This window comes from Moschus berezovskii, chromosome 11 (assembly GCF_049115385.1).
Source record: "Moschus berezovskii isolate FMDL1 chromosome 11, NW_MosBer_1.0, whole genome shotgun sequence".
NCBI lineage: Eukaryota > Metazoa > Chordata > Mammalia > Artiodactyla > Moschidae > Moschus > Moschus berezovskii.
Genome location: NC_142470.1, coordinates 55,983,559 through 56,055,647, shown reverse-complemented (window position 1 = coordinate 56,055,647; position 72,089 = coordinate 55,983,559).

Here is a 72,089-nt window from a genome sequence, read left to right as displayed (position 1 = left end):
TCAGACTTGACTTAGCAATTGAACAAAGACAACAACAAAATTCATATATACAGTGCTTAAGAAATATGCTAGAAATAGAAAAGAACGTACATGGCATGTGTGTGTGTGTGTTAGTCGCTCAGTTGTGTCCAACTCTTTGTGACCCCGTGGACTGTAGCCTGCCAACCTCCTCTGTCCATGGGATTTTCCAGGCAAGAATACTGGAGTGCGTTGCCATTTCCTTCTTCATAGTTAAGACTTAATTGCAATTCTTTCTGAGTCTGAAAAATTTTTGTATTAGATGAAACAATTTAGTTGTGCTCTGTGTTTCAGATAATCCTGAATCAATCACAAATTTCCTATAAAATAAATGGCTGACTCATTTAGGGTATATCAAAAAACTGGAATAAGAGCTTCTCTCTTTTATCAAAAAGGTGAATCCTTTCACAGATAACCTCCAGGGGGCATCTCTTCATGCCTCCTTGATTATAACTAGCTTACATGACCCCTGTGGCTGCCACAAAAGCTACATGGCTTTTGAATATTTGCTTGTGGGACACCACCAGAGAACACGGGACTGGAAGTTGTTACTGGGAAGCCAAACCATGTCTATCACAGTGACATTAATTTTTCATGACTGTCATGTGATTACTTCAAACCATTTCCCTCTGCTCCTTGGTGCAACCAAGAAAGTACAGGATAAAGTGAAAAAGTTGAATCATTTACATTTAAGGCAACGAGTCCACTCATTTCTAGTCATTTCTCTGTTCTGAATTATTTCCATGAAACATCAGTCTCCATAATGTAGTCATGGATGCCCATAGGAACAGCTAGTTTGGCAAATGTTTAAGAATAATTCATTTTACAATGCAATCGTTCATCAGGGAGCCAAAGACAGTTTTATTGAATTAGATACATAAAATAGTTTATGGTCGGAGGACACTGGAGGGCAAATCACTAGTCGTGGTGATTAGTCTTGCGTGATGTGCCTCACACATCAGGAAGTAAAATAATGTGAATATGGAAACAGTTAGAGTAATATATGAGTGTTCCAAAGCCATTGTAGGCAACTTTTCTTTGCTTCACTCTAGAATGTCACACACTTAAAATAATATTTTATGGGTATGTGACATGAAAGGAATACCTTAAACTATAAGGCCTCAAATGTACTTTTTGAAAAACTCGTAATTGTACTGCATGACCACAGATCATCTGGAAGATGATTTTAGCCAAGTCTGTGTGGTCTTGAATTTTTCATCTAAGTGGTATTCAAATCAGCAGGGTCAACAGAGTCTATTCCTTTACAGGTGAATTAGCCATGTCTTAACTTGCTGTGTTACCCATTGAAAGTCAAGATTTGATTCAGGTCTGATTTTAACATCATCTAATAATTAATAAACATTGAGATATTGGGATCCTTCTTCTCTTTAACTAGATCTTCTTGTGTTAATTCTCAATTGGTCAAAGAGGGTTGATTTAGGGAACTCCTACTAAATGGACATTACAGAGAATGTCTCTGTTCCTTTCTACAAGGGAGTGAAGGAGGCAGGGCTGTTGGAGTCTGCTGGATTGAGGAAAACTTTTGTGGGGGAAACAGAAGCTTCTAAGGGGCAGATGTGCTGAAGTATTCTAGTTGGAATAAAGTCCTTTTGTTAGCATGACTCCATTAAAATGGGCTGATTCTGTGGTCATCACTCCACAGAAACTGCAGAGAAGTTGAAACTTTTGCCATCATTTTGGCACTATTCCATTTCACTCTCTGTTCTATCCCCCTTGAGCCTCATGTTTAGCTTCTGCTCACTGAGAGCCTCTCGTTTTTATTCTGAGTTTGTACCATGCTATGGTAAAATTTTTACTGCCCAAGCTTTCAGTCCTATGGGAGGGGTGGCCATGTTGTGGTCATAAGGGACATTCATCAAAAGGATTGATTCCCTTAATTAAATCTCCTCTCTTCTGCATCATTATTTTTTCTCTGCTTGATTACTTCTATCAGCATACTAAATTTCTCTACTAATCTTCTATTTTTAAAACATAAACAATACCTTGGCTCATCATTCTTGACCCACACACATCATCTAGCATGTCACCTGTGCTCTCTTTCATCACAGAGTGATCATGACTCTGTGATCCATCACTGAAATTGTTGTATTAGCCTTCACACCCTTTTAGCTCTCAACTCCTGTGTTCCTATAATCCATCTTCCATTCAACATTCATAACTTCCTTTTCCCAAATCAAATCGTATCTCAAAAATTAAATGCTTTTCCCTCTATCTCAGACTTAAATCAACTCCTTTCAAGGTTCAATAGATAAGGGATATATATGAATATATATATATATATATATATATATATCTTCTTGTTGTTGTTGTTCAGTTGCTAAGTTGTGTCCAACTCTTTGTGACTCCATGGACTGCAGCATGCCAGGCTTCCCTGTCCTTCACTGTCTCCAAGAGTTTGCTCAAATTCATGTCCAGTTAGTAAGTGATGCCATTCAACCATCTCATCCTCTGTTTCCTCCTTTTCCTCTTGCCTTCAAACTTTCCCAGTATCAGGGTCTTTTCCAATGTGTTGACTCTTCACATCAGGTGATCAAAGTATTGGAACTTGAGTTTAGCTTCAGTATCAGTCCTTCCAATGAATATTCAGGGTATATATATATATACCTCAGTTCAGTTCAGTTGCTCAGTCGTGTCCTACTCTTTGCGACCCCATGAATCGCAGCATGCCAGGCCTCCCTGTCCATCACCAACTCCCAGAGTTCACTGAAACTTATGTCTATCGAGTCGGTGATGCCATCCAGCCATCTCATTCTCTGTCGTCCCCTTCTCCTCCCGCCCCCAATCCATCCCAGCATCAGAGTTTTTTCCAGTGAGTCAACTCGTCGCATGAGGTGGCCAAAGTATTGCAGTTTCAGCTTTAGCATCAGTCCTTCCAATGAACACCCAGGACTGATCTCCTTTAGAATGGACTGGTTGGATCTCCTTATAGTCCCAGGGACTCTCAAGAGTCTTCTCCAGCACCACAGTTCAAAAGCATCAATTCTTCGGCAATCAGCTTTCTTCACAGTCCAACTCTCACATCCATACATGACCACGGGAAAAACCATTGCCTTGACTAGATGCACCTTTCTTGCCAAAGTAATGTCTCTGCTTTTTAATATACTATCTATGTTGGTCATAAATTTTCTTCCAAGGAGTAAGCGTCTTTTAATTTCATGGCTGCAATCAGCATCCACAGTGATTTTGGAGCCCCAAAAAATAAAGTCTGACACTGTTTCCACAGTTTCCCCATCTATTTCCCATGAAGTGATGGGACCAGATGCCATGATCTTTGTTTTCTGAATGTTGAGCTTCAAACCAACCTTTTCACTCTTCTCTTTCACTTTCATCAAAAGACTTTTTAGTTCCTCTTCACTTTCTGCCATAAGGGTGGTGTCATCTTCATATCTGAGGTTACTGATACTCCTCCCGGCAATCTTGATTCCAGCTTGTGCTTCTTCCAGCCCAGCGTTCCCCATGATGTACTCTGCATAGAAGTTAGATAAGCAGGGTGACAATATACAACCTTGATATACTCCTTTTCCTATTTGGAACTAGTCTGTTGTTCCATGTCCAGTTCTAACTGTTGCTTCCTGACCTGCATACAGGTTTCTCAAGAGGCAGGTCAGGTGGTCTGGGATTCCCATCTCCTTCAGGATTTTCCACAGTTTATTGTGTTCCACACAGTCAAAGGCTTTGGCATAGTCAATGAAGCAGAAATAGATGTATTTCTGGAACTCTCTTGCTTTCTCCATGATCCAGCGGATGTTGGCAATTTGATCTCTGGTTCCTCTACCTTTTCTGAAACTTGCTTTAACATCTGGAAGTCATGGTTCACATATTGCTGAAGCCTGGCTTGGAGAATTTTGAGCATGACTTTACTAGCATGTGAGATGAGTGCAATTGTGTGGTAGTTTGAGCATTCTTTGGCATTGCCTTTCTTTGGGATTGGAATGAAGACTGACCTTTTCCAGCCCTGGGGCCACTGCTGAGTTTTCCAAATTTGCTGGCATATTGAGTGCAGCACTTTCACAGCATCATTTTTCAGGATTTGAAATAGCTCAACTGGAATTCCATCACCTCCACTAGCTTATATATAATTATGACTTATTTACTTTGTTACATGGCAGAAACCAACACAACATTGTAAAGCAATTATCTTCCAGTTAGAAAAGTTATATAAAATACCTTATCTGCTTTATCCTTTGCCTTATTTTGCCAATGTTGTCTCAAACTGCACTGTCCACATCACCCTTAACTCACTTTGTTTCAAATAAACTCATTGCTCTTCTGTCTCTTGAAGATTTCAAGATATTTCCCACCTTAGTTTGCTGTTCTCCCTACTTGAGTTGCCTCTTTTCCTATACTTTGCATAACATATCTCTTCATCCATCCATTGAATCTGAGCTCAGCCACTAACTCCACAAAGTGAGTTTTCTTCCCCCTACCTTATTAGAATTTTAATCTATAAACTTTCTTCCTGATTCCACCTACTTTCAAGGAATGCATGTGAAATCATTTTGTTTACTGGTTTCTTTGTTTATGTTGGCTGCTGCTGTGATAACAAACAAATAAAATACAGACTTGATACAGACACAAATGCGTATACACATCCCATAAATGAGATCACCAGAGGGGCAGGTCTGTTTATTTAGCTTTGCACCCCTCAAAATAAAAACAAAAGTCTGGCACACATGAAATACATAATAATACTTTTGAAAGAATCTTCTTTAAAATGTATAACAGAATAAAAGGAAGAATGATAATGTCAGAGAGCCCTCATGTTAATAATAAAAAAATAATATATATAATTCTAATTATACATTAGGGAACCTCCTAAATACCTCACATATGATAATGCAGTTGATTTTCAGAACGATCTTACAGTGTGGTGCTTCTATTATTCATATTTCTTTATTTTACATCAGATATGTGTTGTGTGTATATGTATATATATATTAAATTGAAGCATAGTTGGCTTACAATATTATGTTGGTTTAAAGTATACAGCATACTGATTTGTTATTTTTATACATCAGAGATTAATCATTACAATAAATCTAGTTACCATTTATCACCGTGAAGTGTTGTGCAAAAAGGCAAAATGGTTGTCTAAGGAGTTCTTACAAATAGCTATGAAAAGAAGAGAAACAAAAGGCAAAGGAGAAAAGGAAAGATATACCCATTAGAATGCAGATTTCCAAAGAATAGCAAGGAGAGATAAGAAAGCCCTCCTCAGTGATCAATGCAAAGAAATAGAGGAAAACAATAGAATGGGAAAGACTAGAGATCTCTTCAAGAAAATTAGAGGTACCAAGAGAGCATTTCATACAAAGATGGGTACAATAAAAGACATAAATGGTATGGACCCAACAGAAGCAGAAGATATTAAGAAGAGGTGGCAAGAATAAACAGAATAATTATACAAAAAAGATCTTCATGATCCAGATAACCACGATGGTATGATCACTCACTTAGAACCAGCCATCCTAAAATGCAAAGTCAAGTGAGTCTTAGGAAGCAACACTATGAACAAAGCTAGTGAATGTGATGTAATTCCAGTTGAACTCTTTCAAATCCTAAAAGATGATGGTGTGAAAGTGCTGCACTCAATATGACAGCAAATTTGGAAAACTCAGCAGTGGCCACAGGACTGGAAAAGGTAAGTTTTCATTCCAATCCCAAAGAAAAGCAATGCCAAAGAATGCTCAAACGACTGCACAATTGCACTCATCTCACACGTTAGCAAAGTAAATTTCAAAATTCTCCAAGCCAGGCTTCAAATGGACGTGAACTGTGAACTTGCAGATGTTCAAGGTGGATTTAGAAAAGGCAGAGGAACCAGAAATCAAATTGCCAACATCCGGGGGTAAAAATGGAAACAGTGAGAGACTTTATTTTGGCGGTCTACAAAATCACTGCAGATGGTGACTGCAGCCTTGAAATTAAAAGACATTTGCTCTTTGGAAGAAAAGTTATGACCAACCTTGGCAGCATTTTAAAAAACAGAGACATTACTTTGCCAACAAAGGTCCATCTACTCAAAGCTATGGTTTTTCCAGTAGTCATGTATGGATGTGAGAGTTGGACTATAAAGAAAGCTGAGTGCTGAAGAATTGATGCTTTTGAACTGTGCTGTTGGAGAAGACTCTTGAGAGTCCCTTGGACTGCAAGGAGATCCAACCAGTGCATCCTAAAGGAAATCAGATCAATATTCGAATATTCATTGGAAGGACTGATGCTGAATCTGAAACTCCAGTACTTTGGCCACCTGATGCAAAGAACTGACTCATTTGAAGAAACCCTGATGCTGGGAAAGATTGAGGGAGGGAGGAGAAGGGAATGACAGAGGATAAGATGGTTCGATGGCATCACCCTATTCAATTGACATGAGTTTGAGTAAACTCGGGAGTTGGTTTTGGAGACGGAGACCTGGCATGGGGTGGCAGAGTTGGACATGGCTGAGCTACTGAACTGAAGTGCACTGAATTTTGTGATAAAAAACAAACAAAAGAAAACTGTTTTGTTTGTTTGTTTATTACCATATTATTGACTATATTCCCTGAGCTATTCATTATATCTTCATGACTTACCTATTTCTAAACTAGAAATTTTTAACTCTTAATTCTCGTTCTTCATTACTTGCACTCACTCCCAGTAACTACCAACTTGTTCTCTGTATCTATGAGTCTCTGTTTTTTTATGTTCATTTGACTGTTTGCTTTTTATATTTCATGTGTGAGTGGTATGTATCTTTCTCTGTTTCACACGAACAGAATAAAATGCCCTCTAGGTCCATTTATATTGTCTCAAATGGCAAAATTTCAGTCTTTTATGGCTCAATAATACTCCATTATATACATTTATATCATATTTTCTTTATTCATTCATTGATCCATAGATATTTAGGTTGTGACCATAATTGGCTGTTATAAATAAGGCTACAATAAACTTTGGGGTGCCTATATTCTTTTGATTTAGTGTTTTGGATTTTTTTTCCCTAAATACTCCAGAAATGGAATTTCTGGGTTATATGGTATTTCTGCTTTCTGGGTGGCTCATCAGGCAAAGAATTCACCAGCAATGGAGACACAGGAGATTCAGGTTTGATCCCTGGGTCACAAAGATACCCTGAGGAGGAAATGGCAACCCACTCCAGTATTTTTTCCTGAGAAATCCCATAGAGAGTGGGTTCCTAAAGAGTTGGACACAACTGAGCAACTGACATATGCATGATATTTCTATTTTTAGTTTTTTGAGGAATCTCCATACTGTTTTTCATGGTGGTTATAAAATCATATGAATTTTGAAAAATATAAAACAAGGACAAAAGAGAATCAGCAAAGGCCAAACGATGCAGAATTGATAAAGTGAAAGTGAAAGTCGCTCAGTCCTGTCCGACTCTTTGTGACCCCATGAACTATATTGTCCATGGAATTCACTAGGCCAGAATACTGAAGTGGGTAGCCTTTCCCTTCTAAAGGGGATCTTCCCAACCCAGGGATCAAACCCAGGTCTCCTGCATTGCAGGTGGATTCTTTTCCAGCTGAGCCACAAGGGAAGACACATGGAAATTAATTAAGTATGTGGTTGAAACTCCAGTCCAAGAAATCATCGTCTATTGTCTGAAACTTCATTTACATTCCAATGTTTCCTTTTTGGGGCTCCAGAGTGATTGTCTCAAGGAGAAGATGTAATGACTTCTGATGTGGAAACGGGGGACTTTGAACCTCACTTACAGGGTTCAACATACATCATCACTGGAATTTATAGGTCAGGGTCTACTGTCCTGTAAGGAAGCAGCAATATATAATATCTAAAGCTAACAGATGCAGAAATTATAAATAGTAAAAATAATAGTTATTTTTGGCCTGTTTTCATGTTGTCAACTCAGGCTGCTGCAGTGGGTCAGAGGAGAGAGTGTAAAGGTCATTGTATACTTTAGCATTTACTTGGGCAGAGATCTATTTTAGATGCAGAAGAGAAGGGAAGAATTAGAGATTTGCTCATACTCAGTGCTACCAATTTCATTCCACTTCATTTTAATTCATTACACTTCACCAGGATTCTCTGTCCAAGGGGATACTCTAGTCAAGAATACTAGAGTGGGTTGCCATGGCTTCCTCCAGGGAATCTCCCCAACCCAGGGATTGAACCCAGGTCTCCCACATTTCAGGTGAATTCTTTACCATCTGAGCCACAAGAGAAGCCCTACTGCTACCAATTTCAATCCACTTCTCCTAAGCTCAGCCCATTTTTACCCTCAGTTCAGTCTCTCAGTATTGTCCAACTCTTTGTGACCACATGGACTGCAGCATGCCAGGCTTCCTTGTCCATTACCAGCTCCCAAAGTTTACTCAAACTCATTTCAATCGAGTAGGTGATTCCACCCAACCATCTCATCCTCTGTCATCCCCTTCCTTTCCCACCTTCGATCTTTCCCAGCACCAGGGTCTTTTCCAGTGAGTCAGTTCTTCAAATCAGGTGGCCAAAGTATTAGGGTTTCAGCTTCAGCTGACTATTCAGGACTGATTTTCTTTAGGATCTCCTTGCAATCCAAGGGACTCTCAAGAGTCTTCTCCAATACCACAGTTCAAAAACATCAATTCTTTGGCACTCAGTTCTCTTTATAGTCCAACTCACATCCATACGTGACTCCTGGAAAAATCATAGGTTTGAGTAGATGGAACTTTGTTGGCAAAGTAATGCCTCTGGTTTTTAATATGTTGTCTAGGTTATTCATAACTTTTTAACCTATTTTTGCCCTGTCCTACCTTGTTTCATCCCATTCTATTTAGTTTTGTTTATTCAGACAATATTGAATACTTTTGAAGTGTAACACTTTTAATTTGATATTGAGAATAAGGGAAAAGATAAGGATTTAAAGGTAAAATGTATTGTCTGCCATCAGTCTATGGAATGATTTATGTCTGTGAACTAAAAATTTTGCATTTCAAACATAATTCTCTCAGACAGTCACTCTTCTGGAGCGTCAATTTCTTCCTTTAAGACAGTAAAATTTATGTATGTATATGTGTACATATGTGTGTGCTCTGTTTTAAGTTGTGTCTGACTCTTTGTGACCTCATGGACTGTAACCTGCCAGGTTCCTCTGTCCATGGGATTTCCCAAGCAAGGATATTGGAGCCGGTTGCCATTTCCTTCTCAAGGGGTTTTCCCATCCCGGTGATCAAACCTGTGTCTCCTGCATTGGCAGGTCGTTTCTGTACCACAGAGTCACCAGAGAAGCCCTGGGCTATAGTCCATGGCATTGAGGAAGAGTTGGACATGATTTAGGAAATAAACAACAATAACAACAAAATGCATATACGAAGAAATTACCATAGTCACTGGAACATAAAATTTTATTTCCCTCCCTTTTCCAAAACCTCTAGTACAACAAGTAATACATCATAATATATGGTGATAGTAATTTCCAGAATTTAGGTCAGAAATTCAGGTTTTCTTTTCTGAATGGGTAATTTATTAATTAGAAATTAGCAATGGAAACAGTGACAGACTTTATTTTTGGGGGCTCCAAAATCACTGGAGATGATGACTGAAGCCATGAAATCAAAAGACGCTTGGTCCTTAGAAGAAATAATTCATCCATGGATTCACTACCAGGAAGCAATCACTCTTAATATTTATTAACTTTTGACATGTGATTTTTTTGAGGGATTGTTCAGTTTACAGTGCATATACAATTTTATCAACCTTTAGTATAAACTCTTTATATGCATCAAAAAATAGTATTCCATTATCTGGATGTTCTGCTACTTATTTAGTCATGCACTTAACAAAATCTGGCTTCCACTCAACTATATTTTTTCTTTACTTTCATTCCAACCCTCGAAAAGCCATTTAAAATTAATGTCTCATACCAGGAACCTAGCTATTGATTATATGGTTTACAGATATTGAAAGGGAAAAGCAAGAGCTGTCAGAAACTGAATTCTGACTTCTGAAATAATTTAACCCTTATTCATAAGCTAAGTCTTTTCCCCAGTGCCTAGCATCTATTTCTACCTTGGATGTAAGACTTTTATAGGCTCCAATCAAACATTCTAATATTGGTTATTGAGTCATTACTACTGATTTTACCACTTTGATTCTGCCATTTCCCTTTGCTCAAAACCTCACATTAGTAGGTTTTAGAATTTTCCATTCCTTTTCAGATGTGGAAAAGCTTTGACTTATTCTTACTTCACTCTTTTAGAGATATTGATCAAATTAGATTATGCTGACAGCCCTTTGCTCTGAACTTTTACTATTTCATTTATTAATTCATTCATGCATTGATCCATCTACACATAAATTCATGTATTCATGCAGTAATTCCCCCACCCCAAATATTTTTTCTAAATCTCTTCTTAGAAAAGCTACCAGTCACTGTGCTAGCTGCTGAGGGTACACAGGTGGATAAAACCAGTTCTTGATCTTGAAAGACTCTTAGTTTTGCAAAGAGGAACATTTGATGATCCCTCTGTCTTTGCTGCTTTCTACCCTTCTAGCACACTGTACCCTGGGAGGAAGTGCTTCTTTGCACTCTCACTTTGTATCAAGACACGGTATGCCCACCAGGTTTGGCTTTGTGTGTGCACCAACACCTTTGTCTCTGGATTATTCTGAATCCTAAAGTCTCTCTGAGCCAATCTTACTCCATTGCAGTAAGTCTGACTATGCTCAGCCATGTGATATGACGAGAAACATTGAAGAATCTGTGATACTCTGACATGATCCCATCCTCTTAACTCTGGTCATACTTAAGGGCATCATCAATGAAAGAAACCATGTCCTTTCTCCTAATAATGCCAGAGTTGCCTTTTGTAAGTTCTAGAAAGAGATTATAAGTTTTATGAGAACAGTTTTATCTCTTCTCCTGCTGCTGAAAATCAGAAAATGAATTCTCAAGGTTAAGTGGTAAAAAGAAACAGTCCAATGAGTTTCTCTTAAATTTTCACATATGGAGCTTGCAAAAATCCCCTGAATGTCTTCAAATGTTCTATTGAGAAGACATTGTGGAAGAGTGACAAACTTCCATCTTTTTATCAACAAAGAATGAAGGCAGCATTATGAGGGGATGAACAGAAAGACAATTCACTAACCCACAGCTGGAAGATGAGTGTTCTGTATGTCAAAGCCATTCACTACCTGGATTTCTAAAAGGGTACAATTCTCCTTTTGGAGTATATATAGGATACTGGGCTTTTCTGGTGGCTCAGACAGTAAAGAATCTGCCTGCAGTGCAGATCTGAGTTTGATTCCCGGGTCAGGAAGATTCCTTGGAGAAGGGAATGGCTATCCACTCCAGTATTCTTGCCTGGAGAATTCCATGGACAGGGGAGCCCCAAGAGCTACAGTTCATGAGATTGCAGAGTCAGGCATGACTGAGTGACCAACACACACACACAAAGGATATTATTTATCTATATACATATAGACATATGTATTAATATATGTGTATACACATACGCATGTGTGCTGTATTTGTGGTAAAGATGCTAAATACACAGAGAAAGTTTTTAATGAATTGGTTTATATGATTGATTGTGGGGACTGGAAAATCTACAGATCAGGCAAGTAGCCTGGAAATTCAGGCAGGATTTATGAGTTACAGTCTTAAAAAGGAATTCTTTCTCAAGAGAATCTTCAGTGTTTACTCTTAAGGCCCTCAACTGATTGGATAATGTCCATTAGCATCATCAATTGCCATCTTTTTGAATTATGGTCGATTGATTGTAGATGTTAATTACATCTACAGAATACATTCACAATGCCATCTAAGATAATATTTGACCTAACAACAATAGGTTAGGCAAGTTGATACATAAACTTAACTATTGTATCTGCAGGTGTCAACAAGTGAATTTACTAGTTTATGTTTCAACAAATAAATATAAAACTTTCCAGTTTATCTACATGATGACAATTTTTAACCAAATATGTTCATTCATTTGGAAAAGTGATGACTCATCAAAATTCTATAGACAAAATGATGAATTTGAGATTATCTCCTTTGCCCTCTCTCTGTAGTAAACTATATAGAACCATATCATTATAATTTTTCTCACCTGAACTCTTGCAAGACCAATTATTTGCTTAAGAAGCTTGGAAGCTTCACATCATTCTAAATCTCACCAAGGACTCCAGTTAGTAATAAGATTTCTACCTTGAAGAAATTTAAACTACCTAGGTTAGGAGACTACATTGATATTAACATGGACTGTAATCTCTCTACTTATTGGCAGACATCCCTAATGTGGAAAGCCCAAGTAGAGTTTGCCAAAGGCAGTCAACACCAGATGCCACTAAAGCTATCACTGGATACCATCTTAAGATGTGTCCATCTTTTTTTCCCCCTTGCCCTGCTTTACAGTCCATAGGGTCTCAAAAGAGCTGGACAAAACTTAGCAGCTAAACAACAATTCTATACTAATTATACTATTTTTACTATATTTTTATGATGTGAAATCCCATGCTACTACAGATACCATGTAAGGCAAAGGTCTCTAATCTTTTGGCACCAGAGACTGGTTTTGTGGAAGACAATTTTTTTTTCTGTGAAATAGGAGTAGGGGTGCTTTAGGGGTGATTCAAACACATTACATTTATTGTGCATTTTATTGCTATTATTATTACATCAGCTCAATCTCATATCATCAGGCATTAAATTCCAGAGGTTGGGGACTCCTTATGTAAAGGATAACCTATATTTTCTTTTACTCTGTGTACAATTGCTTTCTACATATATTTAATTAATTTTTTTCATCTTTTCAAAACAGAAGTATAAGGCACATATCAACCAATGTTTTTATTTCCAGAGATTCTTAGCCAGTGAGTATCTACTGGTAGGAAAATTTCTGTCAGTAAAATAAGGTAATAAAATGAAGCCATGTTTTGAAAGCTGCCTCAGGTATAGGCCTGACAGTTTCACAGATGAAATTCATTGTAAGAAACATTAGTCAATAATCAATTATCTTTAAAATGTTTGCCTTCAAGAAGTTTGTATTGTGCCAACCAGAAGAACACATTGAAATCTAACTCTAAATCAGTTATTAAAAATATAGCAGGGATTTGAAAGGATTGGACTATGCCTGGTACAGAACAGATGGAGGGAGGGTATCTTAGGCATAGGAAAAAGGAAAAACACAGAAGTATGAATCTTTCAGAAACCGTAAGAGCTGTGTGGACATTCAAGTTGAATATAACTATTTTGTAGAGATACTTATGGTTTTAGATGGGAATGTTTTAAAAGGGAATCAGTATACTAGAATCTGAGGATGGGGTGAGAAATTCGCATGATCCCATACAGAAAAATATCTTCCACTAGATTTTAATTCTTTGAGGACTAAAAATGGATCAACTTTGTTAACTGTTGTGTCTCCTGTATGCAAACATGTTTTGCATCCTAAGCACTGTAACCACTACATTTTTGTTGAGTAATTAATGAGTGGATAAATGCTAAGACCTTAAAGGTTGAGAGAAAATGTTTAGCATTGTTCTTAAGCAGAGAAACAGACAAAGGCTATTTTTAATCTTTTGGACTTAAAATCTTTAAGCAATAGTGTCAGGATCCACATTTATCTCAAAAAGGCAACACTGCTTGACATTGAGAAATGGACTATTAGGGTAAAAGACTGGAGGTAAAAAGACCAGTTAGCAGCCAATTAAAACACTATTGAAGAAATAAAGCAAGTTGCAAAAGCACAAGTGTGACCAGAAGATAGTATGATTAGGGGGGGATGCAGAGATTTATGGTGTGCAAAGGTACAAAACTGTAATGAATAGTAAATAAACCGTAGAGATCTAATGTACAGTATTGTAATATACACAACAACATTGTAATATAATGATATAAAGTGATAATTAGCACTTCAATGGCAATCATAATACATAAATGCTTCAAAGTAACACTGTACACCTTAAATTTACAAAATGTAACATGTCCAATGTATCAAATAAAAAAAAGCAAAAGGGTAGAGGAACTTAGAAGAAAAAGATTTGTGAATGAATAGAATGGAGAAATCAACAGGGTTTAGACAGAGGTAGTTGGCGAATTGGAGAAGGAAATGGCATCCCACTCCAGTGTTCTTGCCTGGAGAATCCCAGGGATGGCGGAGCCTGGTGGGCTGCCATCTATGGGGTCACACAGAGTTGGACACGACTGAAGTGACTTAGCAGCAGCAGCAGCAGCAGGCGAAAGAAGAAGGTGTAGTAGAGAATGGGATGGTCCAGGATGTTCTAAGGAATGGTACTTAGTTGGGGGGGGGGGGAAGCGAAAGGGGAGTGGTTTATCTTTATCCACTTTCCCGTCATCTGAGTCTTCATATGAAGATCACTTTGAGAAATAGAAAATATCTAAAATTTTATGATTACACTAAACATCCATATGTTTACATAGCATAAATGCTTTAGTTTACTCTAAATAATTTTTATTAATTTTAATTAGTTGTTTTAAAAGGATGCTCTATTAACAGCAAAGATTATGCAACACTGACAAGTATATCTTATTCTTTACACACTTGGCATCTATGCAGCAAATGTTCCTAGATTTTTCAAATATTGCTTTGGATATATTCAATCTAAACATGGTCCTCATATTTTCTTTTTAATTTTTCTAAATATTAAATTACTCAATATCTAATTCATGGCTGTAAGTCTCTGCTCTTTGGGCACAGCTCTTCCATCAATCCCTCTAAACAATCTTGCCAATGAAGAGCTTCTGAGAACTGTCTTCATCTGAACTTTGTTATCTAAATATCACTTTATTTGGTCATTAGTTCATTGCTCCAACCCAGGTATTTTGTGAATCACCAAAAAGTTAACAAGGGTTAAGCATTTGATGACTGATTTATGAATGCCTATTTTCTAAAATCTGATTTTTCAGTGATTAAAAATATTTTAGTGTCATGAGATTGACTTGTTCTGAACATTATAGAGGTTGGCATTTTTAAACAGAAGTATAGCCAGGATTATGAATGGATATCTTAACCTTCATCTTTCTGAACTTATTTAAGAATAATGAACAGTGGAATAATTGTGTGATTTTGGAGGTCCCAGATTTCATGGTATCTAAGAATTGATGCTTTTGAACTGTGGTGTTGGAGAAGACTCTTAAGAGTCCCTTATACTGCAAGGAGATCCAACCAGTCCATTCTAAAGGAGATCAATCCTGGGTGTTCATTGGAGGGACTGATGCTAAAGCTGAAACTGCAATACTTTGGCCACCTCATGCGGCGAGTTGACTCACTGGAAAAGACTCTGATGCTGGGAAAGGTTGGGGGCGGGAGGAGAAGGGGATGACGGAGAATGAGATGGCTGGATGGCATCACCGACTCTGTGGACATGAGTTTGAGTGTACTCCGGGAGTTGGTGATAGACAGGGAGGCCTGGCGTGCTGTGATTCATGGGGTCTCGGAGAGTCGGACACGACTGAGCAACTGAACTGAACTGAACTGAAAGTGAATTTCAAGTCACAATTTAACCATCCCTGAATGCCATCCCAAGGGCAGATTGCTTATGAATCAAAATGGAAGAGTTTTCTAGTCCTAAAGAGAAATAAAGAAATGGTTATTTCTTGAAGAATGTAGCTCTTTAAGAAAATGAATGAATGGAAATGATACATTTTTAAATTAAGCATTAGTGTTTTGTTGATTCTAGACATAGTACATTATTTTATGATACAATATATTATATCATTCATTAGTAATATTTTCTTCATTATATTATATTTGTGTATGACATATAATCTTAGTTTTGCTTGTACGTCTATTTCCAAATCTTCTGTTCATGAGGGAGCATGGAACATGGGGCTATGTGTCTGCTTCCCTCTCATTATGTCATTTAATGAATTTATATTAAATATATATTATATATCTATTATTTCCCAGATACTCTATACTCACTGAAATAGTATTGAATAATGCACACATGGTCAACGTCATCTTAGGAAGAGTAGTAGTCAAATATTACTTGAATAATTGATTTTTAATCTTCTGGAGAGGAGTCTGCCGGTATCTCATCTTGCTCTCAGACTTCTGGATTGTACATTCAACCCATTTTACATGTCATCCTCCAAAATTGATGTTTTTATTTTGTGTTATTCCTTTTTGAATACAAAAGAAGTTTCAATTATTGTTCTTTACCTGAAAGATATAAAATTATAGAAATCACAGATGGAATACTCCACTATTATCCATGACAAAACCCATAATTTCCATAGATAATAAAATAAGAGAAACACCAATATACAAGACATCAGAAATATGGCACGTAGGGTTTTAAGCAGTCCTTGAGACTTGAGAAAATTCATTTAATTTTGTAGAGTTAACTCATCTGTAAAAATAGAAACTCCAATATTTTCCTGTTTCCAGTTGCACATATGCTTTAAGGAGTTGAGAATCAGCTCAGTCACACACTGGATTTGGAGAAGGAACCAGGCAAAGAGAGGCTGGTCAGGCTGGGCAAGTGTGAAACAGAGAACAATGATTCTCTCTGTTTGAACTATCTCTGCCCTCTAGGCTCTGCCTAATTAATTTATTTATTAGTTTTCACTTTTTAGTGTATAAGGAAATAAATGATTCATATAGAACATTTGCCAAACACACATACACACACACACAACAGTAAGGAAAAAGAAATTATCATCCGCAGATCCCTTACCCATCACTGATATGTATACATATAAGTATGTGGGTATGTGGGACACCGTACAAAGTGACTCACAGTGAGCTATTCTCTGTATCATCCTCTAATGAATGTGGGAGAACTGGTGACAGTATTTTTAGTCAATAGGCTATGACAGAGATAGTTATTTCTGTGATTACCTATTTTAGAACTGTCTTAGTAGACTAGAGAGAGACACTTCTATAAGACTTGTAAACAGCCATATTGGTAACTGCCTATAAAAAGGGCCACATGGCAAAGACCTGCAGATGACCTCTTGAAGTTGAGGGTGTCAGCTCTATCGCTTATGAGAACTGAATTCTGCCAAAAAGACTGAATGATCTTAGAAGAGAATTCTACCCCTGAACTGCAGAAAGGAATACAGCCTGGCCAACACCTTGATTATAATACCCTGAGCACACAGCCTATAAATATTATATAGTAGTTATAGATTATACTACTTATTCTTACATAATCTATGATATATACTATTAGCAAAATATATGCTCGTGACCTCAGACAATTATCCTAACCAACATAAACAGAGGACTGGTAAAGGCATTTATATAAATAAGCATAAATCTTATGCTTATTCTTCTCCTTTTCTTCTCCTTGCTTTTAACTGATATTTTTCTCCTTGCTTTTAACTGATATAAAACTTTATTATATAAAACAATAACTACACAATATAAAACTGTAGTGAATTTGTACATAACAGCACACAAGAAGCAGATTGCAACAAAGCTATATTAAGTCAGAAAATGACACGGTATAACCACAAGTAGTAACAGAGAGTAACTAGCATCTGCAGGAATAAATGAAAAGAAATATTGGCTTAATTTTGGCAAAGAATGTGTGAGTTAAAAATGTATCTGTGGTCATCACCAAAAGTCATCTGAGTTTAAAGCATAATTTAGGAGCTGACATAGAAACCAAAGGAAAGGCCTCTCCAAGAGTGAACAGTTCAGTTTAGTTCAGTTGTTCAGTCATGTCCGACTCTTGGCGATCCCATGGACTGCAGAACACCAGGCCTCTCTGTCCATCCTCAGAGCTTATTCAAACTCACATCCATCGAGTTGGTGATGCCATCCAACCATCTCATCCTCTGTCATTCTGTTCTCCTCCTGTGTTCAATCTTTCCCAGCATCAGGGTCTTTTCCAATGAGTCAGTTCTTCACATCAGGTGGCCGAAGTATTGGAGTTTCAGCTTCAGCATTTGTCCTTCCAATGAATATTCAGGACTGATTTCCTTTAGGGTGGACTGGTTGGATCTCCTTGCAGTCCAAAGACTCTCAAGAGTCTTCTCCAACACCACAGTTCAAATGCCTCAATTCTTCAGCCCTCAGCTTTTTTTATAGTCCAACTCTCACATGACTACTAGAAAAACCATAGCTTTGACTGTACGGACCTTTGTTGGCAAAGTAATGTCTCTGCTTTTTAATAAGCTGTCTGCTGCTGCTGCTGCTGCTAGGTCGCTTCAGTCGTGTCCAACTCTGTGCGACCCCATAGACAGCAGCCCACCAGATGTCTAGGTTGGTCATAACTTTTCTTCCAAGGAGAAAGCATCTTTTGATTTCATGGCTGCAGTCACCATCTGCAGTGATTTTGGAACCCCCCCCCCCCCAAAATAAAGTCTGTCACTGTTTCCATTGTTTCCCTGTCTATTTGCTGTGAAGTGATTGGACTGGATGCCATGATCTTAGTTTTCTGAATGGTGAGTTTTAATAGTGAACATAGTTTGTTAAAAGAAGAATCTTAGACTAGATTATGGGTCAGTCACAATAAAGCAAATCGGGGAGACTACGACAACCCCTTCCCCCTCTGTACCCCATCCTCATTCTTACTTCCTCTCTAAATCTTGCATACATGCCTATATCTGAAACCAATATGTAAAGTTGTGTTGATTGTCAATTCACTATGAGTACGCAGGTGTGTGTGTGCTCAGTCGCTCAGCTGCATCTGACTCTTTGCAACCCCATGGACAGTAGTCTACCATGCTCCTCTGTCCATAGGATTTTTCAGACAAGAAATACCGGAGTGTGTTGCCACTTTTCCTCCAAGGGATCTTCCCAACCCAGGGATAAAACTCATGTCTCTTGTATCTCCTGCATTGGCAGGTGGATTCTTTACCCCTGTGTCACCTAGAAAGCCCTATGTATAGACAGATAGATGGATAAACTTATCCAAAGCCACTTCAGAACCATTGGCAACATTGACTCTTGGGCAACACAGTGTTCCTAAGATTGTGTTTGTTTTTCCTAAAAAGTTGCACAGTTCAGTTCAGTTCAGTTCAGTCGCTCAGTCGTGTCCGACTCTCCGCGACCCCATGAATCACAGCACGCCAGGCCTCCCTGTCCTTCACCAACTCCCGGAGTACACTCAAACTCATGTTCACAGAGTCGGTGATGCCATACAGCCATCTCATTCTCCGTCGTCCCCTTCTCCTCCCGCCCCCAACCTTTCCCAGCGTCAGAGTCTTTTCCAGTGAGTCAACTCGTCGCATGAGGTGGCCAAAGTATTGCAGTTTCAGCTTTAGCATCAGTCCCTCCAATGAACATCCAGGATTGATCTCCTTTAGAATGGACTGGTTGGATCTCCTTGCAGTATAAGGGACTCTCAAGAGTCTTCTCCAACACCACAGTTCAAAAGCATCGATTCTTCGGCGATCAGCCTTCTTCACAGTCCAACTCTCACATCCATATATGACCACGGGAAAAACCATTGCCTTGACTAGACGGACCTTGGTTGGCAAAGTAATGTCTCTGCTTTTTAATATACTATCAAGGTTGGTCATAACTTTCCTTCCAAGGAGCAAGCGTCTTTTAATTTCATGGCTGAAATCAGCATCTGCAGTGATTTTGGAGCCCAAAAAAACAAAGTCTGACACTGTTTCCACTGTTTTTCCATCTATTTCCCATGAAGTGATGGGACCAGATGCCATGATCTTCGTTTTCTGAATGTTGAGCTTCAAGCCAACCTTTTCACTCTCCTTTTTCACTTTCATCAAGAGGCTTTTGAGTTCCTCTTCACTTTCTGCCATAAGGGTAGTGTCATCTGCATATCTGAGGTTATTGATATTTCTCCCAGCAATCTTGATTCCAGCTTGTGCTTCTTCCAGCCCAGCGTTCCTCATGATGTACTCTGCATATAAGTTAAATAAGCAAGGTGACAATATACAACCTTGACGTACCCCTTTTCCTATTTGGAACCAGTCTGTTGTTCCATGTCCAGTTCTAACTGTTGCTTCCTGACCTGCATACAGGTTGCTCAAGATGCAGGTCAGGTGGTCTGGGATTCCCATCTCTTTCAGAATGTTCCACAGTTTATTGTGATCGACACAATCAAAGGCTTTGGCATAGTCAATGAAGCAGAAATAGATGTTTTTCTGGAACTCTCTTGCTTTCTCCATGATCCAGCGGATGTTGGCAATTTGATCTCTGGTGCCTCTGCCTTTTCTGAAACCTGCTGGAACATCTGGGAGTTCATGGTTTACATACTGCTGAAGCCTGGCTTGGAGAATTTTGAGCATGACTTTACTAGCGTGTGAGATGAGTGCAATTGTCCAGTAGTTTGAGCATTCTTTGGCATTGCCTTTCTTTGGGATTGGAATGAAGACTGACCTCTTCCAGTCCTGTGGCCACTGCTGAGTTTTCCAAATCTGCTGGCATATTGAGTGCAGCACTTTCACAGCATCATCTTTCAAGACTTGAAATAGCTCAACTGGAATTCCATCACCTCCACTAGCTTTGTTAGTAGTGATGCTTTCTAAGGCCCACTTGACTTCACATTCCAAGATGTCTGGCTCTAGGTCAGTGATCACATTATCTTGACTATCTTGGTCGTGAAGATCTTTTTTGTACAGTTCACAGAACAGTTTATTTGCAACATTCAACTGTAGAAGTCTTTTCTCTCCCTCCTTATGTTAGACATTGCCACTTAGGTGATGATGACTCAGGTGATTGTCTGTCTCACTCCATTTGCCCTCTGCTGTGAACACTAGTAAGAAGATAAACACAGAAGAGAGAAAAATCTGCTTAGATTAGCAGATGCCCACGAACCCATAACCTGTATGTATATGTTTTGTAATGTGTTCACCAGGATGCATGTGTTTGATTTAATCCAGGGAGTTTCATGAGATTCCCACTGGGGTATTGGGTGACTCGAAGATTAATGAGTTTTCACCTGTCAATTCCCCTATTCATTTTAAACATTTTAAATTATTTTTTAATTTATATAATTATTAATATAATTATTAAAATGATAATTTCCTACCACTTTCTTTCTACTACCTGTTGGAATGTGTCTTTGTATTTTTACACAGAAAAAAGGTATCTGGATTGCCAAGAAAATTAATATATTTATCATTGACGTTTTTATAAAAAACTGGGGAATATAAAACAGAATGAGTTATCCAGTTTTTTAGTGTATTTTAAAGGAAATCTCTCAGTGTAGCTTATGCATCCATTTACCTTCCAGATCCCACATCATATTTCTGCAGAGATTAGAAAATTTAAGACTTGATTCTTAAGAGAGTCTTACATTTAGATCTTTAATCCATTTTGAGTTTATTTTTGTGTGTGGTGTTAGGGAGTGTTCTAGTTTCATTGTTTTACAAGTGACTGACCAGTTTTCCCAGCACCACTTGTTAAAGACATTGTCTTTTCTCCATTGAATATTCTTGCCTCCTTTGTCAAAGATAAGGTGTTCATTAGTGCATGGATTTATCTCTGGGCTTTCTATTTTGTTCCATTGATCTATATTTCTGTCTTTATGCCAGTACCATACTGTCTTGATGCCTGTGGTCTTGTAGTAGAACCTGAAGTCTGTCAGGTTGATTCCTCCAGTTCCATTCTTCTTTCTCAAGATTGTTTTCACTATTTGAGGTTTTTTGTATTTCCATACAAATTGTGAAATTATTTGTTCTAGCTCTGTGAAAAATACCGTTGGTATCTTGATAGGGATTGCATTGAACCTATAAATTACTTTGGGTAATATATTCATTTTCACAATTTTATTCTTTCAGTCCATGAACACGGTATATTTCTTCATCTATTAGTGTCCTCTCTGATTTCTGTCATCATTGTTTTATAACTTTCTATATATAGGTCTTTTGTTTCTTTACGTAGATATATTCCTAAGCATTTTATTCTTTACGTTGCAACAGTGAATGGAATTGTTTCCTTAATTTCTCTTTCTATTTTCTCATTATTAGTGTATGTGAATGCAAGGGATTTCTGTGTGTTGATTTTATATCCTGAAACTTTACTAAATTCATTGGTTAGCTCTGGTAATTTTCTGGTAGAGTTTTTAGGGTTTTCTATGTAGAGGATCATGCCATTTGCAAACAGTGAGAGTTTTACTTCTTTTCCAATTTGGATTCCTTTTATGTCTTTTTCTGCTCTGTTTGCTGTGGCCAAAACTTCCAAAACTATGTTGAATAGTAGTGGTGAGAGTGAGCACCCTTGTCTTGTTCCTGACTTTAGGGGAAACGATTTCAGTTTTTCACCATTGAGGATAACATTTGCTGTAGGTTTGTCATATATAGCTTTTATTATGTTGAGGAATGTTCCTTCTATTCCCGCCTTCTGAAGGGTTTTGTTCATAAATGGATGTTGAATTTTGTCGAAGGCTTTCTCTGCATCTATTGAGATAATCATATGGTTTTTATTTTTCATTTTGTTAATGTGGTGTATTACATTGATTGATTAGCAGATATTGAAGAATCCTTGCATTCCTGGGATAAAGCCCACTTGGTCATGATGTATGATCTTTTTAATGTGTTGTTGTATTTTGATTGCTAGAATTTTGTTAAGGATTTTTGCATCTATGTTCATCAGTATATTGGCCTGTAGTGCTCTTTTTTTGTGGCATCTTTGTCAGGTTTTGGTATTAGGGTGATGGTGGCCTCATAGAATGAGTTTGGAAGTTTACCTTACTCTGCAATTTTCTGGAAGAGTTTGAGTAGGGTAGGTGTTAGCTCTTCTCTAAATTTTTGGTAGAATTCAGCTGTGAAGCTGTCTGCCCTGGGCTTTTGTTTGCTGGAAGATTTCTGATTAAAGTTTCAATTTCCGTGCTTGTGATGGGTCTAAGATTTTCTACTTCTTCCTGATTCAGTTTTGAAAAGTTGTACTTCTCTAAGAATTTGTCCATTTCTTCCAAGTTGTCCATTTTATTGGCATATAATTGCTGATAGTAGTCTCTTATGATCCTTTGTATTTGTGTGTTGTCTGTTGTGATCTCTCCATTTTCATTTCTAATTTCATTGATTTGGTTTTTCTCCCTTTGTTTCTTGATGAGTCTGGCTGGTGGTTTGTCAATTTTATTTACCCTCTCAAAGAACCAGCATTTGGCTTTGTTGATTCTTGCTATGGTCTCTTTTGCTTCTTTTGCATTTATTTCTGCACTAATTTTTAAGATTTCTTTCCTTCTATTAACCCTGGGGTTCTTCATTTCTTCCTTTTCTAGTTGCTTTAGGTGTAGAGTTAGGTTATTGAGTTGATTTTTTTCTTGTTTCTTGAGGTATGCCTATATTGCTATGCACCTTCCCCTTAGCACTGCTTTTACAGTTTCCCACAGGTTTTGGGTTGTTGTGTTTTCATTTGTTTCTATGCATATTTTGATTTCTTGTTTGATTTCTCCTATGATTTGTTCATTATTCAGCAGCGTGTTGTTCAGCCTCCATATGTTGGAATTTTTTATAGTTTTTCTCCTGTAATTGAGATCTAGTTTTGCTGCATTGTGGTCAGAAAAGATGCTTGGAATGATTTAAATTTTTTTGAATTTACCAAGGCTAGATTTATGACTCAGGATGTGATCTATCCTGGAGAACATTCCGTGTGCGCTTGAGAAGAAGGTGAAATTCACTGTTTTGGGGTGACATATCCTATAGATACCTATTAAGTCTAACTGGTCTATTGTGCCATTTAATGTTTGTGTTTCCTGTTAATTTTCTGTTTAGTTGATCTATCTATAGGTGTGAGTGGGGTATTAAAGTCTCCCACTATTATTGTGTTATTGTTAATTTCCCCTTTCATACTTGTTAGCATTTGTCTTACATGTTGTGGTGCTCCTATGTTAGGGGCATATATATTTAAAATTGTTATATCTTCTTCTTGGAGTGACCCCTTGATCATTATGTAGTGTCCTTCTTTGTTTCTTTTCACAGGCTTTGTCTTAAAGTCTATTTTATTTGATATGAGTATTGCTACTCCTCCTTTCTTTTGGTCTCTATTTGCATGGAATATCTTTTCCCAGCCCTTCACTCTCAATTTGTATGTGTCCCCGGTTTCGAGGTGGGTCTCTTGTAGACAACATATATAGGGGTCTTGTTTTTGTATCCATTCAGCCAGTCTTTGTCTTTTGGTTGGGGCATTCAACCCATTTACATTTAAGGTAATTATTGATAAGTATGAACCTGTTGCCATTTACTTGATTGTTTTGGGTTCGAGTTTATACACTCATTCTGTTTCCTGTCTAGAGAAGGTCCTTTAGCATTTGTTGGAGAGCTGGTTTGATGATGCTGAATTCTCTCAGCTTTTGCTTGTCTGTAAAGCTTTTGATTTCTCCTTCATATTTGAATGAGATCCTTGCTGGGTACAGTAATCTAGGCTGTAGGTTATTTTATTTCAACACTTTAAGTATTCCTTGCCATTCCCTCCTGGCCTGAAGAGTTTCTATTGAAAGATCAGCTGTTATCCTTATGGGGAATCCCATTGTGTGTTATTAGTTGCTTTTCCCTTGCTGCTTTTAATATTTGGTCTTTGTGTTTGATCTTTGTTAATTTGATTGATTTGTGTCTTGGGGTATTTCTCCTTGGTTTTCTCCTGTTTGGGACTCTCTGGGTTTCTTGGACTTGGGTGATTATTTCCTTCCCCATTTTAGGGAAATTTTCGACTATTATCTCCTCAAGTATTTTCTCATGGTTTTTCTTTTTGTCTTCTTCTTCTGGGTCTCCTAGGATTCGGATGTTGGGGCATTTAACATTGTCCCAGAGGTCTCTGAGATTGTCCTCATTTCTTTTAATTCGGTTTTCTTTTTCCTCTCTGTTTCATTCATTTCTACCATTCTATCTTCTAACTCACTTATTCTATCTTCTGCCTCCATTATTCTACTGTTGGTTCCCTCCAGAGTGTTTTTGATCTCATCTTATGCGTTATTCATTGTATATTGACTCTTTTTTATTTCTTCTTCTTCTGCTGCTGATGCTGCTGCTAAGTCACTTCAGTCGTGTCCGACTCTGTGCGACCCCATAGATGGAAGCCCACTAGGCTCCCCCGTCCCTGGGATTCTCCAGGCAAGAACACTGGAGTGGGTTGCCATATTTCTTCTAGATCCTTCTTAAACCTTTCTTTCATCTTCTCAATCCTTGTCTCCAGGTTATTTATCTGTAACTCCAATTTGTTTTCAAGATTTTGTATGATTTTCACTAGCATTATTCAGAATTCTTTATCAGGTAGGTTCCCTATCTCTTCCTCTTTCGTTTGGGTTGGTGTGCATTTATCCTGTTCCTTTATATGCTGGGTATTTCTCTGCCTCTTCGTCTTGCTTATGTAGCTGTATTTGGGGTAGCCTTTCCGTCTTCTGGTAGTTTGTGGAGCTCTCTTTATTGTGGAGTTTCCTCACTGTGAGTGACTTTGTACGGGTAGCTTGTCAAGGTTCCCTGGTTAGGAAAGTTTGTGTAGGTGTTCTGGTGGGTGGAGCTGGATTTCTTCTCTCTGGAGTGCAATGATGTGTCCAGTAATATGTTATGAGATGTTAATGGGTTTGGAGTGACTTTGGGGAGCCTGTATATTGAAGCTCAGGGCTATTTTCCCTTTTGCTGTAGAATTTGTGTGGTATGTCTTGCTCTGGAACTTGTTGACCCTTGGGTGGTGCTTGGTTTCAGTGTGGGTATGGAGGGATTTGATGAGCTCCTATTGATTAATGTTCCCTGGAGTCAGGAGTTCTCTGGTCTTCTCAGGATTTGGACTTAAGCCTCCTGCCTCTGGTTTTCAGTCTTGTTCTTGCAGTAGCCTCAAGACTTCTCCATCTGTCATTTCCAAGTTGGTTCCCTCTGTTTTAGTTTCTTCTGTTTTCTGGTCTCTTCAGTGTCTAATTTCTGCCCTGACATTAGAGGGCGGTGGTGGACACTTTTAAAGGCTCACTTGTTCAGTCGTGCTGTAGGAAGGGAGGAACGCTGTGAACAAATATCACTGACATCTGTGGGGAGTGCTCAGAGTGTCTCGGGCACACTGGTATTGCCCCCGCTCACGGTGTGTGTGCTGTTCCAGTCTACACTGCACAGGCTCTAGGTTGCTCTACCGGGAACTGTCTGAGGCTGGCACTGGGTTGCATGCACACCCCCGGTCTAAGCTGCTCAGGTTCAGTTACTCGGGTACTCCACAAAAGCGCAGACTCAGTTGGGCCTGCTTTTTGTGCCCTTCCCTGTTCCAAGCAGCTCAGGTGATCAGGTGTTTGGCAAGCGTGGTCGCTGTAACTTATCGCCTTCCCAGTCCCTGCTGCTCGGTTTTCTGGGTGTACAACCAGCGTACCTTTTTAGGCGGATGTCGACAGGCCAGAAACCCAAGAAGTCTTGGTTAGCAATGAAGTCTGCTTGCAGTTTGGTATCAGATGCCTCTCTGGGGCTGTGATTGCCCCCTTCCGGCTCTGACTGCCATCACCTGTCTTGGCAGGGGATGGGCCGTCCACAGCCGGCTAGCTCTGCTCAGTCCTTTGTTCTGTGAGCGGGTCTGGTGGAGTCTTAGGTTAGGGCTTTTCACCTTTTCAGGGGGTAGCCATCCAACAGTCTGCTTTGCTATCTCCAGTTAGCTCTCTCAGATTGCCTTTGGGACATTCAGGCCTGGTCCTTACTCTAAGCGATTCAGCCGGTTCCTCCTTGCCCAGCCCCTGCTTGCTGATGGTAGATGTGGGTGACTGGGCTGCTTCTCTGCTGGGAGTTGCCGTTTGGCACGTAATCTGTGGGTTTTAATTATTTATTTTTCCTCCGAGTTATGTTGCCCTCTAAGGTTCCAAGGCTCGCTACAGACTCACCAGTGAGAGTGTTTCCTGGTGTTTCGAAACTTCTCTCTTTTATAAGCCTCCCTTCCTGGGATGGAGCTCTGTCCCTACTTCTTTTGTCTCTCTTTTTATGTTTTTTCCTACCTCCTTTCGAAGACCATGGGCTGCTTTTCTGGGTGCCTGATGTCCTCTGTTGGCATTCAGAAGTTGTTTTCTGGAATTTACTCAGCGTTCAAATGTTCTTTTGATGAATTTGTGGGGGAGAAAGTAGTTTCCCCATCCTATTCCTCCACCATTTTCCTCCCTACTTTCGTCTCCAACTTTTATTATTTGTAGACTTTTTAATGATGGCTACTCTGATAGGAGTGAGGTTATACCTCATTTGAGTTTGCATTTCTCTAATAATTGGTTATATTGAGCATTTTTTCATGTGCTTGTTGGCCATCTGTACATCTTCTTTGGAGAAATTCCTGTTTAAGTCTTCTGATCAATTTTTGATTGAGTCTCTTTTTTTTTATTGAGTTGTATGAGCTGTTTATATATTTTGGAAATTAAGCTCTTGTCACTCTCACCATTTGTAAATAATTTCTCTGAGTTCATAGGTCAACAGATGAATGGCTAAAGAAGGTAGTATGTGTATATATTATGTATATATATGTATATATTATATATAATGGGATATTCAGTTCAGTTCAGTTCAGTCGCTCAGTTGTGCCCGACTCGTTGTGACCCCATGAATCATAGCACACCAGGCCTCCCTGTCCATCACAAACTCCTGGAGTTCACTCAAACTCATGTCCACAGAGTTGGTGATGCCATCCAGCCATCTCATTCTCTGTCGTCCCCTTCTCCTCCCACCCCCAACCTTTCCTAGCATCAGAGTCTTTTCCAGTGAGTCAACTCGTCGCATGAGGTGGCCAAAGTATTGCAGTTTCAGCTTTAGCATCAGTCCTTCCAATGAACACCCAGGACTGATCTCCTTTAGAATGGACTGGTTGGATCTCCTTGAAGTCCAAGGGACTCTCAAGAGTCTTCTCCAGCTCCACAGTTCAAAAGCTTCAATTCTTTGGCGATCAGCTTTCTTCACAGTCCAACTCTCACATCCATACATTAATCAACCAATAAAATTAATGAAATAATGTAATTTGCAACAACATAGATGGACCTACAGATTATCATACTAAGTGAAGTAAGTCAGACAGAGAAAAGCAAATACCATATGATATCACTTATATGTAAAATCTAAAAAACTGTTATAAATGAACTTATTTACAGAACAGAAACATACACAAAGACACAGAAAACCAAAGGGGGAGGAGGGAGAAATTGGAAGTAGGGGATTAACTGTTGCACACTGTCATATATGAAATAGATAAACAAAAAGGATTTACAGTATAGAATAGGGAAATACGTTTAATATCTTATAATATATAGTGACCTAGAGCCAGACATCTTGGAATGTGAAGTCAAGTGGGCCTTAGAAAGCATCACTACTAACAAAGCTAGTGGAGGTGATGGAATTCCAGTTGAGCTATTTCAAATCTTGAAAGATGATGCTGTGAAAGTGCTGCACTCAATATGCCAGCAGATTTGGAAAACTCAACAGTGGCCAGAGGACCGGAAGAGGTCAGTCTTCATTCCAATCCCAAAGAAAGGCAATGCCAAAGAATGCTCAAACTACCGCACAATTGCACTCATCTCACACGCTAGTAAGGTCATGCTTAGGATTCTCCAAGCCAGGCTTCAGCAGTATGCGAACCGTGAACTCCCAGATGTTCAAGCAGGTTTTAGAAAAGGCAGAGGCACCAGAGATCAAATTGCCAACATCCGCTGGATCATGGAGAAAGCAAGAGAGTTCCAGAAAAACATCTATTTCTGCTTCATTGACTATGCCAAAGCCTTTGACTGTGTCGATCACAATAAACTGTGGAACATTCTGAAAGAGATGGGAATCCCAGACCACCTGACCTGCCTCTTGGGAAACCTGTATGCAGGTCAGAAAGCAATAGTTAGAACTGGACATGGAACAACAGAATGGTTCCAAATAGGAAAAGGTGTACGTCAAGGTTGTATATTGTCACCTTGTTTATTTAACTTAAATGCAGAGTACATCATGAGGAACGCTGGGCTGGAAGAAACACAAGCTGGAATCAAGATTGCTGGGAGAAATATCAATAACCTCAGATATGCAGATGACACTACCCTTATGGCAGAAAGTGAAGAGGAACTCAAAAGCCTCTTGATGAAAGTGAAAGAGGAGAGTGAAAAGGTTGGCTTGAAGCTCAACATTCAGAAAACAAAGATCATGGCATCTGGTCCCATCACTTCATGGGAAATAGATGGAAAAACAGTGGAAACAGTGTCAGACTTTATATTTTTGGGCTCCAAAATCACTGCAGATGCTTATTGCAGCCAGGAAATTAAAAGAGGCTTGCTCCTTGGAAGGAAAGTTATGACCAACCTTGATAGTATATTAAAAAGCAGAGACATTACTTTGTCAACCTAGGTCCGTCTAGTCAAGGCTATGGTTTTTCCCGTGGTCATGTATGGATGTGAGAGTTGGACTGTGAAGAAAGCTGATCGCCGAAGAATCAATGCTTTTGAACTGTGGTGTTGGAGAAGACTCTTGAGAGTCCCTTATACTGCAAGGAGATCCAACCAGTCCATTCTAAAGGAGATCAATCCTGGATGTTCATTGGAGGGACTGATGCTGAAGCTGAAACTGCAATACTTTGGCCACCTCATGCGACGAGTTGACTCACTGGAAAAGACTCTGATGCTGGGAAAGGTTGGGGGCGGGAGGAGAAGGGGACGACCGAGAATGAGATGGCTGGATGGCATCATCGACTCTGTGAACGTGGGTTTGAGTGTACTCCGGGAGTTGGTGATCGACAGGGAGGCCTGGCGTGCTGTGATTCATGGGGTCGCGGAGAGTCGGACACGACTGAGCAACTGAACTGAACTGAACTGAACTGAATATATAGTGCAAAGTAATAAAAAATAATATAGACATATACATATACATGCGTAATTGAATCACTTTTCAGTACACCTAAGAGTAACACTGAGCGACTGAAGTGTACTGAACACAATATTATAAATTAACAATACTTTAATTAAAAATATAAAATGAAAGATGTCCCAGGATTAATTACTACCAAACCCAATGGTATTTGTTTTAACAGAAACGAAAACTATCTTAACATGCAGTCATAGAAAATTATTTTAAATTCATTTTACTACTTTTTAAAATTTTTGTTCTTTCTAAATAAAACTCTGAATTTCAGTCTTTAGTGATTACTGAATTGGTCCAAGCTCAATTACAGTAAATGAAGGCATATGGAGTTATAAAACAAGCAACATGTACCCAAATGTCACAGATTATGGAAGACTTGGCAGGATGTTGTCACAGTGATCTCCTGCATCAAAATCATTTCAGAAATTATTAAGGTGCAGTTTCCTAGTACTTATTGACCTATCAAATAAGAATATATGAAACTGTGCATGTGAATCTACAGTTTTAATAAGCACCCCAGGTAATTCATGTGCATCCTAAAGATTGAAAACTATAGTATTGGAATGAAGAGAGGAGAGCCTGGAAGTCTGGAATTATTCCTTTTAGCTTATTTACCCAAACCCGTAGATCTCTTAATTAAGATGCCGCTCAATAAAAATTGCCATTTTAAGAAAAATCAATGAATTTTATTCAATATTTTTTTAAAAAGTTACACAAGCTGGAATGTAAACATTGAAGATCAGATTGAGAAAAATGTGTGAATTTTGTTAACCTCATAAAATTTAAATGATTTCCTTCTCTTTAGTTATTTGTAGAAAACCTCAATTTCACAAAATGAAGTTTTAACCCTTTAGCAAGTGACAAGGTCAAAAAAAAAAAAAAAGACTAGAATTTTCTTTAGAATGGACTGAATTTCCAATCAAGATTATGAATTTTTAACCTAATGATCAAAACTTACTAAAAAAAAAAAAAAAAACTAGAACCTGATTTTAGGATATTTCAGTCTTACATTATGACTTGGAAGACATTTAACTTGCCTAGAAAAATAAAATATATTCAAAGAATAAAGTCTAAAAATGTCTGTGGCTGAAACGTCAAGGCACGCTGGGAGAGTGCAGAGGAATTTAGAAAACTATATTTTATGTCTTATCTGAATGCAGTAAGAATCATTCAGGAGGTAAGTATCTCTCTCTAATTCAATATTTATGTGCTTTGTGTTTTCTTGCATTTTGGGATCATAGGAGATAACTAGCAGTACAAGTTTGAAGAAGGATACTGTGGTACATTTCACTTATCTATACTTTTAAAAAGCTAAACAATAATTGCATTTTATCCTAGAAGCCTAACATATTTAAAAAGTTATTTTGAAACTTTGGCAAGATATTGATAACTTTGCAGTTATGCTTTTATTTTTTTCTATGAATAATGCAAAAATAACTTTTACGTAATTTTTAAGATCTGATAGGCACTGTCAATTCTTCAGTTCTTAGGCATCAAATTTACTTATTAATTCCAGTTGGTATGGCTCTGATTTTTAACCTATAGTCTTATCATTCCTAGATTAGCCTATGAAAATTTGAAGTTGAATGATATTTTTTTCCCCTGAAGTTATCGTTCACTTTTACAAGATTCTTAAAGGATTCTATTATCCTATCACCCTTGTAATAAACCCACCCAAACCAGTTATTATCCCTAATATTCATTGGACTGACTGATGCCAAAACTGAAGCTCCAGTACTTTGGCCACCTGATGTGAAAAGCAGACTTATTAGAAAATATTCTGAAGTTAGGAAAGATTGAAGGCAAAAGGAGACGGGAACAACAGAGGATGAGATGGTTAGATAACACCACCTACTCAATGCACATACATTTGAGCAAACTCTAGGAGATAGTAAAGGACAGAGGAGCCTGGTGTGCTTCCATCCTTAGAGCCTCAAAAAATCAGACAAATCTTAGTAACTGAACAAAAACAACAACCAGTTATTATGACATGCTACTTACTATAATGGTATGAACGTATGGATCATGCTCTTCTCAACTTAAAGAACTCTGCTGCTGCTACTGCTAAGTTGCTTCAGTTGTCCCCGACTCTGTGAGACCCCATAGATGGCAGCCCACCAGGCTCCTCCATCCCTGGGATTCTCCAGGCAAGAATGCTGTAGTGGGTTGCCATTTCCTTCTCCAAGTTGACTCCAATTCTTTTCATCTTTAAAACTGTAGTTAAAATTTTCTATTTTTCTTGATATTTTTGTTCCAAATTGAACTCATATTGGCCAAAGTGATTACTGTCTATTCTTAGTCACCATTTGAATTAGTATCCATTTTGTACAATAGACATATATATCAGTTTCTGTTGAGCTTTTTAGCTGACATTTTGATGTTCATTTCCTTTGTTTATATTCTGTCTTGCTCATTTAGAATATACAAGCAAGAGATTAGAATCTTCATGACAGTCAAATAGGAGTCACTAAATGAATGTTTGGAAGGAAAGTTATGACCAACCTAGATAGCATATTAAAAAGCAGAGATACTACTTTTCCAACAAAGGTCCGTCTAGTCAAGGCTATGGTTTTCCCAGTGGTCATGTATGGATGTGAGCGTTGGACTGTGAAGAAAGCTGATGGCCAAAGAATTGATGCTTTTGAACTGTGGTGTTGGAGAAGGCTCTTGAGAGTCCCTTGGACTGCAAGGAGGTCTAACCAGTCCATTCTCAAGGAGATTAATCCTGGGTGTTCATTGGAAGGACTAATGCTAAAGCTGAAACTCCAATACTTTGGCCACCTCATGCGAAGAGTTGACTCACTGGAAAAGACTCTGATGCTAGGAGGGATTGGGGGCAGGAAGAGAAGGGGATGACAGAGAATGAGATGGCTGGATGGAATCACCGACTCGATGGATATGAGTTTGAGACTCTGGGAGTTGATGATGGACGGGGAGGCCTGGCGTGCTATGATTTATGGGGTCGCAAAGAGTCGGACATGACTGAGTGACTGAACTGAACTGAACTGAAATAAATGCTTAGTTCATGATTATTAAGTAACTACTATTTTTACAATTAAGCATCATATTGATTTCTTTTTCTTTCAAAATGTGAAATATTTGGACAAATATACTGTATAGGCAAGATGGACCAAAAAAGCCTAGCAATTTTGCAAAGCTTTAATTAGGCCTTCAATTCAGTTCAGTTCAGTCGCTCAGTCGTGTCCAACTCTGTGACCCCATAAATCACAGCACACCAGGCCTCCCTGTCCATCACCAACTCCTGGAATTCACTCAAACTCATGTCCATCAATTCGGTGAGCCATCCAGCCATCTCATTCTCTGTCATCCCTGTCTCCTCCCGCCCCAATCCCTCCCAGCATCTGAGCCTTACTGTATTATTTATTCAATACCTATTTATAAAAGTCTGAGCACCTGATAACCTAGTCTATTTATCAGTGTTAGTAACTCAGTTGTTTCCAACTCTTTGCTACCTCATGGACTATAGCACATCAGACTCCTCTGTCCATGGAATTCTCCAGGCAAGAATACTGGAGTGGGTAGCCATTCCCTTCCCCAGGGGATCTCTTCAATTTAGGGATCAAACCTGGGTCATTGCAGGCAGATTTTTTAAGTTCTGAGCCATCAGGAAAGCCTAGTCTTTTTACCACAGTACTTCTTAAAACTGAAATCCTGAGGACAGTTCTGGTAACAGATAATGTTTACCCATTCTGTAATATTTCCATGATAAGCTGGCATTCTAAGTCACCTGACTTGTCACTTTTCTAATTTGGCTTACAGTCTACATGGGTTAAATCAGTAAAAAGGTGAAATGAAATTGGGTCTCAACTCATCTGTCATTCAGAGGGCAGTTTTTGGCTGCCAGTATAGTTATTAATGGTCAATTACAAGGAGAACACTTAGAAATCAATTCAATGAAGAACCTAAGCCATGAAGCAAAGAGGAAAGACCCAGTAATCCTGGTGATTCTCCGGGCATCAGACACAGACTCAGTGATACAAGTCTCAGAGAGCTCTAATGGATTTTGTTAAAAACACATCTGCTGTCTGCCAGCTTTCATTGGTCTTGCTCCAGGCACTATGGCATCATAAATATAACCCTGTGATCTTTGATATTTTCAGTAAATAATGGACTGTCTTCCAGGTATCAGAGATTTAAAAGAAATCTAATTCATTTACTGAAAAATTCAGAACACAAAGTGCACAGCTTTCTAATGCTATTTATTTGTAGAAAAATTATGTATTGTCTATTTATATTAATCATTGTATGAAGTGCTAGATAAATAGAAAGTAATAAATAAAAGTTCCCTATCTTATAGTTTAAGGGGGTGACAGATAAATTACACAAAATTGTATAGTAGTATCATCTGTGCTCTGACATAAGACAGTAGAAGGACCTAGGAACACACATAGGCGGGAAGACAAACCCAGTTATAGAGAGAACACAGTCTCCCAGCTCCGACTACTACCAATGCTTATGACATTATCTGAATGAAAAACATGCAAAGAATTTGTTCTTTTATAACTTATCCATGCAATGAATTTATTGTCTTATATTTTAAATCTTCCCTGTGAAAGCAAAACCTATGAAACAGAAAAGTAATTAGAGACTGATTTAGGCTCCTCCTGGGATAGTTTATAATGTGAAGCAGGATGCTTCTGCATCCTGAGAAGCTCACATTTCTCCAGAGAAATTTCAGCGTTGGACATATAGGGTAGAGAGACAGAAGTCCAAAGACAAGGATTCTGAGCCCTCTTTCTGAATCAATGAGGGAAACTAACTTTCATGTGTTCATTATAGTGAGATCTTCTGTAAAATTTCAGTTAGAGTAAGTTATTGTTTGTTGTGGGTGGTAAAGATACATTATAAAAGCTCTGATGAAAGCAGCAGAGAAAATTCTTTATGCTATAATTATTTTCTATTTAACATTTTCAGGTCTAAACTCCTTTACCTATATTGAGGTCTTGTATAACTTAGCTTCTACCTGCTCTTTCTGAATAATTTCTCACAGTATTACCGTCCACCAATCCATTACCCCAAACACTTGAGAGTTTATTATATTTCTTCACTTTATAATGTCTGGGTATTATTAATTTTCAAGTTTTAAAGCTTATTAAGTACATTAAAATAAATTCTGTTTTTTTGCTGGTCTGCATAAAAAAATAGAATTTGTTTATTGTTTGTATTAATTTACTGACATTTTGTTCTGCTTGTTTTTCACACACAAAATAATGCTAAAAATTATATGTTTCAAGATAAAAGTGTGCCATTTAAGATTTTATATGAGCCGGAATATGTGTCTTTCAGAGAACAAGTTCCCTTTCTATTCATGGAATTTAGAGTTTAGGTTTAGGTTTTGCCTCACCATTTAATACTGAAATACTATTAGTAGTATTTCAAAATCCTTGAGGTCAGCATACAGAGAAACTCTTTGTATTGAGACTCATGGCACTAATGTAAAGGATGATGATTAATTATTACATTTTGGGTTACAGTTCCAGTGAGATTGCGTATAAGCTTTGGAGAAGTAGCTTTCCAGGAATAATTTCACTTTTCTCTCTCAAAATTATCCTGATAGAGAATATCATAAACAATTATCATGTAGCACATTTTAAATGAAAAAGTGCAAAATTTAAAAAGAAATAACATTTCCTTCAAATACAACCTACATCAAAACAAGAGTCAAAGTTATTCAGAACATCAAACATTTCAAGTGATAAAAATGGGAAATGTTAGCACGTATTCTCTCAAAGTTTACAGTATTCTATCAAAGTTTATTTTTATATAATTGGGAAACTAACTAGGGGATCAATATTATTAGGAGATAGAGCTTAATGACAATTCTCCCAGACAAATTGCAATCAGGAAGCAATTAAGTTGCATTATTCACAGCATCTATTATATGGAAATAACTATGACGAACAGATAAAGAAAATGGGGTGTACACTTAGAATGTTATTCAGCCTTAAAATGAAGGAAATCCTACTATTTGCAATAATATAGATAGGCCTGGGGTCTTCCTTGATGGATCAAGTGGTAAAGAATCTGCCTGCAATGCAGGAGACCAGGGTTCCATCCATGAGTCAGGAAGATCCCCTGGAGAAGGGAATGGCAGCACACTCCAGTATTCTTGCCTGGAGAATCCCTTGGACAGAGGATCCTGGTAGACTATAGCTCATGGAGTCTCAAAGAGTCAGACTTGACTTGAACAACTAGCATTTTTCAACACAGATGGTCCTGGATGACACAGAAGGATAAGTACCACATAATCTCACTATAAATAGAATCTAAAATAGTCAAATTCATAGAAGCAGGAATAGAAAGGTGATTTCCAAGTGATATGGAGAGGTGGAAATGGTTAGTTGTTTGATAGCTATAAGTTTACAGTTATAGTAGATGACCTTCTGTATAACCTAGTATCTACAGTTAATGAGACGGTGGTTTGCACTTCAATGTCTGTTAAGAGCATAGATCTCATAATGTGTTCTTACCAAATACACACACAAGTGTAAAAAGACACAAGAAATCTTTGAGAAGTAATAGGTATGACTATTGCCTTGATAATATGGTGACATCACAGTATATACATATGTTTAAACTCATAAAAATACAGACATTAAATATGTAGATGTTTTTGGTGTATTAATTATATTTTGGGCTTCCCAGGTGCTGCTAGATGTAAAGAATCCACCTGTCAATGCAGGAGACAATGCACGTTCAATCCCTTGGTAGAGAAGATTCCCCTGGAGGAGGAAATGGCATCCCACTCCAGTATTTTTGCTTGGACAATTCCACAGGCAGAGGAGCCTGATGCGCTATTGTCCATGAGGCTGCAAAGTCAGACATGACTGACTGAGCACACACACATAAGTATAATTCACTAAAGCTGAAAATAAAAAGAATTAGGACTTCCACTTCTGATATGGCACTGTGAGTTGCTTCACAAATCTGTTTCTCTAAAACAACTTGTAACAGTTGAATATTCATTGAAAGAACTGATGAAGCTGAAACTCTAATACTTTGGCCACTGGACCTGAAGAGCTGACTCATTGAAAAAGACCCTGATGCTGGGAAAGATTGAAGGCAGGAGAAAAAGGGGGCAACAGAGGATGAGATATTTGGATGGCATCACCGACTCAATGGACATGAGTTTGAGCAAATTGTGGGGGATAGTGTAGGACAGGGAAGTGAAGCATGCTTCAGTGGCAAAGAGTCGGACATGACTGAACAGCAACTAACAACGGTTGAATAGTATCCTCTCTAAATACATGTTAACTCAAAACATTAGAATGTGACCTTCTTTGGAAATAGGGTCCTTACAGAAATGATCAAGCTCAATACCTTGATATGCCATCACCCTAAATCCAGTGATCAGTGTTCTTATTAGGGGAGTTCACACACAGAGGGAGGGAGAAGATGACAATGTGAAGACAGAGGCAGGGGTTAGAGTTACGTAGCCACAATCCAGAAATGTAAGAGCGACCAAAAGCTGAAAGAGATAAGGAGCGATACTCGTATAGAGCCTTCAGAGAAAGCATGACCCTCCTGCCTCCTTGATTTTACATTTCTGGTCCCCAAAACATGTAAGAGAATATATTTCTGTTGTATGCCTTCCAGTTGTGGAAATTTGTTACAACAATCTTCAAAAGTAATAAACAACCATAACTGTGGAAAACTATTAAAAAGATGTTGCTGTTGCACTCAGTCATTCAGTCATGTCTGACTCTACAACTCCATGCACTGTAGCCCACCAGGCTCCTCTGTCCATGGGATTTTCCAGGCAAGAATACTGGAGTGGGTTGCCATTTTCCTCTCCACGGGATCTTCCCAACCCAAGGATAGAACCCATGTCTCCTGCATTGAGGGAAGTTTCCTGTGTTGTAGGTGGATTCTTTACTATTGAATACTGCTGGGGAAGCTGCTATTAAAATCTGTAAAAATGCATATTGTACTGAGGACATAGAAAAAATATAAACATTCAAGAATATCCACTAAATGTACATAATAGCAGGTTATTATTGCAGCTCCTGAGCCATGAGTTGCTTCCACCCCAACCCTCAGTCTTCATGGCAGAAACTACATCCTGGGTAATTGTGGCAAGAGGATGGGTCTTCCTTACTTCTCACCCATCAGTCAAGAGAAGCAGATAAGGTCTGTTATACAGATTCTGGTATATCTAACAACTCTCATGAAGTCAATTACCATGTACTCAATGTTAACTTCAAAATGTACATGCACATGCAAAGATAACCATATGTTAGAGAGGAAAGTGGGTGAATAAAGATAAAAAGTCATCTTAGTTTGACTGTGAGATTTTGCAAAAATGTCTGTGAGAGATAAGAGATGAAAAAATTGATAGATGATGTGTTTTGTCTAAAACTTCAACAAAGGAGAGCTGTTTGTACTCAGACATAGGCTCTGTGAGGATAAACTTTTATTCTTGAGGATACTGTTAATTATTTGAATAGCTGTTTTCCAGGACTTACCATACTATGTTAGTGGCACACTTAAGAAAGAAGTGAGTTTATGTCATCTAAAATGTAATTCAATATTGGAGACTTAGATTGGCATATATACTCTATTGTATATAATGTGGGCTTCCCAGGTGGTGCTAGTGGTAAAGAAGCCAATGCAGGAGATTCAAGATATGTGGGTTCGATCCCTGGGTCAGGAAGATCTCCTAGAGTAGGAAATGGCAACTTACTCCAGTATTCATGCCTGGAAAATCCCACGGGCAGTGGAGCCTGATGAACCACAATATGTGGGACTGCAAAGAGTTAGACATGATTGAGAGACTGAGCACCATATATAATAGTGGTGCTATCTACTCGATAATAATGTCTTATATAGGAAAATAATCTTAAAATGGTGGATGCCTTTTATGTGTATGTATACCTGATTCACTTGGCTGTACACCTGAAACTAACACAACATTGTAAAGTATTCATACTTCAATAAAGATAAATAAATAAATAAATAAAATATAATCCCACAGTACTGCAAAATTAATGGTTCACTTTATGTAATCTCAGTTTTAAGTTCTTAAGTATCCTAAGCTAATTCATTATGTGCTAAATCCCAATTGATCCTTAGAGAAATAGGCTTTCTTTTCCCCCTGATCTGGAGTTTATTCTCCCTGTAAAAGACAGCATAAAACTATTTCCTCTTACTACTATTGTTTGTCAAAAAGCCAAGTATAAGACCCAGAAGGAACAATTGATGAGAAAAGTAAAGCTTTTGGTCTAAGCTATTTAAAAAATTCCAGTGTATTTATATTTCTTTCTCTATAATAATATTACCAATAATTATTATAAAACCTATTCTGAAAAAAGCATGTACAACAGTAATTATAAGTTTAAGTAATTGGCAGACTTTCCCCATCCTATTTATAGATAAGATATCATTCTGGAATCTACTAAATTGTCAATTTCATTATATATAGCAAACATCTCTATCGACTGAAAAGCAATACTTGTCATGGACTTGAATGAACAAAGATCTTTTCTTTCTTTTACCTTACAATTCATTTTGTTTATTTGCCTTGTAATTATCTTCATCAATCCCAGCAACTAGAATGTTTTATTTGCAAGCCATTTCTTTAATTATTTTCTAATGAAAAATTACTAATGCATCACGGCAAGCCATTGATTATATATTTATGAAATATACTTGGAGTTTTTCTAAGTTTATCTTAATGAATTGTGCTTCCACCTCAAATAGCAACCAGGAAAATGTTATTTGAGGTTGACTATAATTAATAAAATTCATGAGATGAGAGAGCACTACTTATTCACTGATGGGCCTGTCTAAGGCATCTAGAAAATTCTCATTGCATATGTAAATAAGCTATAATGATAATTCCCACAGTGGAAGTTATGATGATGTGAATCATTGTTTAAACTGCCACAGTGCTACAGAGATATGAACACTGTAAAATTTGTTTGCTTGATAGAAGGAGAGTCAGAGAAAATGTAGGAGAAATACCGGAAAAAAATCAGAAAAAAACTTACATCCTATCAGCATTTTCAAGTACAAACATAGCAAGAATCTTTACTTTTTTATGTAAATAAAATTCTTCAAAGGATATCCTACACAATACTAAAGAATGCTGAAAAATTCACCACAGCAGGAGGGTGAATGGGTGACTCTGTGTCTTCTTATTAAAAATACTTTGTGACTTCTACCTCTAAACTAACCTCTTTTTCCCGTGGTCATGTATGGATGTGAGAGTTGGACTGTGAAGAAAGCTGATCACCGAAGAACTGATGCTTTTGAACTGTGATGTTGGAGAAGACTCTTGAGAGTCCCTTATACTGCAAGGAGATCCAACCAGTCCATTCTAAAGGAGATCAATCCTGGGTGTTCATTGGAAGGACTGATGCTAAAGCTGAAACTCCAATACTTTGGCCACCTCATGCGATGTGTTGACTCACTGGAAAAGACTCTGATGCTAGGAAAGGTTGGGGATGGGAGGAGAAGGGGACGACGGAGAATGAGATGGCTGGATGGCATCACCGACTCTGTGGACATGAGTTTGAGTGAACTCCGGGAGTTGGTGATGGACAGGGAGGCCTGGCGTGCTGTGATTCATGGGGTTGCGGAGAGTTGGACACGACTGAGCGACTGAACTGAACTGAACTGAAGTGAAGGAAATAAATGTGAAGATGTTGAGTAAATAGTTGAATATATTGGCTTGATTCTCAGGAGTGGGTATTACCCTATGACCAGTTTTAATTAAAAGCTTTTCAATTGATACATTTTAATTTATATCCTGAATAACGCAAGAACCGGTATTAGAATCCTAGCTTACAAACATTTAATAAAAAAAAAAAAAGAGAGCCAGATGGAATGGAGAAGAAAATACTTTACAAAATAATCAATATGACTGTGATAAAGAATGGAAAAGAAATGAAAATTCATTACATGTAAGCAAGCAGGGAATCCCTGGTGAGTATAATAAGAAAAATATCAAAGTACTCAGAAGGTAGAATCTAGAAGTAATTGTGAAAAAATGTTAATGACTTTTGTTTAATACATGTTTGATGTCTAATGTAAACAGGTAGCTTCATAAATCATCACAAGATGAAAAAAATTCTGAAACCATTACTTAGACCAAGAAATAGAATCAGCAGAATCTAAAATGTCTCTCTTCCCAGTCAGTATCGTCACCTTTACCTCAAAGAGTAAATGCAATGAGATGTCCAACACACAAGATATTTTTGAACTTCATTTAAACAGAAGTATGATTTGCATTCCTTTTGTCTCCTTTCAGTCAATATTTTATAACTAATCTATTGTCTCTATTGTTTCATGAAGCAGCAGTTCACTAACTTTCTTGTTTTATAGTATTCTAATGTATAAAAAGCAAGAGAATTCCAGAAAAATATTTACTTCTGCTTCATTGACTATGCTAAAGCCCTTGACTGTGTGGATCACAAGAAACTGGAAAATTCTTAAAGAAATGGAAATACCAGACCACCTGACCTGCCTTCTACAAAACCCTTATGCAGGTCAAGAAGCAACTGTCAGAACTGGACATGGAAAAATGGACTGGTTCAAAATTGGGAAAGAAGCACCTCAAGGCTGTATATTGTCACCTTGCTTATTTAATTTATATGAGAGTATATCATGAGAAACACTGGGCTGGATGAAGCACAAGCTGGAATCAATATTACAGAGAGAAATATCAATAACCTCAGATATGCAGATGACACCATCCTAATGGCAGAAAGTAAAGAGGAACTAAACAGCCTCCTGATGAAAGTAAAAGAGGAGAGTGAAAATGTTGGCTTAAAACTCAACATTTAAAAAACAAAGGTCATGGCATCCAGTCCCATAAGTTCAGTTGCTCAGTCGTGTTCGACTCTTTGTGACCCCATGAACCACAGCACGCCAGGCCTCCCTGTCCATCACCAACTCCTGGAGTCCACCCAAACCCATGTCCATTGAGTTGGTGATGCCATCCAACCATCTCATCCTCTGTTGTCCCCTTCTCCTCCTGCCCTCATCCCAGCATCAGGGTTTTTCAAATGAGTCAGCCCTTCACATCAATTGACGAAAGTATTGGAGTTTCAGCTTCAACATCAGTCCTTCGGATGAACACCCAGGACTGATTTCCTTTAGGATGGACTGGTTGGATCTCCTTGCAATCCAAGGGACTCTCAAGAGTCTTCTCCAACACCACAGTTCAAAAGCATCAATTCTTCTGCACTCAGCTTTCTTTATAGTCCAACTCTCACATCCATACCTGACCACTGGAAAAACCATAGCCTTGACTAGACGGACCTTTGTTGACAAAGAAATGTCTCTGCTTTTTAATATTCTGTTCCTATCACTTCATGGTAAATAGATGGGGAAGCAATGAAAACAATGACAGATTTTCTTTTCTTTTCTTGGGCTCCAAAATCATTGCAGATGGTGACTTCAGCCATAAAATTAAAAGATGCTTGCTCCTTGGAAGAAAAGTTATGATAAGCCTGGATAGCATATTTAAAAGTGGAAACATTACTTTGCCAACAAAGGTCCAACTTGAAGCATACTCACAGTAAGTATACACATCTGAATTTATCCATTGTTTTCTGTGACACAGAAAAATAAACCCAGTTGAAATATATTTATTTGTCCATTGAAAAAAAAAAAAAAAACAAAGGTCCAACTATTGTTTTTCCAGTAGTCATTTATGGATGTGAGAGTTAAACCATAAAGAAAGCTGATCATCAAAGAATTGATACTTTTGAACTGTGATGTTGGATAAGACTTATGAGAGTCCATTGGATAGCAAGGAGATAAAACCAGTCAATCCTAAAGGATATCAGTCCTGAATATTCAATGGAAAGACTGATGCTGAAGTTGAAGCTCCAATACTTTAACCACCTGATGTGAAAAGTGAGTGAAAGTTGCTCCGTCATGTCCGACTCTTTGCGACCCCATGGACTATACAGTCCATGAAATTCTACACTTGATGGCCTATTAGAAAAGACCCTGATGCTTGGAAAGATTGAAGGCAGGAGAAGAAGGGGATGGCAGAGGACAAGATGGTTGGATGGCGTCACTGACTTGATAGACATGAGTTTGAGCAAGTTCAGGGAGTTTGTGATGGACAGGGAGGCCTGGCATGATGCAGTCATGGGGTTTCAAAGAGTCAGACTTGACTGAGCAACTGAATTGAACTATTGAACTGAATGTATAAATAAATCACAGGTTATTCAGGTGGTGGCACTAGAGGTAAAGAACCTGCCTGACATTATATGAGGCATAAGGGGTGCCCTGGATCAGGAAGAAGCCCTGGAGGAGAAAATGGGAACCCACTCCAATATTTTTGCCTGGAGAATCCCATGAACAGAGAGGCCTAGTGGATGACAGTCCATGGCATCACAAATCGTTCATGACTGAAGTGACACAGCAGAAACAATTTTGTGGTCATTTACATTGTTTCCTTTTTGGGCTATTATGAATAATTCTGTTGCAAATATTTTTGTACAAGTCTTTGGCTTTTACAAGCAAACATAGGTTTGCTCCATGTTTAAGTATATAGTTAAAGTGGAAGTCATAGTTGCTCAGTTGTGTCTGACTCTTTGCAACCCCATGGACTGTAGCCACCGGACTCCTCTGTCCATAGAATTCTCCAGGCAAGAACACTGGGGTGAGTTGCCGTTTCCCCCTCCAGGAGATCTTCCCAACACAGTAATCGAATCCAAGTCTCCTGCATTGCAGACTGAAAATTTACTGTCTGAGCCACCAGAGACACCCATACTTAGCAATATTCTTGCCTGGAAAATTTTATGCACAGAGGAGCCTGACGGGCTATAGTCCATGGGATCACAACCAGCTGGACACGACTAACCATGCATACACACACACAAACACACACAGAAAAAGAACTGGTAGAACAAAAGGAGTATACGCATTATGCTTTGGTATGCACTACAAATAATGTCACAAAAATTGTAAACTTACATGTCCAACAACAGTGTATGAAAATTCCTTTTGCTGTAAATTCTTGTTAATGCTTGGTATTGTCAGTCTGTAATTTTATCTCACTGTGGTTTCCTTGAATTACTCTGGTGATTATTCAGGTTATATACCACTTCATAACTTTACTGGCAATATAGATATCTTCTGTGAAGTGCCTATTAATCTTTTTTGTCCATTTGTAGGTAAACTTTTCCAATTGTGAAATAGTTTTAGATTTACAGCAAAACTAGGAGACAGTACTGAGAGTTCGCATATATTCACACCCATTGTTCCATATATTAGCATCTTAAAGTGGTATATTTGTCATAATTAATGTAGCAAAATTGATACATTATTATTAACGAGTCAAAACTTTATTCAAATCCTTACTTTCAAAATCCTAATAACCTTTTACTATTTCCATATTCCATACAGGGTACCTTATTACATTTAATTGCCATGGCTTCTAAGGCTCCTCTGGGCTGTGACAATCTTTCATATCTTGAGAGAAATAGTCAAATTTGAACTATCACAGGAAGTGTTTGACAATATTGAGGGTTATTCTTTCTGTTGTTCAGTTGGTAAGTCATGTCTGTAGGAGATTGTAGTTTTGTAGCAATGCCATTGTTCCAGTTTTGTAGTTGTTCAGTCGCTCAGTCATATCCGACTCTTTGTGACACCATGGACTGCAGCACACCAGGCTTCCTTGTCCTTCATCACCTCCCAGAGTTTTCTCAAACTTATGTCCATTTAGTTGGTGATGTCATCCAACCATCTCATACTCTGTCATCCCCTTCTCCTCCTGCCTTCAATCTTTCCCAGCATCAGGGTATTTTCTAATGAGTCAGCTCTTCACATCAGGCAGCCAATGAACATTCAGGATTGATTTCCTTTAGGATTGACTGGTTTGATCCTTGCTGTCCATGGGACTCTCAAGAGTATTCCCCAGCACCACAGTTTGAATGCATCAATTCTTTGGTGTTCAGCCTTCTTTATGGCCCAACTCTCACATCCATACATGACTACTGGAAAGATCATAGATTTGACTATATGAATCTTTATTGGAAAAGTGATGTCTCTGCTGTTTAATTTGCTGTTCAGGTTTGTCATAGTCTTTCTTCCAGGGAGCAAGTGTCTTTTAATTTCATGACTGCACTCACCATCTGCAATGATTTTGAAGCCTAAGAAAATAAAGTCTGTCACTGCCTTCAGAATGGGAGAAAATAATAGCAAATGAAGCAACTGAAAAAAAGATTAATCTCAAAAATATACAAGCAGCTCCTGCAGCTGAATTCCAGAAAAATAAATGACCCAATCAAAAAATGGGCCAAAGAACTAAACAGACATTTCTCCAAAGAAGACATACAGATGGCTAACAAACACATGAAAAGATGCTCAACATCACTGATTATCAGAGACATGCAAGTCAAAACCATAATGAGGTACCATTTCATGTCAGTCAGAATGGTTGTTATCCAAAAGTCTACAAGCAATAAATGCTGGAGAGGGTGTGGAGAACAGGGAACCCTCTTACACAGTTGGTGGGAATGCAAACTAGTACAACCACTATGGAGAACAGTGTGGAGATTCCTTAAAAAATCTGGAAATAGAACTGCCATACAACCCAGCAATCCCACTCCTGGGCATAAACACCGAGGAAACCAGAATTGAAAGAGACACATGTACTCCAATGTTTAAAGCAGCACTGTTTATAATAGCCAGGACTTGGAAGCAACCTAGATGTCCATCAGCAGACAAATGGATAAGAAAGCTGTGGTACATATACACAATGGAGTATTACTCAGCAATGAAAAAGAATACATTTGAATCAGTTCTAATGAGGTGGATGAACCTGGAGCCTATTATACAGAGTGAAGTAAGCCAGAAAGAAAAACACCAAAACAGTATACTAACGCATATATATGGAATTTAGAAAGATGATAATGATAACTCTGTATACAAGACAGCAAAAGAGACACAGGTGTATAGCACAGTCTTTTGGACTCTGTGGGAGAGGGTGAGGGTGGGATGATTTGAGAGAACGTCTTTGAAACATGTATATTATCATATGTGAAATGAATTGCCAGTCCACATTCAATGCATGATACAGGATGCTGGGGGCTGTTGTACTGGGATGAACAGGAAGGAACGGGGTGGGGAGGGAGGTGGGAGTGGGGTTCAAGATGGGGAACATATGTACACGTGGGGCAGATTCATGTCAATGTATGGCAAAATCAATACAATAATGTAAAGTAAAAAATAAAATGAAAATAAAGTCTGTCACTGTTTTCATTGTTTCCCCATCCATTTGCCATGAAGTGATGGGCCCAGATGCCATGATCCTAACATGCAGGCTACATATTAGAGAAAGAAATCGAAACCCACTCCAATACTCTTGCCTGGAGAATCCCATGGACAGAGGAGCCTGGAGGGTTATAGTTCATTGGGTCACACAGAGTCGGACACAACTGAAGCAGCTTAGCAGGCATACACACAGGTTACATATATTTATTTTTATGTTTGGGACGTGCTATCAAAGTCTGTGTTTGTATCAATGAAATAGGAACATAAGGGTCTTTTTATTCACACTTCCTTCAGTTTTTGTTTTTTGCTTTTTTTGTTTTAAATTACATTTATCTACGTGTGTGTGTGTGTGTGTGTGTGTGTGTACATTTATCACCATTTAATTCTCCTGTTATTTGAGTAAGTCAGAGGTGGGTAAAATCTCACTATTTAGACGTGGCTAATGGAAAAGGAGAGAATCTATTGACTTTCTTTCACTGTAGAGTGAGTCCATACAGTTTACCAAAAGTATTTTTAAAGGTCATCATGAAATAATAAACACTGGTATCTTATTTGCTATTTGCTACTGTTCTTTCTGTATATACTTCCTCAGTATCTTCTTAGGGGAGATTGACTGAGGTCAAGCTAGTTTCAGTTAGTCCCCTAGACAAATAACATAAAGCTATAAATGTCCATAACATTGAATTTCTGTTAGTGTTTCTTGACTTGACTAGGTTACTGAAGCCGGTGTCTTGAGGGTAGGTAAAGTGCTCATTATTTTTGCCTCCCTCCTTTTACTCTGCCACTGGGCATTTTATTTGTATGACATTTCTAGGCATTTCAGTGGTAAGACCTAATTCTTAGATTTCCTGATGGTGAAATAAGCCTGATGGGGTAGTGAGAGTGAGAGAAGGACCATTATAAACAGATTCAAATTTTGAGTATCAGAGGAAGAATAGATATGCTGGAGGAGACGTCACTAGCATTTGTTACTAATAAAATACTAGTACAAAATCACATCCTTGGGATAATGATAAATAGCAGTCCTGAACTTAAGGGATGACTTATTTGTGCTTGGGTGGCAAAGTTGAGGCAGTACTGAGAAGTGATCTCAGTACACACATTTAAGAAAAGCCTCCTTTGATTCAAGCAATGTACTGTATTATGTTACATAATTTATGAGTGAATGACAGGCACAGGGGTATTCATTGTCTTTAAGAAAAGTAAGATACACTTGTGTAGGAAAAAATGAGTTTCCAGTAGGTCATTCTCCTAGAATATTGCAAGCTTATTAACTTATTCTTCTGAAGTGCTGAGAAAATGTGAAAGGGATATGAATACTATGTAAGTTTCAGAGAGACACTCAAGAAATTGTTAGCTTTTAATAAGTAATGCATATGAGTTTTGGAGAAAAATATGAAGGTATTTTAAAAAAAGAAGCTGTTTCTTTTTACAGAACTAAGTGGTGAGTAAGAGGAAATTTTGCTCAAGAAATAACAAGAAGATAAGACTATGGGATAGAAGATTTGGATGGGAATAGTGAGAATCAGAGTTGATATTAATGGCTAGGTCAGTGATACCCAAATTCTTTATAAATTTAAACTGTGGGAAACCCTTCTTTAACCAATGAAGAAAACATTTCCAGGCAATTCTGAGTAATAGACATGGTTACAGTCACTAAGATGGATACTGCTACATTTTATTTGTGACACTGACAAATGAAAGCATCCTGATGTGGGAAGCAATACAGATCTAGGAAATGTCATACCTAGGATCTTACTAACACTTAGGGAATGGAACCTTTAGAAGATACTCAAGAAGGATTTGTTTGTGGCTATCACCTAGAAAATGTTGTCATGGGGGAAGGGAGAGGTAGGATTAGTCCCAGAACCTAAATCCAGAGAAGGAAAGTTTCATATAGACTATCCTTTCTTGTTCTAAACAAATGGTCCAAATACTGTCCCTTTAGTTTCACCACTGTAAAAGGAATGAGGAGTTACATCATAGATACAGTTTTAAAACTGCCTGGTGAGTTTCCATTTCCATCCTCTTTCCTGTTTCCGTGTTCTCTGGTTTAGGCTAAGGGTACAAAAAGGCCCATGACAAGGTAATTTGTTATTGCTTAGTTTATCAATAGGACTTCCCAGATGGCTCAATAGGTAAAGAATCAGCCTACAATGCAGGAGACTTGGGTTCAATCCCTGAGTCCTCAAGGTACCCTGGAGGAGGTCATGGCAACCCACTCCAATATTCTTGCCTGGATAGTCTCATGAACAGAGGAGACTGGTGGGCTACAGTCCATAGGATCGCAAAGAGTTGGTCACAACTGAAACAAATGAGCACGCATGCGCTATATCAATAAGCTGGGAGCAGGTTCCACAGATTTGCTTATACCTTGTTTTTCCCCCAGAAAGAGTTTCAAATTTATCATTTATTTCTTAATAACCTGTTCTGCTATATTTCAAAATTTGGCTTAGAAGGCAGCAAAATTATAAAATGAAATGCTGTTTGATACATTTGATGAGCTCTCATAAATACCTTTAATAGAATTAACCAATTAACACCTTTGAGAGCTAAAAGAATTCCTTTTGTAAAATCATTACTTTAGGCCCATTCAAAAGAAACTTTATCATTGTGATAAAATACTCATAATGCGAAATCTTTCATTTTAAACTTCTTTTAGTGTATAAATCAGTGGTATTTATTATATTCACAGTATCATACAGTTATCTCAACTATCTTGGTGAGATCTTATATGTTCCAATACTTTCATTACCGTGAAAAGAAACCCTGTTCCTATTAAGCAAAATTCTCATTCCCTCCTTATCGCTCTGCATGACAAACACTAATCTGTGTTTGACAGACACATGACAAATACAAATACTGTGTCCATGAATTTGCTTCTTCTTCGTATATCATTTACGTGAAATCATGCAGTCATGCCCTTTTGCTTGGTTTCTTTCAATTAACATGATGTAAGGAGATCAGTCCTGGGTGTTCACTGGAAGGACTGATGCTAAAGCTGAAACTCCAATACTTTGATGACCTCATGAGAAGAGCTGACTCACTGGAAAAGATGCTGGGAGGGATTGAGGACAGTAGGAGAAGGGGACGACAGAGAATGAGATGGCTGGATGGCATCACCTACTCAATGGACATGCGTTTGAGTGTACTCCGGGAGTTGGTGATGGACAGGGAGGCCTGGCGTGCTATGATTCATGGGGTCGCAAAGAGTCGGACACAACTGAGGGACTGAACTGAACTGAACTGAACTGAATCAAGATTTACCCATATTGTAGCATGTAATGCTACTTTTGGCTTCAAGGTGGTGATAGTGGTAAAGAATCTACCTACAATGCAGGAGATGAAAGAGGCACAGATTTGATCCCTGTGCTAGGAAAATCCCCTGGAGGAGAAAATGGCAACTCACTCCAATATTCTTGCTGGGAGAAACCCATGGGCAGAGGATCCTAGGCAAGCTACTTCACTTATTATTATAGCCAAACATATTCCATTGCACTACTAACCAAGAATTTCAAGAATGGGGACCTGGCTGAGAAGAAAAAAAAAGATTATTTGGGGTTTGGTAAAGTTGCAACTGCTGATTGCAGCCATGAAATTAAAAGACGCTTACTCCTTGGAAGGAAAGTTATTACCAACCTAGATAGCATATTCAAAAGCAGAGACATTACTTAGACAACCAAGGTCCGTCTAGTCAAGGCTATGGTTTTTCCAGTGGTCATGTATGGATGTGAGAGTTGGACTGTGAAGAAAGTTGATTGCTGAAGAATTGATGCTTTTGAACTGTGGTGTTGGAGAAGACTCTTGAGAGTCCCCTGGACTGCAAGGAGATCCAACCAGTCCATTCTAAAGGAGATCAGTCCTTGGTGTTCATTGGAAGGACTGATGCTAAAGCTGAAACTCCAATACTTTGGCCACCTCATGGGAAGAGTTGAGTCACTGGAAAAGACTCTGATGCTGGGAGGGATTGGGGGCGGGAGGAGAAGGGGACAACAGAAAATGAGATGGCTGGATGGCATCACTGACTCAATGGACATGAGTTTGAGTGAACTCCGGGAGTTGGTGATGGACAGGGAGGCCTGGTGTGCTGTGATTCATGGGGTCGCAAAGAGCTGGACACAACTGAGTGACTGGACTGAACTGAACTGAAAGCTGCAACTGAGGAGACTCAGATCCACTAAGCACTTGGATTAAAATTTCTGGACTACAAGATGAGGGAGGGCACAAAACAAGATCACTTGTTTGTTTAGAATTGGGATTAGAGCTAACAAGGTGCAAGGGTGTTTGTTAAGCAAGGCCTGGTCAGGGTCCAAAATGATTAGATATGGTGAAGGCAAAGGGTCAGGTGGTGATGGAAGCACTGAAACTACAAGATTGCAGCTGGCAGCTGGCAGCAGATATTGTTTCAAAAACTGCTGCTGATGTTCTTGAGTTTGATACAGTTCAGAAAATTCAAGCTATCGGTAATGCAAGAACATACCTACAACCACATACACAATGGCCATGTGGCTCCATTTTGGAAGCCTGAACCAAAGGTACTCCATTTTGATTTTTTAAATTATCTTAAATATGTCATCAGTATGTATGTACTATATTTTGTTTATCCACTCATCAGCTGATGGTCATTTGGATGATTTCCACTGTTTGGCTAATGTGAATAGTGCTGCTGCAAACACATCTTGCAAGTCTTTGTTTAAATTCCTTTTGAGGCCGTATAGTGCCAAACCCTGGTTTGTGCGCCTGATGGGCAGGGAGATCAAACGAACCAAAACACTGCAGTCTGCAACAGAGAAACTTTTATTGAAGGGTCAAGGAGAATGGGCAGCTTGTTTTCAAAATGTCTGACATCCCTAATTTTGGGGAAGAGTTTTTATAAGTAAAATTTAGTTGGGGGCAGGGTGGGTGGCTGCAGGGTGTATAACCTTCCTCTAATTGATTGGCACTGAGGTAACAGGGTGGTGTTCCAGGAATCTCACTAATCAGCCCTCTGGTTCCAACCAGTCTAGGTCCATGTGCTTGTGCTCAGGTTGAAGTCAACACCTTTACCTGGATGCTAGCCTAGCTCCTGTAGAACTCAGGGATTTGTGTCAGCTTGCTTTGCACATCCCTAGAAGGGGCCAGAACCCAGCCCCATGTTGTGTTACTGTTTCTTTTTGTATTTCCTTATTCCCCTATTTAGTAACCGAATCTGCCCTTTGGAACTCAGGGAAGGTCTAGGGAACTGAAACATTTTCCTACAAATAAGGAATGGAGGGTAGAGAAAGACTTCTCTACAAGTGAGGACCCCACAGAGTCCTGCTAGATTTTGTAAACATTTCTAGGAACTATGGTAACTCTTTGGACTTCCCTGGTAGCTCAGCTGGTAAAGAATCCACCTGCTATGTGGGAGACATGGGTTTGATCTCTGTGTTGGGAAGACCCCCTGGAGGAGGGCATGGCAGCCCACTTCAGTATTCTTGACTGGAGAATCCCCATGGACAGAGGAGCCTTGTGGGATACAGTTCATGGGGTCGTAAACAGTCAGACAGAACTGAGCACCTAAGCACAACACAGTACATGCTAACACTTAATTTAATTTTTTGAGGAATTTCCAAGCTATATTACAGAGTGGCTACACCATTTTAAATTCCTACCAGCTTCCAATCTCTTCATAACTTTGCCAACATGTAATTATTTTCCCATGTTTTAATTAAAGAGATTAATTATAGTCACCTTAGTGAGGGTGAAATGGTATCTAATTTTGGTTTTAATTTGCATTTCCCTAATGACTAATGCTCTTGTTTTTTTTTTTTTTTCATGTACTTGTTTATCATTTGTGTATCTGCTTTGGAGAAATGGTCATTCAAGTCTATTGTCTTATTTTTATTTGGCTCATTTCATGGCCTTTTGTGTTGAATTTAAGAAGTTTTTTAATATATATATATTCTGGGTACTATACTTTCATCACATATGTTGATTTGCAAATATTGTTTCCCATTCTTTAGGTTTTTCACTTTATCAATGTATATATAAAAGATACATACATGTATATATTTATTATTTGAGATACAAAAGTTTTGAAAAACTCCTAGATGTATATGATTTTTTTTTCTGTGACATATTCCTTCTAATAGTCCATTGTCAAATCCAAAATTATGAAAATTTACTCCTATGTTTTCTTCTGAAAGTTTTATAAACTCATAAATTTAGATTTTGACCCATTTACAGTTAAACTTGTACATAATATTGCATGACCTAAGGGACTTTAATATTTTGCCTGTAGCCAGTTGTCTCTGCACTAGTTTTTCAAGAGTCTATTCTTTCCTCAGTGAATGAATAGTCTTGGTGCTCTATGGGAATCAACTGACCATTGACATATGGGTTTCTTTTTGACCTCTCAGTTCTATTCCATTGATCCATACGTTTATCCTTGTGTTACTACCACACTGTTTTAAGTATTAAAACTTTACAGTAAGATCTGATATTGGATGAGGCCCCCAACTTTGTTCTTTTTCAAAAATGTTTTTGATATTTGGTATATCTAACATTTAATAGGAATTTTAGAATTAGCTTTAGGATTGTTTGGATTGTGATAGGAATTGCTTTCACACTATCAATCCACTTGCTTCAGTTCAGTTTAGTTGCTCAGTCGTGTCCGACTCCGACTCTTTTACTTTAATTTCTTGAAGCACCATTTTGTAGTTTTCAGTGAGTAATGCTTCTACCTCCTTAGTTAAATGTATTCTTAAGTATTATATGATTTTGATGCTATTAGAAATGGACTTGTTTAATTTCCTTTTCAAGTTTTCATTGCTAGTATTAAAAAACAACTGGTTTTATGTATTTTATGCACTGCAACTTTGCTGAAATAATTAATTAATTTTTTAGTTTTTTTTTTTTTTTTTAGCTCTACTGGTAACTTGTATGGAGAATCCCATGGACAGAGGAGCCTGGTGGGCTAAAGTCCATAGGATCACAGAGTCAGACATGACTGAAACAACTTAGCATGCATACATGCATGCATGCATATGTGTGTGTGTGTGTGTGTGTGAGTCACTCAGTCATGTCCAAATCTTTGTGACCCCATGGACTGTAGCCCACCAGGCTCCTCTGTCCATGGGATTCTCCAGGCAAGAATACTGGAGTGGGTTGCCATTTCCATTTTCAGGGGATCTTCCCAACCCAGGGATTGAACCTGGGTCTCCTGCATTGGCGGATGCTTTACCATTTGAGCTACTAGGGAATCCCATATATATATATATATATATATAATTTTATAATCATACTTCATATTTATATATAATATATAAATATGAAAATATGTTAGCCATAGAGGTTTAAAGGAGAGGAAAGAGACAGAGAGAAAAGGAAAGAGAGAGAGATTGAAGATTCAGTTGGTAGCAAGAGGAACGAGTATCAACAAAACTTTGTGTAACACAATTGCAATATTTCTGTACACTTCACTGCATTTTGGTGGAAGCAACTCTTTTTGGTTTGACAAAATTATATCTATCCATCTATCTATTTAGATAGATACATATAGATATTTCAGGATTTATATATATATATTTTTTTTTTTTTTCAGCCAATTTCAGCCAATTGATTGCTATGTGATATAAGATGAGCTTCTCTAATAGAACTCTGCAGAAGTAGTCCCTCAGGCACTTTGGAGTTGAATATACTGCAAAAAATGTATGTCCTCATCTCACACATCTGTGAGAAATGTGAAGGTATTAGGCCTCTGAGAAACCTTTCCAGAAAATTTTAAAACTTAGTTTGTACTAGCATTTCTGATGACTGGTAGGCTTTTTTTTTTTTTTCCCAGTATGTAACAACTTTTAACCTGAATATCACACTTTTACAAACTCAATATTAGATCAGCAGTTGTTACAGAGTCCAAGTTCACTCTGCTCGCTGTCAACTAAAAAAGAGGCACAACTTGAGAGTTATGAGTTAAGTTTTATTTGGGGTAAAATGTGGACTGTAGCCTGGGAGGCAGCACCTCAGATAGCTCTGAGAGACTGCTCCAAATAGTCAGTGAGAGAAAGTCAATATATAAAGTTTTGGTGAAGGGGGAGTTCAATACCATTAAGCACTCATTTTGCAAAAGATTTTCTGCTAGTCACAAGGATCTGACATCACCATGAAGGCATTTAGTGCTTTTCTAGATGTGAGGAGATGCAAGTGTTAGGGGAAGTACACTGATTGAAACCACCCACCCTGACCAGGCACCATAGTAACCATTTTCATGAGTTGTTTTATGACAGGAGATCCTGATAAGGAATACGGAACTATTATGCCACCACCAACAGGAAAAGTTTGGGAAAGGTCGAAAGGAGATAGTGGGTGTCTGTCCACTTCCCAGAATCCCTCTTGCTAGCATCCATCTTGGCTGTGCGATGCGTGCGCCACCAGGAAAGAATCTGAATTAAAATGATTGGCCAAAGACCACTCAGAAACTAATCTCATCATCATAAAACCCAAGACTGCGAGCCACGCAGCAGAGCTGTTCTCCTAGGTTCCCTTACCCTACTGCTCTCCAACCGGGTGCCCTTCCCAATAAAGTCTCTTGCTTTGTCAGCACGTGTCTCCTCGGACAATTCTTTCCCAAGTGTTAGACAAGAGCCCAGTTTCGGGCCCTGGGAGGGGTTCCCTTTCCTGCAATACAAGGATTGGGGTCACGAAATCAATTCCTGAAAATATCCAACTATATAAACACCTGTCCCACCAGAGTTCCTGGAGACAGCACATCTCACTCCACCTTGAACTCCCTTAGGGGATTTTGAAGGCTGAAAACTGCAGCAGTACTGGTTTCAATCTCCATAGAGGCAGATGACAAATGCCCTTGTTGTTCAGTCACTGGCAATGCTCTTGACAAGTGCCCATTTGTAGTTGACACCACCACACAATAGGCCAATAAATCTCAGAGATAAGATATTGAGGCAAGGAATATGATTTTATTCAGAGAGCCAGGTGACCAAGAAGATGGTAGACTACTAAGTCTCAAAGTAACCATCTTGTTGAGGCCTGGATGCCAGGTTCTTTTATGGATCAGAGGTAAGGGAGGTGAGGAAACAAAGTAACTGGACCATTTAATTCTTGCAAATATCTCCTAGAATGGCAAGCCTCAGGCAGGGGGAATGTGTTCATTTCTTTCTTCCTGCAATCTATAGGTGGACGGGGTTATGAACAAAGGCAGATTAGTTTAACAGTCAGGCAGAGGGGGCAGGGTTCCCTGAGGCAGGCCATTATGTATGCTATAATAACAAATGCAGCAGAAAACAAGGATTAAACTCACAGAAACAGATTCAGTACAGAGTCAAAATTAACCCTTCCCAGTTACATGGTTACACAATCTCTGTAAGCCTATAATATGGAAATAAAATAACCATCTTTCTGTCTACATGCAGTGACAATTGGTAATATAATATGAGGACTCATTATGCATTATAATATTTATGTAAATAAAAATACTGTTATTCATAAATAATTATTTTTAAAACTTTACATTTTCATTTTTTTTTTTTTTTATGGAGGAAGAATAGTGAATTGGCAGAGGGGTCAACCTTTGTTTTAGAGATGAGTAAATAGTCCTAAAAAAAAATTAAAGCCTTACTTGAGACCTTACAGCAGCAGCTAGCTGAATTGAAATGATAAGCCAGATCTCCTGACACTTGGAAAAGAATACTATTTATTTTTCTGCTCTGCCTCCATATGGTCACACATCAAACCATTCATGCATGGAGCTGCTGGGGTGAGAGTTATAGAAACACTGTAAGACTAACTCTGTAAAATAATGAATTGTTGGAGAGAACTAGGAGAGAATCATAATTTAAACTTCAATTTAAATATCCACACATAAGATATTATAGAGATGAATGTAGCATAGTTAAAACATTTTTAACCCCAAGTATTTCAGAAGAAAAGCATATGTTCTTGATGTATGAGCCATAGTCATTTGAAAATTTGAGCCACTTAATATAGTCAGTGAAAAATCTAGATGAATGACATGCTTCTAGAGGAGCCTAGACTACAACACTGATGTTTAATTTTGATCTCCAATTATTAATACTTAACTAAAATTTGTGTTTTAACCATCCCCATCCTCTATATTTTATTTTTTATTCTATCTTTCTTTCAACTGAAACCATTACGTGTCATTTTGGGGGGCTCCAAAGAACTGCAATCCTTTGTATCTCAGCACAGAAAATAATTGAACAAAAGGCAAAGTGACAGACAGGAAGTGATTTATCAGAATAGGATACTTGTGAGGCTTCCAAGTGGGTGGGTGAGGGGGTACCAAGCTCCAAGAACTTACAGGGCTACAATTTTATAATCAAAGGGAGAGCAGGGAGGGGAAGAAGACATTTTTCATCTTTCTTAAGTAGACATCGTGCTTCCTTCATCAGTTCCTCCTCCAGGTCAGGCAGGGGAGTTTTCTTGTTTCTGTGGTCGACATAGATCCACAACATATTTTTTATGTGTGCAGAGAGCATGTTCTAATTTAGTGAGCTCACTGGGCAGCATGTGGGTCTCATGCCACCATTGTTTTATTGTTTGGGGGCATGTCTCATACTTTTGTTGCATGCTTTTGTTGCTAAGCAAGCTTGCTTGGATTTGTGATTAAGAAAACCTGTTTTCTTGAGTAATCATTAACTTAGAGGTGTCACCTGTATTTTTTTTTTTTCTATTTATAGTCTCTATTTAATCATCTACTTTGTCCCTATCAAAACCTTTTGTTTCTTTTGTTGTTCATGGCCACCCCCATTGAAGCAAGTTCCAAGTGGAAAGGAGATTGGCTAGAGGGAAAAGGCACTGGCAAATGATTCTGCTCTGGTCCTGAATGTGTTTGCAAAATGATTATTTCAAAGTGACACGTGAGCCTTTTAAGATACATACACAAGCACATCCATCCCATTTTGGGAAGGCTAAAAATTTTTGGTATTTATGAATATCGATGTTTTCATGGTTTCTCTCAGACACAATTTCTGAGATAGAAAGCTAGTCAAAGAAACTTAAGGGTCTGATTTCAGTGTCACAATCAGTAAAATAGGACTCAAAACTCAAAACTGAAAATATTCATTCTTTATCTGACATTTTATTTTTAACACTGGAGAGTTTGAGGTAACCGGATAGTTATCTATAAAAAATGAAGTATACTTTTAAATAAGTTAATGATTTACAAACAAAAATCAAGAATTAATTTTTTTTTAATCCTCAAAAAAAACGTTTATCTTCATATAGATAATTTTCCATTACAAAATCTTCAATGAGGAGAACTTGTTTTTTTGTGTGATGAACATTGCTTGAAATAAGGGACTTTTCAACTGAAACAAAGGAAACCTTTAAGAAAGAAAACCTTAAAAAATCAAGAATTAATTTTTAAAAATAATTTTCATTACTGTTAGCTGTGTTTCCAGGTTTTTAATGTTTCATGAAGAAATAAGAAAGTATTATTTAAAATCAAGATTGCCTTAGAAAATTTTCCTGATTTTGTGAACATTGACGCAGCTTCATTGACAACTTGAGACTATGGGTCTAAGAATGGAACTGAAAGGTATGCCTGCACTTACGTCAGAGGTGAATTAAAGCAAAAACAACAAAAAAACAAAACTCATGGCTTAACTTTAAGTAAAGTTTCTTTTGTGGCCTCATTGAGTACAAAATGAAAATGTTCTTTGTACAGGGTTTTGGAAAACTGCTCTATACCAGGAAGTCATTTTCATAACAGGCACTTCATTGATGTATTGTTCCCTTTTTCCTCTGCCTCCACATCTTTTTCCCCTCTATGGAAAACCTTTGGGAAGCTTCCTTTTTTTTTTTTTTATTGGAGGCTAATTACTTTACAATAATATATTGGTTGGTTTTGCCATACATTGACATGAATTCGCCCCAGGTGTACATGTGTTCCCCTTCTTGAACCCCCCTCCCACCTCCCTCCTCCCCATATCCTCCCTCCAGGTCATCCCCGTGCACCAGCACCGAGCATCCTGTATCATGCATCAAACCTGGACTGGTGATTCGTTTCACATATGATAATATACATGCTTCAATGCCATTCTCCCAAATCATCCTACCGTCACCCTCTTCCACAGAGTCCCAAAGACTGTTTTATACACCTATGTCTCTTTTGCTGTCTCGTATACAGGGTTAAGGTTACCATATTTCTAAATTCCATATATATGCGTTAGTATACTGTATTGATGTTTTTCTTTCTGGCTTACTTCACTCTGTATAATAGACTCCAATTTCATCCACCTCATTAGAACTGATTCAAATGCATTCTTTTTGATGGCTGAAAAATACTCCATTGTGTATATGTACCAAAGTTTTCTTATCCATTCGTCTGCAGATGGACATCTAGTTTGCTTCTATGTCCTCGCTATTATAAACAGTGCTGCAATGAACATTGCAGTACATGTGTTTCTTTCAATTCTGGTTTCCTCAGTGTGGACACCCAGGAGTGCAATTGCTGGATCATATGGCAGTTCTATTTCCAGTTTTTTGAGGAATCTCCACACTGTTCTCCATAGTGGCTGTACTAGTTTGCATTCCCACCAACAGTGTAAGAGGGTTGTCTTTTCTCCACACCCTCTCCAGCATTTATTGCATGTAGACTTTTGGATAGCAGCCATTCTGACTGGTATGAAATGGTATCTCATTGTGGTTTTGATTTGCATTTCTCTGATTATGAGGGATGCTGAGCATTTTTTGGGAAGCTTCCTACATGAATTCATGTAATTGGTTTCCTGGCATTGGGAAGGTCAGCTGTATGAAACACCAGTCTCTGCTCATCAGTTCAGTTCAGTCGCTCAGTCGTGTCCGACTCTTTGCGACCCCATGAATCACAGCATGCCAGGTCTCCCTGTTCATCACCAACTCCCGGAGTTCACTCAAATTCATGTCCATCCAGTTTGTGATGCCATCCAGCCATCTCATTCTCTGTCATCCTCTTCTCCTCCTTCCCCCAATCCTTCCCAGCATCAGACTGTTTTCCAGTGAGTCAACTCGTCACATGAGGTGGCCAAAATATTGGAGTTTCAGCTTTAGCATCAGTCCTTCCAATGAACACCCAGGATTGATCTCCTTTAGAATGGACTGGTTGGATCTCCTTGAAGCCCAAAAACTTTATTTAAACTGCATTTGCATTTAATTTCAGCTTTTTAAAAGTGAAGTTGTGGGTTTATTCAGTAACCTACTGGCCTGGCAATCTGGTCTAAGTTTCTGAAGAGCAGTAATGACTATAATGACACTCTTAATAGCCACTGTAGTGCCATGCATAGAGAGCAATTGAGGAGTTTATAAGCCAGTATGAGTATCTTAAATATTTGATTGATACTTGGTTTAGGAAAGGAAAAAGAGTCTGGGATATTTCTATTCAGTAAAGGCAAGTGAGCTGAACAATAGTTAATCCCAAGGGGGAAAAAATTGAAAAATAAAACAACTAATTTATCTGTTTCCTAAAAGTCCCCAGGGATACTTTGAGTTCAATATTATACAAATGAACCTTGTTTGGGTTCCTATTCAATTTTCTTTTTCACTTACTGAGGACTTAATTTCCTGATTTGCTCCACAATCCATCACAAGAATCTTTTTCGTTTTTTTTTTTTTGGCATACAATTGATGACAATGCCTATTAGTTTCTGCTGTACAGCAAAGTGAATCATCTGTACATATACATATTTCCCCTCCTTTTTGGATTTCCTTTCCATTTAGGTCACCACAGAGGGCTGAGTAGACTTCCCTGTGCTATACAAAGTTCTCATTAGTTATCTGTTTTGTACATGGTAATATATTAGGGCTTCCCTGGTGGCTCAGAGTTTAAAGCGTCTGCTTGGAATGCAGGAGACCTGGGTTCGATCCCTGGGTTGGGAAGATCCCCTGAAGAAGGAGATGGCAACCCACTTCAGTACTCTTGCCTGAAGAATCCCATGGAGGGGAGAGCCTGGTAGGCTACAATTCATGGGGTCGCAAAGAGTCGGACACGACTGAGTGACTTCACAATCACAATGTATATATTAATATGTCAATCCCTGTTACAAGCATCCTGAATCTCTTGAATATTACCTTTTCTACCTCCATATTCACTTCCACTGATTCCTTTTCTTTATTTATTTGAGAAACTCAAGAGGAGTTCTCTTTTCTATCTTATTCTACATTAGATCAATTTATGCCATTAGCATTCTTCTAGAAAGGATGGTAAAGTCCCATGCTAAATAGTGGTACCTGGTTGTATTAATAGTATCAGACTCCTTTCTGAAACAGTTCAGATTATAGTCCAAACATCTCTGGGCTGTGAGTTGAAATTAAATGTCATTCCAACAGCTTCCAGTGTCTAAATATGACTTTCCATTCTGAAGATCTTTTAAGAAAACCATCTCCAATTTTCCAACAGGAAAGTTCTCTCTGAAAGCGTTTCATGGATAAGAACATTTTTAATATCAAGGATTAAAAATAATCCTCCATCCAAGTCTAAAGTGTTTAATGACAAAAAAGCTGCTTAAAATGTCTATGCATTCATCAAGACCTTGTTGCTAACCACACCCGTGATTTCAGGAGAAGCTGATAAGTGATTTACAACTCTGGTTCAAAGGGGAAGTGTCCTTTTGTTGGGTTTCTTACACAAAATTCATATTCTGCAGATTCCCAAGCTCTGTCACAGGTCACTGAATCTGAATATAAGGGAGTAATAGCTGAGAAACTACATTTTGAACAATTACTAGTATATTTCAGTGCAGTATAATATTTTTGGATTTCTAATAGATGCACAGTCTTGAGAATAAAATACTTCCTTGATTTTATTTCAATAAATGCTGTGCATTGATTAATTTAAGCAGCAGTTTTAACATTGGTTTCATATGTGTTTTGTTGTTCAGTTTCTAAGTCCTCTCTGACTCTTTGCAACCTCATGGATTGCAGCATGCCAGGCTTCCCTTTCCTTCACTATCTTCATAACTACAGTTTGAATACTGATTCACTTCAAATCTCTCTGTATCCACTTCAAATCTCTCTGATACAAAGTAAGCATATTGATATGGGCAGAAACAAGAAATTATTTTATTTCTCTCTTCTGTCTGCTCTGGGCATTTCTAGCAAACTGAAAGTAGGACAATTGCCCATATCTTAGTCAGTATCCACTTTCTGAGACAGCTAATGTCCTGTCTCCTGGTCAACACCCCTCTCCGTCTTGGTATCTTTTTCCAAGTTGAGTCCCTCTAAAATTAGAATTAGAATTTAGAGAGGAGCTGAGTGAAGTGACTATGGGAAACTTAGGCTACCACAGAGCATGACCGCAGACAGTACTCATGAAGACTTGAAACCTAGCATCAATGCCAGTGGACTGTGTCTTCCATCATACTCAAATCCAATATTTGAGTTGGGCATCCAGTTCAGAATGGTGCCGATCAGTCCACTGATGCAGTAAGAGAAGAGAGGATAAAATGAGGATACTTAATGCTGACATGTATGCAATGAAATGGTGCTTCCAGTTCATTTGTATATTTGTTGTGGTTGTTCTGTCACTCAGTCATGTCTGACTCTTTGTGAACCCATGGACTGAAATGAAGCATGCCAGGCTTCCCTGTCCCTCACTAACCCCCGAGAGTTTGTTCAAACTCATGTCTGTTGAGTCCGTCATGTCATCTTAACATCTCATCTTCTATCACCCTCTTCACCACTTGCCCTCAATATTGCCCAGCATTAGGGTCTTTTGAAGTGAGTCAGCTCTTCATATCAGATGGCTAAAATATTGGAGCTTTAGCATCAGTCTTCTCAATTACTATTAAGGGTTGATTTTCTTTATTATTGACTAATTTGATCTCCTTGCTGTCCAAAGGACTCTTGAGAGTCTTTTTCAGCACCACGGTTTGAAACATCAATTATTTGGTGCTCAGCTTTCTTTGTGGTCTGATGCTCACATTCGTACATGACTACTGGAAAAATCATAGCTTTGACAATAGGGACCTTTGTTGGCAAAATGATACCTCTGCTTTTTAATATGCTGTCTAGGTTTGTCATAGGTTTTTCTAGCAGCAAGTGCTATTTAATTTCATGGCTACAGTCACCATCCAAAGTGATTTTTGAGCCCAAGAAAATAAATCCTGTCATTGTTTCCATTTTCTTCCCATCTATTTGTGATGACGTGATGGGACCAGATGCCATGATCTTAGTTTTTTGAAAGCTGAGTTTTAAGCATTTGTATATATAATTACAAAATGGCACAGATCCAATTACCCTTATCTTAAAAGCTTTAAAACAAATGATTCTTGGAATTCAATACTTTTTCCAAAGGTTAGAAAGCCAAGACAGTTTTCACATCCAAAACATTTTATGATTTATGCAGCAAAGTCTATGGCTATTTCATACACTAGAACAAATAAAGTATGAGATTAACCTCTGAGAATGTAAAACAAAAGAAGCCTCTTACATCCAGAAGCTGTGCAGCTAGACCATGCTCTTCTCCTATTATCCTACCTACACAACTTTACAGAAAACCAACCTCAGACAAGATTACTCTGATTCTATGATAAACTGTACAAAACATGGTCACTTCATAATTTTGTCTAAGTAAAAATTAAAAAAATAAAAAATAAAGCCAAGCATTCGCTCTCTGGAGTAAAATGAGTGACTGCTACTTCCTTACCAATTGTGTTTGGGTAAAACTTTGTTCTCATTATAGTCTGCCCTTCTTGTAGATAAAATTTATTGAGATAGCCAATCAAATAATTTCCTTTGTTTTCTGATAACATTTAATTTAGAGTCCACCCCATTTCCTTAGACTTTCTTCAACTTTACCCAAGCAAAGCTCAAGATCTATAAGCAATCTTTTCTGATACCTTCCTACTGAGATAACTCAGGGCTCCTCATGTTGTGTGTTCTATGCTGCTGCTGCGTCACTTCAGTCGTGTCCGACTCTGTGCGACCCTATAGATGGCAGCCCACCAGGCTCTCCCGTCCCTGGGATTCTCCAGGCAAGAACACTGGAGTGGGTTGCCATTTCCTTCTCCAATGTGTGAAAGTGAAAGTGAAGTCGCTCAGTCGTGTCTGACCCTTAGCGACCCCACGGACTGCAGCCTACCAGGCTCCTCCATCCATGGGATTTTCTAGGCAAGAGTACTGGAGTGGCTTGCCATTGCCTTCTCCGTGTGTGTTCTATACTGAGTAAGAAATACAATTTTCTTAACTTCAGGTTTGTTACTAATAATTTTGGATGGAAGGCTTTGATACCTCATATTATGTCAGTTTTGATGCTAAATGAATTCCAATAAATCAGGTTTTGCTGTTAAATCGTTTATGAAAAAGACTTTTAAGATGAAACATATTTTGACTTTTAGAATTCCAGATAAGGCTTTGCATACCTGATAGCAATTTTTTGGAAACCATTTGGCAATATGTATCTGGAATTTTAAATGCACACATTTGAATCCATACTATCTTAAGGGAAAGTGTCTAATTTTAATTATTTCTTTTGGCATTATTTATAGCAGAAGAAACTTAGAAATAAAAGTGGGGATTTTTAGCATAGGTCTTGGTAGTAACCTTTCAGATATGATACCTAAAGTACAAGAAACAGTATCAAAATTAAGCAAGTAGGAAGACATTGAACTAACCAGTTTCTGCACACCAAAGGAAAGGAAACAATGAACAAAATGAAAAGACAACTTGCAGAATGAGAGAAAAATATTTGTAAATCATATATCTGATAAGGGATTAATATATAAAATAGGTAGAGAACTCATACAACTAAATAACAACAACAAAAAGCAATAATCCAGTTTAAAGAAAAGCAAAAGATCTGAATAGATATTTTCCCAGAGAAGATATAGAAACAGTCAACAGGTACATCACTCATAATCAGAGAAATGCAAATCAGAACCACAATGAGGTACCATTTCATGCCAGTCAGAATGGATGCTATCCAAAAGTCTAAAAACAATAAATGCTGGAGAGGGTGTGGAGAACAGGGAACCCTCTTACACTGTTGGTGGGAATGCAAACTAGTACAACACTATGGAGAACAGTGTGGAGATTCCTTAAAAAACTGGAAATAGAACTACCATACGACCCAGCAATCACACTCCTGGGCATACATACCGAGGAAACCAGAATTGAAAGAGACACATGTACTCCAATGTTCATCGCAACACTGTTTATAATAGCCAGGACCTGGAAGCAACCTAGATGTCCATCAGCAGACGAATGGATAAGAAAGCTGTGGTACATATACACAATGGAGTATTACTCAGCAATTAAAAAGAATACATTTGAATCAGTTCTAATGAGGTGGATGAAACTGGAGCCTATTATACAGAGTGAAGTAAGCCAGAAAGAAAAACACCAATACAGTGTACTAACACATATATATGGAATTTAGAAAGATGATAATGATAACTCTGTATATGAGACAGCAAAAGAGACACAGATGTATAGAACAGTCTTTTGGACTCTGTGGGAGGGGGCAAGGGTGGGATGATTTGGGAGAATGGCATTGAAACATGTATACTATCATATGTGAAACAAATTGCCAGTACGTTTGATGCATGATACAGGATGTTCGGGGCTGGTGCACTGGGATGAACCAGAGGGATGGGATGGGGGGGAAGGTGGGAAGGGGGTTCAAGATGGAGAACACATGTACACCCGGGGCAGACTCATATCAATGTATGGCAAAACCAATACAATAATATAAAGTAATTAGCCTCCAATTAAATAAATTAAAAAAAAAAAAGAAAAGTTGTTCAACGTCACCAATCATTGGGGAAATGCAAATTAAAGCTACAATGACATTTCATCCACATTTGATAGAATGGTTATCATCAAGAAATAAAAGATAGGAATTGTTGTGAGGATGTGGATAGAAGGGAACCCCTGTGCACTCTGTGGGAATGTAAATTTGTATAACCACTATAGTAAAACAGTATGAAGTTTCCTCAAAAATTAAAAATAGATATACCATATGATCCAGTAATTTCACATCTGGGTATTTATTCAAAGGAAATAAAAATACTAACTTGAAAAGATACATTCACCCTCAAGTTCATTGTGGTGTTAATTATAATAGCCAAGACATAGTAACAATCTATGTGTCTATTGACAGATGAATAAAGATAATATACATATATATGTAATGGAAAACTATTTAGCCACACAAAGAAGAAATTCCTACCATTTGTAACAAGATGAATGGACCTTGAGAGCATTATGCTAATTTTATTAAATAAGTCAGAAAAGACAAATACTATAAGACATCACATTTATCTGGAATTTAAAAGCAAACCAAACTTATAGAAAAAGAGACCGGGTTTGTGGTTGTTAAAGGCTGGAGTAGGGAATGGAGGAACTGGTTAAAAGTGGTGAAAAGGTAAAAACTTTCAGTTATAAAATAAATAACTATTGGGTTGTAATGTACAACATGCATCTTCCCTGGTGGCTCAGCTGGTAAAGAATCTGTCTGCTGTGAAGGGAACACAGGTTTGATCTCTGCATCAGGAAGATCCTGTGAAGAAGGGCATGACAGCCCATTCCAGTATTCTAGCCCAGAGAATCCCATGGACAGAGGAGGCTGGTGGTCAACAGTCCATAGGGTCACAAAGAGTCAGACACAACTGAAGGGACTGAGCACACATGCAACGTACAACATGATAATTTTTTTTGTATCTATATGAGGGGATGGATGTTAACTAAACATTGTAGTAATAATTTTGCAAAATATACATTATGTCAAATTATTTTTTTCTATGCCTTAAATTATACAATACAGTGTATCAATTATGTCTCAGTAAAACTGAAAGAAAATATTTCTTAAAAGTAGATATACAAAAATATAATTATGCATCCTTTAAAACAGACTATTATAGTCATAAAAATGATGTTTATGGTGGTCCACTTGTTAAGAATTCACTTACCAATGAAGGGGACATGAATTCTATCTCTATTTTGGGAAGATCCCACATGCCTTGGAATAATTCAACCCATGGGCCACAACTACTGAGCCTGTATTCCAAGAGCCTGCACACCACAAGGAAGAGTAGCCCCCACTTGATACAACTAAGTAAAGCCCAGGTGCAGCAATGAAGACCCATCACAACCAAAAATAAGTAAATAAATTTTTTTTAAATGTATGTTTATAACTTTTGATGAAGTTCTTATGATATAAATATGAATCAAAGCAAAAGACAAACTGTGTATATGACACAACCTGATGGAAATTTACCGAATGGATACAATGGTCAACACTGATTGATTTGCACAATTTTTAATTCCTCAAAACTCTTTTCTAGACTTTTAGATTTTTTCTGAAGTCACTATGAGCTTTAGTTAATTTTATGGAGATACAAACATGGCTCATGTATAGTTGGGAACCATCTCCGTTGAGGCCAAATAAATAATAGAATTTAATGATTACTAAGATACTTCTTAAAGAGATGGGAATCCCAGTGCACCTTACCTGCCTCCTGAGAAACCTGTAGGCAGGTAAGTCAAGAAGCAACAGTTAGAACTGGACATGGAACAACAGACTGGTTCAAAATGGGGAAAGGAGTATGTCAAGGCTGTATGTTGTCACCCTGCTTATTTAACTTCTATGCAGAGTAAGAAAGTGAAGTCACTCAGTGCTGTCCGAATCTTTGCGACCCCATGGACTGTAGCCTACCAGGCTCCTCCCTCCATGGAATTCTCCAGGCAAGAATACTGGAGTGGGTTGCCATTTCCTTCTCCAGGGGATCTTCCCAACCCAGGGATCGAACCGAGGTCTCTCACATTGCGGGCAGACGCTTTAACCTCTGAGCCACCATGGAAGCCCATGGTGGGTGTACTATGCAGAGTGCTGCTACTGCTGCTAAGTCACTTCAGTCGTGTCCGACTCTATGTGACCCCACAGACGGAAACCCATCAGGCTCCCCCGTCCCTGGGATTCTCCAGGCAAGAACACTGGAGTGGGTTGCCATTTCCTTCTCCAATGTGTGAAAGTGAAAATTGGAAGTGAACTCGCTCAGTCGTGTCCGACCCTTAGCGACCCCACAGACTGCAGCCTACCAGGGTCCTCCATCCATGGGATTTTCTAGGCAAGAGTACTGGAGTGGCTTGCCATTGCCTTCCATCATGCTAAATGCCAGGCTGGGTGAAGCACAAGCAGGAATCAGGATTGTGGGGAGAAATATCAATAATCTCAGATTGCAGATGACACTACTGCTATAGCAGAAAGCAAAGAGGAACTAAAGAGCCTCTTGATGAAAGTGAAAGAGAAAATGAAAGTCACTCTGTCTGACTCTTGTGACCTCATGGACTATAGCCTGCCAGACTCCTCTGTCCATGGAATTTTCCAGGCAAGAATACTGAAGTGGGTTGCCATTCCCTACTCCAGCAAAAGTGAAAGAGGAGAGTGAAAAGGCTGGCTCAAAACTCAACATTAAAAAAATTAAGATGATGGCATCCAGTTCCATCACTTCATGGCAAATAGATGGGGAGAAAATGGAAACAGTGACAGACTTTATTTTCTTGGCCTCCAAAATCACTGCAGATGGTGATGGCAGCTCTGAAATTAAGACACTTATTTCTTGGAAGAAAATCTATGACAAACCTAGGCAGTGTATTAAAAAGCAGAGACATTACTTTGCTGACAAACTTCCGTCTAGTCAGACTATGGTTTTTCCAGGATTCATGTATGCAGTGTGAGAGTTGGACCATAAAGAAGAATGAGCACCAAAGAACTGATGCTTTTGAACTACGGTTGGAGAAGACCCTTGAGAGTCCCTTAGACAGCAAGGAGATCAAACCAGTCAATCCTAAAGGCAATCAATCTGGAATATCCACTGGAAGGACTGGTGCTAAACCTGAAGCTCCAATACTTTGGCCACCTGATGTGCAGAGGTGACTCATTAGAAAAGACCCTGATGCTGGGAAAGATTGAAGGCAGGAGAAAAAGGGCACACCAGAGTATGAGATGGGTGGGATAGCGTCACTGACTCATTGGATGTGAGTTTGAGCAAGCTTCAGGAGATGATGATGGATAGGGAAGCCTGGCATGCTGCAGTCCATGGGATCGCGAAGAGGAGGACATGACTGAACAACTGAACAACAAGAGACTTGCAGATTAAGATATATAGGGAGGAATGTATACCTGAGACAATTATATATAAAATAGCCATTTAACAGAGCTATATATACAGTAAACTAATGATTTTGAAATTTCAAGCAAACAGGAGAGAGAAATTTGAAGCTCATATTTAACACACATATTTAATACAAGGTGCATACTTTATTTACTATAGTAGAGGTGATATGGATCATGGATATAAAATTAAATTTTATCTTGCTTGCATTATCCCAATTTGCTACATGAATCAATGCAGTGGATGGTATAATTTTCCATTCTTTATTTTTCTTTTACTTGTCAGAAAATGACTTTGACATGAGAAAAATAAATTTTTGAAAACAGAAGCTGTATTTACAAGGGTTAAACAATTCAACTTGTCAACAGCATTTCTTCTAAAACATATTTGAAGCAAAGAAATCCTCAGGTGATTTACACTTTGGGGTGAGCATCTTTCTTTGGCATTTTATTCTCTGTAGTAATTCTATTAAAAGAGCACAATTTATTGCACAGCTGTCTTTGCAGATTTTATCAATGCTGAAACCTTTTAAACTGAGAATGGGATTAAATAAACCCCATTTACCAATGTGGTAAAATATAATAGACACACAGCCCATTAAATGGCCAGCTAAATCAATATATCCACTTGGCAGCAATTTCCAGGAGATAAGGTGAGAACCTTCTGTTCTTTTTGATAGATGAGTAAACTTAAGGGGGAGAATTTACAATAGTTTCCATGTGTACCTTGAAGGGAATATTCATTATTTTCAAATTACCTTCTCATGTCAGCAGATTTGTGGTTAGTAAACAGAGAGGCGGTTCATACTTCTCCTCCTACGTGGTTAAACAATTCAACTTGTCAACAGCATTTCTTCTAAAATATATTTGAGCTGAGATGGAAGGTAGAAGAGGGTTTGAAACTATTTAACAAAGAAAAGATTTCAGTTCTGATTAAAATATATTTATAAATTTTAATTGTGTGATAAATATTGTTCAGATCATCCCCCAAAATAAGGTTTTTTATGATGGTAAAGAAAGGAGAATGTGAAGGAAATGGGAAACTAAAGAATGTAATAACAAGAATAACTTAGAATGTGCATAGAGAATGTCAGAGGCTATGTATTTTATACATTTATTAATTTCATAGATATCAATTGAAATAGGAAAATGAATTTGATCTGTGCCTACAATGTACCAGAAACTATTCTTGGAATATTTAGATACATTAATCTTTGTTTGATATTTGCAATAAACTCTTTGCAGAACATATTATTATGGGTAAAGAAACAGAGAATCAGAGTAAACTGCACCAAAATCACGATAAATATATTCAGAATGGTATTTTAATTTAGGCTTTTGCTTCCTTGAATCACTGCTACTGCTAAGTCACTTCAGTCGTGTCCGACTCTGTGCGACCCCATAGACAGAAGCCCACCAGGCTCCCCCGTCCCTGGGATTCTCCAGGCAAGAACACTGGAGTGGGTTGCCATTTCCTTCTCCAATGTGTGAAAGTGAAAAGTGAAAGTGAAGTCGCTCAGTCGTGTCCGACCCTTAGCGACCCCACGGACTACAGCCAACCAGGCTCCTCCATCCATGGGATTTTCTAGGCAAGAGTACTGGAGTGGCTTGCCATTGCCTTCTCCGCTTGAATCACTAGGAGAGGTTTAAAATGTTAAGTAAGAAGTGTAGAAGTTACATATATATTCATAGTGGTTAAATAGTATATATAAGAAATAGCTGTTTTAAAAATTATTAATTTATTTTTTATTCTTTTTAATTAATTTATTTTAATTGGAGGCTAACTACTTTACATTATTGTGGAAATCGCTTTTTTGATTAGAGTTCAGGAGACAGAAGTTAGTGACTAAAGGCAAGATCAAGTACTTAAATCAGGGAAAGAAGCAGGTTATGGTTAGTAGCTCAGAAAAGGCTTTAAGGTTAAAAACAGGAGTTGAAGCATTACTACATTTGGAACACAGATTCTTTGAGTTCCTAAAAAAAAAAAAAAGTGAAGTGAAAGTATTAGTTCCTCAGTCATGTCCAACTCTTTGTGACTTCATGGACTGTAACCTTCCAGGCTCCCCTGTCCATGGAATTCACCAAGCAAGAATAGGGAGGGGTAGGCATTCCCTTCTTCAGGAGATCTTCCCAAGCCAAGGGTTGAACCTGGGTTTCCTGCATGGCAGGCAGATTCTTTACCTTCTGAGACACCAGGGAAGTTTGTGAATCTCTGTAGTTTCCCTGTTAGTCAGTCTCATCCATCAGGAAGCTTCCATAAGCCTCTTATCCTTCTCCATCAGAAGGCAGACAGACTGAAAACCACAGTCACAGAAAATTAGCCAGTGTAGTTACATGGACCATAGCTTTGTCTAACTCAATGAAACTATGAGCCATGCCGTATATGGCCACTCAGTATGGACGGGTCATGGTGAAGAATTCTGATAAAGTGTGGTCCACTGGAGAAGTGAATGGAAAACCACTTCAGTATTCTTGCCTTGAGAACCCCATGAACAGTATGTAAAGGAAAAAGATAGGACACTAAAAGATGAACACCCCAGGTTGGTAGGTGCCCAATATGCTACTGAAGATCAGTGGAGAAAGAATGAAGAGACAGGGCCAAAGCAAAAACAACACCCAGTTGTGGATGTGATTGGTGATGGAAGCAAGGTCCAATGCTGTAAAGAGCAATATTGCATAGGAACCTGGAATGTTAGGTCCATGAATCAAGGCAAATTGGAAGTGGTCAAACTTCCACCTCCAAGGAGATGGCAAGAGTGAATGTCGACATTTTAGGAGACAGCGAACTAAAATGGACTGGAATGGGTGAATTTAACTCAGATGACCATTATATCTACTTCTGTGGGCAAGAATCCCTTAGAAGAAATGGAGTAGCCATCAAAGTCAACAGATGAGTCCTAAATGCAGTACTTGGATGCAATCTCAAAAACGACAGAATGATCTCTGTTCATTTCCAAGGCAAACCATTCACTATCACAGTAATCCAAGTCTATGCCCCAACCAGTAATGCTGAAGATGCTGAAGTTGAACAGTTCTGTGAAGACCTACAAGACCTTCTAGCACTAACACCCAAAAAAGATGTCCTTTTCATTATAGGGGACTGGAATGCAAAAGTAGGAAATCAAGAAACAACTGGAGTAACAGGCAAATTTGGCCTTGGAGTAAAGAATGAACCAGGGCAAAGGCTAATAGAGTTTTGCCGAGAGAATGCACTGGTCATAGCAAACACACACACACACACACACACAGAACTGCGGTCAGAAGCATTAATTGCTTAATTTGAAATATCCTAATTGCACACTTTCTTTATCCAAACAATCCATTAAACATAGTTTACATTAGACAAAGATAGAAGATTATTTTAGTGAAGCTCTAGATGCCAAAGGAAAGATGATAGAATTTACTGATCAGTGTTAATTACAGATTGCGTATTAGGTTCTGTGATGGACGATTCCTGCTGTCTTATCTAAATATCATGATAACCATGAAGTAACATGATCTCTTTTCACAGGGTAGGAAGCTGAAGCCTACAGAGCATGTGTGACCTATCCCAAGTCACCCAACTGTTAGATAGCAGAAAGTAGTTCAGTTCAGTCACTCAGTCGTGTTCAAATCTTTGAGACCCCCTGGGCTGCAGCACACCAGGTTTCCCTGTCCATCACCAACTCCTGGACCCTGCTCAAACCCCTGTCCATTGAGTCGTTGATACCATTCAACCATCTCATCCTCTGTCGTCAAGCAGAAAATAGACTTAAAATTGAGTCTCTACTTATCAACAGTAAAAGCATGATACAGTATTGTCCTGAACATTGGATAGGGGCATATTTTCCTCACTGCACTGTTTTTCCATGAGCCTATCCCTCAACAAACCTCCCCATCCTCCTAGAAATTGTTCAGCATGGACAGAGGGAAAAGATGAACATGAGTTTTCTGTTGTCTCATCTAGGGCTCCCAGGTGGACTCTCTAAATCAGAAAAATCTCCAAAGCTTCAGTGTTAATGTTTTATCCATTTGGTGAATCCACCAGAAATCAGAGTCCATGCAGTG